Below are 72,089 nucleotides of genomic sequence, written 5' to 3'. Positions count from 1 at the left end.
CTATTGGGGAGGAGATGTTGTCACCTGACCTTCCTGATTGCTGTCTGTTAGTCAGGAAGTAATGAGGTAAAATTAATTCATTGTGAAGATGCCGCTGAGTAGCAGTCATCATAATAGAAGTGAACAGATTGAGGAAAGGAACGAAAGCAAAGCTAATTAAAGTGAGCTGATAAATTGGGTTAAGGATAAGTCAGTAGATATGCAATAGCAGATGTTTAAGGAGTAATTTCACAATCAATCCATTCCAACAAGAAAGAAAATATTTACAATTAACTCAGTGTCGAAGGCAGTACGAAATGTAAAGAAAAGAAATAATTATACAAAGATGGATGGAAGGTCAGGAGATGGGACGGAATATTTTTAAAAAGGCAAATAATAACTGAAAGATTAATAAGTAGGTAAAAAAAACACAAGAGAAAGCCTGCTAGAAATATATAAACAGATAATAAGAATTCCTATTCTTCTTTCAAAAAGAAAAGTTAACAAAATGAAGATTGCATCCTATAAATAGAGTCTGGGGAATTAATAATGGAAAACAAGGAAATGGCAAATGAATTGAAGAGGTACTTTGCATCCAGGTAGTATCCCAGAATTAGATATAAATCAGGAAATGGATAGGAAGTTTGAACTCAAGTAAATTACAATAATCAGGGAAACATCACTGGTCAAATTGTTGGAGCTACAAACTGACCAAGTCCTCAGTCCTGATGGATTTCAACAAAGGATCTTAAAAAAGTGACGAGTGAGATAACTGATATGTTGTTTTAATTTTCCAAAATTCCTTAGGTTCAAGGAAGGTGCCTTCAGATACAGAAATGGTGAATGTAACTCCTTTACTCAGAAAAAGATGGAAATAGAAAGAGGGCACTACAGGACAGTGAGCTGATACAGGGATAATGTTTGAAGCTGTCATTAAGGATGGGAGGATGGCACATAGAAAATGTCAAGGCTAACAGACAAAATCAGAATAGTTTTATGAAAGGGAAATTGTGTTGAACCAGTATATTTGAGTTCTTTAAAGGTCTCATCTGTGCGGTTTATAAAGGGGCAACAGTGGATGTACAGTATTTAGATTTCCAAAGACATTCGATAAGATGCTACACCACATTATGCATAAATCCCAGATGGTTAGTGTGCAGATGCAGCAAGTAACCAAGAGAGCTAATAGGGCATTGTAGGGATTGAATGTGAAACTAAGGGAGACTATGTTTTGATATGATGAGGCATTGGTGAGACCACATTAGGAGCACTGTGTTCGGCATGGTCTCCCTTTTTAAGGAAGGATTAGAACATATTGGAAGCACACCAGAGATGGCCAATCTTCTGTCCACCCTACACTAATTGTTTTCAATAATAATATCTGATATGGCATCCAATCAAATGCCTTTGGGACATCTAAATACTGTCCACCCATTGGTTCCCTTTTATAACACCACAGACCACATGGAGTGGGTGAGACCTTTCAGTAGAGGAGTTGGTCAATCATGTTGCAGTTGTACAGGCCATTGGTGAGGCCTCTTCTGTGTGTGGGTCCGCTCGTCCTGCTTTGGGAAGGATATCATTAAACTGGAGAGGGTTCAGAAAAGATTTACCACGATGTTGCTGGGGATGGAGGTTTGAGTTATGAAGAGAGGTTGGACAGGCTGGGACAATTTTCCACAGGAGCTGAAGTATTTGAGGGATGATCTTACAAAGGTTTATAAAATCCTGAGGGTCATAGATAAGGTGAATGACAGATGTCTTTTCCCTAGGGTTGAGGATTTCAAGACTGGTGGCCTATTTTTAAGGTAGGAGGAGGAAGACTTTAAAGAAGGCATGAGGGACAATTTTTTTACATAGAGAGTGGTTCGCATGTCAAGTAAACTTCCTGAAGAAATAGTGGATGCAGGTAAAGTTACAACATTTAAAAGACATTTGGGTATGTACATAATTAGGAAATGTTTGGGTGGATATGGGCCAAGGTGGGACTAGTTTAGTTTGGGATTAGGGTCGGCATGGACTGGTTGGGCCAAAGGGTCTGTTTCTACGCTGTATAACTCTGTGAGTACTCAATGAGCAAAGGTTAGACAGGTTAGGTTTGTATCCACTGGAGTAAATCTAAAAGGCATCTCAACTAAAACACGTAAGGCCCTGAGGGGACTGTGACCGGGCAGATGTAGAGAGAATGTTTCCTCTGGAACGAGGGGTCAGAGGTTAAAAATAAGGGATCGTCCATTTAAGACACCGATAAGGAGAATTTATTTTTCACAATGCCTCATGCAACTTTGAAAATCTCTTTCTGAAATGGCAGTGGAAGTGGAGTCCTTGAGTATTTTTAAGGCAGGGGTAAATAGATTCCTGGTAAGTAAAATGGGCGAGAGGTTATCAGGGCTGGTCAGGAATGTGGAAACATCAAATCAGCCATGACCTTTTTGAATGGGGGAGCAGGCTTGAAGGGCTGAATGGCCTCATTCTGCTTGCTGATTCCGATGTTTCGATGTCCGTAAGTGCTGTTATAGCAGCGAGTATTGTAAGAGGAGAAGTGGGGTAAAAAAAGGGGCATGGGAATTAAAAAGTGGGTGCGTGGGGAGTGGGGGGGGGGGGTAAAGATGAAGTGTGTGAGGTAAAGAAGGGTTGTGGGATAATAAGGTGAAGTGTGAGCTAAGTGGAGTTTGTGTGGGGGGTAACAAAGGGGGTGTTTGCTCCTCCCTGTGAATCCCTGTGCTGAGGGAGTTCCTCCAGCTGCCTTTGCTTGGAAGCTTGTAGACGTTGTCAGTTAATCTGAGTTTTCTGACTGATCAGCATTGGATTCAGCATCTCCCACTTGATCAGAAATTTGGGCTATAGGATGTACACTACAGACACACTCGGTTCAGTCTGACAAACCCTCTGTGTGGTTTTATTCTGTACTTAAACCTGCACCTATGCTGCCTTACCGAACACTAATGCACATTCTTCATTCCTCTCTCCCTCAGGTACTTAGAGTAGACTAGCTTTTATTTATCATTTCTACCAGAGACAACAAATACAGTAAAAGCGAGACAGCGTTTCTCCAGGACCAAGGGGGTTACATGGGCAGCACAAGCTACACAATCGTACACGGAATAAAGTGCATAAGGAGTGCCAAACACGCAAATTCCAGTCTAACAAAAGAATGATGAATAATCGACATGTTTCTAGCAGCAATTCAAAGTCATGCAAAGGATTTCAGATGGGAAAGAGTCTGATCATACTGTGTTACAGAGCCTGATGGCTTGGGGGAAGAAACTGTTACACAGTCTGGCCGTGAGAGATCAAATGCTCCGCTATCTTCTGCCAGATGGCAGGAGGGAGAAGAGTTTGAGTGAGGGATGTGTGGGGTCTTCCACAATGCTCTGACCCTTCCAACTTGCTCCTAACGGCCGGTATATTATTTACCTCAACATGTCTACAGGGAGATGGGTTCTGCGTTCCCAATGTCTCCAACGTGGTGTGTTTTCTCCTGAGTTCTTGTCAGATTTATACTCACTGGCTTGTATCCTTCACAAAGGGAAACAGCTCTTCCCAAGGCCAGTTTTCAAACCACTTCGGAATTTTGCAAACCTCTCTGAGCTCACATTTATAACGGATTCGAATTTGTAGACTTGTCTTCATTTAAGTAGATCCCTAAAGAGATGAGGCGGATGCTGCCTGAACTGCTGTGCTGTTCCAGCACCACTGATCCAGAACCTGGTTTCCAGCATCTGCAGTCATTGTTTTTCCCCCTATGAGGGGTAAGTGCCTGTCACTACAATGGGACACTGATTCAATGAGAACAGGTACATAATTAACACAGGGAAGAGCTTGAGGCATCATGAAACTGTGAAATGTTACTTCTATAATGACACACTCAGATCCTGTATTCCAGGTGAACTGTTAACCAGTGCAAGCAAGAAGATGTTTAATAAATAATTGCTGAAAAGCAGTAGTGCTTTTAAAATGTTAAATAGAGAAGATTACGTCATTAATGTAATTGTACCTTAATGAGATGTGAGGAACTTATTGACCAGTATTTAATACATGGTGCCTTTGTAATTGACCCTCTAATGGTGGTGAATGGATGTGCTGACTAGCCTGGTGTAAGTATATGTCCACCATGAGCATGTGGGCTGATACAATAACTCCACAGAGTGACGGTATCCAGTCACCCTTTACTTCCACATGCAAAGTCCTTGGCACTGATCCATCTCCGTCAGAACCAGCTCTCAGAGTGAACAGAACCCCTGGCACTCCTGTTTATTTTTTTTTCTCTCCGAGTGGCCTGTGACGAGCAGTGCCCTTCACATCAAAGACACTCAACTTTTTTTTTTATTATTAACCCCCCACACTACCGCCTAACTGCGGTAGTGCTTATTTTTCCCCAGCACCCATGGTGTGTGTGCGCAGGTGTGAGACACAGTGAGAGACATAAAGTGCACAAATCTTTATTTAATTTCCACCACCAGGAAAAGTAGGAAAACACCCGAGTGGCCTGTGACGAGCAGTGCCCTTCACATCAAAGGGCAATGCTGTGTGATCAAAACAGTGAAGGGGAGGGCAGGGACTAAATCAAAATAGAGTTGGAGGGGGAAATGATGCACTCCACTCCCTGCGGCGCCCACCTCTCCCTGAACAACTCCAGGGTGTTGGTGGACACCGCGTGCTCCTTCTCCAAGGACACCCAGGCCCTAACGTAACCGCGGAAGAGGGGCAGGCAGTCGGCCCTAACGACCCCCTCCACGGCCCGCTGCCTGGACCTGTTTATGGCCAGTTTGGCCAGGCCCAGCAGCAGACCCACGAGGAGGTCTTCAGACCTGCCCTCCCTCCTCCGCACTAGGTGCCCGAAGATCAGGAGCATGGGACTGAAGTGCAACCAAAAGCAGAGAAGAAGGTTTTTCAGAAAATCAAAAAGGGAGTGCAAACGCCCACACCCAACATACACATGGTCCACGGACTCCACAGCGCCACAGAACAAGCAGTTGGGCTGGGAGTCCGTGAACCACCGCAATCTGCGGTTGCAGGGGACTGCCGCATGCAGCACCCTCCACCCCAGATCCCCGAGAGAAAGGGGGAGGACTCCAGCATAGAGGGCCCTCCACTGGGGACACTCCTGTTTATATCTGTCAGCCAGGGCTCCCTGATTGGACCAGATTAACAGCCCCAATCAGGGAATTCCTCTTTACAACGCACAGCCTCCTGGAAGTGTTGCCCATAGGTTACAGGTAATCGTTCAGCAGCAGGCAATTTGAGTATTCCCTAAAGTGGTAGGTATACACTTACACTGCTGAAAATGTGTTGCTGGAAAAGCGCAGCAGGTCAGGCAGCATCCAAAGAGCAGGAGAATCGACATTTCGTGCATAAGCCCTTCTTCAGGAATCCTGAAGAAGGGCACATGCCCGAAACGTCGATTCTCCTGCTCTTTGGATGCTGCCTGACCTGCTGCGCTTTTCCAGCAACAAATTTCAGCTCTGACCTCCAGCATCTGCAGTCCTCACTTTCTCCTCTTACCCAGGGCAGGGCCACTCCTGTGATTTTTACACCGAACTTCATCCCCTGCAGTAAACTGTCTCTCTCGCTTAGTGGAATCCTGTGTCCAGCATCGATGTTCCCGATGCCAATTTGCCCTCTCCCCCAGATTGGGGAAGACCAGATCTGACCTGTTGCCCCCTTGCACAACTCTGCTGGGGCTCTCCCTGGAGTTGTAAGAGGGGGTGGTTCTATAACCGAAAAGGAACCGGGACAGTGTGGTATCGAGTGAAGCTGTCGGCTGTTTCTTTAAGCCTGCCTTCAAAGTTTGGACTGTGCTTTCTGCCAGACCATTGGATGGAGCTGTCCTTATACATTGAATCCTATTTGACTTGAGGAAATATCCAAATTCCCTGCCGGTAAATGATCGCCCATTATCCATGACCGACACTCCCAGGAGGCTGTGTGTTGTAATGATGTGCCCAGTTTCCCTATCATTGTCTCCATGTTTGATGAATGAACTCTACATGTCCACTCACTTTGAGGGGGTGTCCACAATGACTGAGAACATTGACCCCATGAAAGGATCTGTATGGTCAATGAGCAACCAAGACCCCACAAATGTAGGGGGAGGCTGCTAGCGGTAATTTTTGTCCTGGTTGGCACTCTGGGCACTGCCCCACCAACGCGGCTATGTCTGAACCAATCCTGGCCACCAGATGTAACTTCTCACCAACACCTTCATTCTGGAAACCCCTGGATGACCCTGGTTGGGTTCAGGCAGTATCTAACAATGACCTTTGCTCAGGACAATTACTCTTGCTCCTCATAGTAATATGGCTCTTCGACGGTGATCATGTCTGTCTGGTTCCAAAAAGGTTTCAGTTCTGGTTCTGATGGTCTTTCTGCTCCCCACATCACCACCAGCTGCTTCAGTTCGGTCGGGGCTAGGTCTTTTGGCATCCAAAGTTTGATATTGTCAGCTGTGATTGGAAGGGTGTGCAGAAAATGTAAAACCATTACAATAGACAACACACAATAGGTGCAGGAGTAGGCCATTCAGCCCTTCGAGCCTGCATCGCCATTCAATATGATCATGGCTGATCATTCCTAATCAGTATCCTCTTCCTGCCTTTTCTCCATAACCCTTGATTCCACTGTCTTTGAGAGCTCTATTCAACTCTTTATTAAGAGACTGGGCCTCCACTGCCCTCTGGGGCAGAGCATTCCACACAGCCACCACTCTCTGGGTGAAGAACTTTCTCCTCATCTCTGTCCTAAATGGTCTACCCCGTAGACCATTATGAACTCTGCCAGCAGCTCAGTACATCCACGTTCACTGCCTGGCCTCCCGGGCGGTCTGGAGAAAGTGAGGGCTGCAGATGCTAGAGATCAGAATCAAGGGTATGCTGCTGGAAAAGCGCAGCAGGTCAGGCAGCATCCACGGAGCAGGAGAATCGATGTTTCGGGTATAAGATCTTCATCATCCAGACAGTGTTCCAACTTGTAATTATACACATTTAATACATAGAGCCCCCCACCGAATTCAGCCTGAAGCTCTGGGAGCCACTGCCTTGTCCTTTTTAGGTAGGCCGAGCCAGGTTTGTGGTCTGTTATTATTACAGACAAAGGTGTTAGTGGAACTTCCTGACATCAGAGATAATCACCAAGCCTTCCCTCTCTATCTGAGCATGTTTATGTTCTGTGTGAGCCAAAGTCCTGGATGTGTACACTATTGGGTGTTCCCTCCATTGGACAAGCTATCAGCTAATACCTCTCCAATGCTGTGTGCAGGGAGGGAGGGGGCCACTGCATGGTAATTCCAGATCCCACGCACGATCACAGCGTGCCAACACCTTAGACGATGAGAGCTGTTTCTTCACTTCCCTGAAAGCTACAGCTTGGATACGCCACCATTTCCAAGGCTGCTCCTTTTTTTTGGAGTGGATGCCAAGGTGCCCGGGCGGAGGCCAGTTTACGTATGAACGTTCCGTAATAATTCACCAATCCAAGGGAAGACCGAAGCTCCGGCACAGCCGTGGGAGCCAGGGCACCTTTGCTCGCCCTCACTTTATCTTCCACTGGGTGCAACCTGGTCTCTTTGTAAGTAGGTCACTTACAATAACTGGGCCACACCCATCTAAGGCATACGGCCACCCGGGAGAAATGTCTGAGGTGTCTGTCCAAGTTCTGTAAGTGCTCCAGTTATTAGCACATCATCGAGATGAATGGTGACCTTGGGTAGGCCTTGTATAATGGTCTCCATTGTCCCATGGAAAATGGCCCAGGCTGATGATACCCAAAAGGCAGTCTCGTGTATTGACACAAACACTTATGGGTATTAATTGCAGTATACTTCTGGGAATTACCAGCTAACTGCAATTGCAAGTACCCACAGCTCATCCCCAGCATCATGAATGACAGCCTCCCCGCTCCCCCACCCCCCCACCCCCAACCCTGCCAGCTTTGCACATAACTCCTCCATGTGAGGGATTGGGTATTGATCCAACTGCGAGAGGTGGTTCACTGTTTGTTTGACATCCTCCTTAAGTGACCCATTGGGCCTCATTATCGATGTGAGCGGTGCTGCCCATCCCACAAACTGGACTGGGTTTGATCATTCCTTCCCTTTCCAGCCCCCGATCTCTGCCTCTACGTTTGCCCGTGAGGCAAATGGCACTGGGCCGTCCTTGCAGAATCATGGAATTGCTTCCTGCTCAACATGCAAGGTGGCTTCAGCTCCTTTGATAGTCCCTCCACCTTACTGAAAAACTTCCGGGTATTTAATTAGGAATTCACTCAGGCAGCCATTTTCTAATTGAAAATGTGAACCAATCAAGGTGAATCTTTCTCAACCTGTTCCATCCCATCAAGCCTGGGACTGAGCCTCTTACCGCAGTCCGTGGGAACTGAACCAGCTGCTTCTCATATGAGACTGGAAACAAAGTTGTGCCCTTACTCTGGAAAGGGTCCCTGGTAAAGGCTCACAGTCTAGCGAGGTCTTAAGGGTTGGAGTCCAGAGTGAATTGTGTTCAAGATTGGTTCTACAATCACTGAAACAGCCGTGCTGGTACTCTCCTGGATACCAGCCTATGAGTTCTTTTACTCAATTCAGGTCTAGTGGGACTCTTTTGCTGTCTGAATTCCACATACAGACAGCAACTACAATGGCTTGCCGACCCAGACCTTGAAGAAAATTTTAACCATTTGGCCAAGGCTTGGCTTTGTTTAGGGGTTGTGGTGTGAGCTGACTGAGAGTCCTTTTGTTAGGAATAAGTCCTGAGTGAGGCTGTGTAATTGCCTTCACTCAAGTGGTGTTCTCCAAGCTCAGTCAAACTAGTAAGGATGTCCACTTCCTTCAGGTTACCCAATAACTCATATGCTCCACTTGCTATATTTTCCAATGATTAAGCCAGTTGGAGTGCCTGTGTGAAGTCGAATAGGGCTTCAGCTAGTAGGTGCTTTTGTTACATCACTGCTACCACATACTGAATGGTCTCTCAGTTCCTTGTTAAGGGTTAAACCAAAATCACATACTTCTACCAGTCATCTTAACTTAGTCAAAAGCCCAAGTACAGATTCCCCTGGTATAAATGATAGTGACTCAGAATTGGAGAAGGCTTGGGGTCATGATATTTCTTAACTAAACCCGCCAACCCTTGAAAGGTTTTAGTATCTGGTGCCTCAGGGAAAGCTAGGCTCCTAATAACCGAAAACGCTGCGGGTCCACACACTGTCAGGAGAATTACTCGTTGCTTTTCAGCTGCCCCAATGTCATTTCTCCAGAGAAAAATAATGCATTCATTCCACATACTGGGTCTAATCTCCGATGGGAGGATCAAACAAACTAAACTTTCCAAATAACACCAAAAACACTTACCCCAACTCAAAGACGACCGTTTAAGAGCAAATTTCTTCAGGAGCATCCTTTTTTCTCGCTGCCACTGAAATACCTGCACAGAGACTGATATCCTGTCACCAAGTCACTCTTTATTTTTCCGTGGACCAGCGGTCCAGCTCCCTCAGAGCCAGGTCTCAGAGTGAGCTAAATCTCTGACACTCCTGTTTATATCTGTCAGCCAGGGCTCCCTGATTGAACCCGATTAACAGCCCCAATCAGGGAACTCATATTCTATGAGGTCCACCTGGTTGACCTTGTTACATTCACTACAGGTGGCAACTGTTAAAATACCATCGAGTTTAGAACTTTAAAACCATAATGAAAGGAGTAGCGAGCATGTGGAACAGACTCCCCAGATAACACAATTCACTCAGCTCCCAAGGGCACATTACTGCAAATTACTGCAGACGCTGGAATCTGTACTGAAAACAGCAAAATGCTGTTTTGTTCTGTTGTTTCATGAGCTGAAACAGCTAATATTTCAAGTCTAGATGACTCTCCACCTAGGCTCAAAACGTGAATTTGCTTACCCTCCACGGATGCTGCCTGACCCGCTGTGATCTCCAGCATTTGTTGCTTTCGGGTTGAGTATTTGGCTTGGAATGACATCGAAGGGTTATAAAGATGGGGCCAGTTAATAACAGTCATATTCCCTGTGGACTGAAATTTCACATGAGAGAAGGCAGCAGATGAATAATTGAGGTTGACTGACAATTCTCTCCATCAGCTGGAATCATCCCTGGAAAGCGACAAGGAACAGCTTTCCTTGCCCTGTATTTGGAGACGGAGAGAGCCGTGTTGCGTTGATTTGTTCTGTGAAATGAATGAGTTTAATAATGGCTGAAAGGCCTGTTTGAATTCCATGTTTTCTCACATATTCCTTTGATAAATGGTGCCTCCATCATCTAGTCCCTGTACCCTTCCGACAAGAGAAAATGAACCAGGTATTATTAAACAGCTGAAACCCTCAGCACATGCAGCGTTTCAGAGCTTTACAGAGTAGCCTGGGGAGAGAGGAAAGAACTCAATTTCTAGAGGATACTGAAATGAGAAAGTACAGTGGGAAAATCTCAGATATGATTTCAGTGTGTCTGGATGATTTCTAAATCCTCCTGCTTTGATCTATTCAAATTGTATCCATTTTGTCTCTAATCCCCAGGACTGCCAACTAATGTGTGTGCTCCTTCTCACAAACTCGCCCCAATCCAGCCTCGTCTTCAATGAAATAGATGCTGATTACCTCTCCCTGTGTTACAACGTGCCCAGAATGATGGATATTTTTTTCTTTCCAACGCTGACTCAGACGCCGCTTTCACAAGTGAAGGAGTGAGTGGGCTGGCTTCTGTCGGTGCAGAGCTGGAGAATGGTCACAGAACTGGAAAAGGCCATTCAGCCCACTGGATGTGCTGGCCATCTGAAAGAATAATTCAATTGGTTGCTGTAGCCCCATTGCACCGCTCCCCGCACCCCCCCACCCACCCCAATTCTCCCTGTAGCCCAGTAAAATGTTCCTCTTCAGATAGCTAATCAATTCTTTAACAACAGCCTCTATTAAACCTTCTGGCCCCACACTTTCAGAAAGTGTATTTAGGACTCCGGGCCTACCAGCTGTATAAACACTCATTGCTGCATTCACCAATCGCCTAAAATCTCTGTCCTCTTCCACCAACAGACACAGATATTCTCTGCCTACTCCTCAAGAGTTTGAAAGGCTCCATCAAATCTCCTCTCAACCTTCCTTAAGGTCGACAACCAGGCTCTCCAATCTCTCCACAGTAGCTGACGTTCCTTATCCCTGGGATCATTCCCGTGATAGTTTGCTGCAAAGTCTTCATAATCACAGAATCCCTACAGTGTGCCTGTATGGAAGCAGGCCATTCGGCCCATCGGGTCCACACTGAGCCTCTGAGGAGCGTCCCACACACTGTCACCCTCATGACTGGGTGCTAAGGCCATAGAGGTGCATAGAGGCTGCAGCCCATCAATCAGTCTTTAATCAGAGTGTGCTAGGAAAGGCATGAAGTGTGTACTGCCAGCAGCCTCGAAGGAAGTGGAAAATGGGTGAGTGCTAAGATAGTGAGGTTACAGACATAAGATGTGTAAGGTGTGTATGTGCCTGTGTGTGTGTGTGTGTGTGTGTGTGTGTGTGTGTGTGAGAGAGACTGTGTGTGTGGCTGCGCGTGTGTGTCTGTGTGGGTGTGTATGTGTCTGTGTGGGTGTGTCTGTGTCTCTGTGTGTGTGTCTGTGTGTACGTGTGTATGTATAAGAGAGACTGTGTGTGTATGAGTGTGTGTGTGTTTGTGTGAGAGACTGTATGTGTGTCTGTGTGTGTGAGTGAGAGAGACTGTATGTGTATATGAGTGTGTGTGAGTGTGTGTGTGTGTGTATGAGTGTGTGTGTGTGTGTGTGTGTATGAGTGTGTGTGTGTATATTAGTGTGTGTGTGTGTGTGTGTGTGTGTGTGTATGAGTGTGTGTGAGTGTGTGTGTGAACATGTGCCCAGAGCTCCAAAGTGAGGAGTTGATGAGCTGTTGTTTGCCTCTCAGGAATTGGCCCCATCTCGTTTCTTCAGGAAGGAGTGGGGAATCAGAGACAAGGTGTAAGATTCGAGAACAACTTCTTCCCTGTTGTTATCAGCCTTATATTAGAGTTGGATTTTTCTCTGCATGTTCTCTCTCTCTAACACTATACTCAATATTCTGTTCTATTGTCCCCTGATGTACTTTGTTTGGATAGCATGTATAGGAATACTTTTCACAATCTATCTTGGGACATTGGTTAGGCCATTGTTGGAATATTGCGTGCAATTCTGGTCTCCTTCCTATCGGAAAGATGTTGTGAAACTTGAAAGGGTTCAGAAAAGATTTACAAGGATGTTGCCAGGGTTGGAGGATTTGAGCTACAGGGAGAGGCTGAACAGGCTGGGGCTGTTTTCCATGGAGCGTCGGAGGCTGAGGGTGACCTTACAAGGTTTACAATGTCATGAGGGGCATGGATAGGGTAAATAGACAAGGTCTTTTCCCTGGGGTCGGGGAGTCCAGAACTAGAGGGTAAAGGTTTAGGATGAGAGGGGAAAGATATAAAAGAGACCTAAGGGGCAACTTTTTCACGCAGAGGGTGGTACATGTATGGAATGAGCTGCCAGAGGAAATGGTGGAGGCTGGTACAATTGTGACATTAAAAAGACATCTGGATGGGTATACAATTATAAAGGGTTTGGAAGGATATGGGCCAAGTGCTGACAAATGGGGCTAGATTTGATTGGGATATCTGGTCGGCATGGATGAGTTGGACCGAAGGGTTTGTTTCCATGCTGTACATCTCTATCACTCTATAATTCTATATGACAATAATAAATCATATCAAATAAGTGAGGCTTTAATAAAGTACTGATGAATGGAAATAATGTAATCGTCACTCAATGGTGAGATTCTGAAATTGCTATTTAAGGTTTGAGGAGAGAATTGAAACATTTGCTTCTCAATGTTGAGATAGTGTTTTCTCAGTGCTCTCAGTACTGGCCACCCTTTCTCATCATTGCTCACACTACACCAGGGAGACAAGGGTTCTGCCTGGTTATCTTATTTGTAAAGCCCAGGTTGCTGTCTGTTTTAGTAGGCACTCTCTCCCCTTGTCCTGCTACCTTTAATAATCTTTCCCCATATATCCCCAGGACAAACCACTCCTGCACTCCCTCCTGAACTGTCTTTTAGTTGCCTTGCCATATTCTTCCTGCCAGAATGAATTACTTCATATTTCTTAGCATTAAATTTCTTCGATTACTGGCCTACACATTCTAATGACATGTTGTAGTGATTGTAACGAGGTCAGTCAGGTGAACCTCATAGCATGCGAGGTCCCATGTTTGAAGGCTTTAATCTGGTCTAATCAGGGAGCCTTGGCTGACAAGTATAAACAGGAGGGTCAGAGGTTCTGTTCACTCTGAGAGCTGGCTCTGAGGGAGCTGGATCAGTGTCAAGGACTGTCCATGTGGAAGTAAAGGGTGATGGATTGATGGAGTTATTACAGTGGCAATAAGAGTGGAATATGTTTTAAAGAAATTCACTCACAACAGTTGTCTTTGAGTTGGGGCAAACGTTTTTGGTATCATGTCGTTATTTGGGAAGCTTGGATTTTTGAGGCATGTGACCTTGCTTTAATCCTGAATGAGATGCTGAGAGACCATTTGGTATGTGGAATTAATGATTTGAGAACGCAAGCTAGCTGAAGCCCGACTGGAATCCAGTCATCACCACAACTGGCTTTGTCATTGGGAAAGATACCAGGTCAGCCCTCAGAAAAGAACCCCAAACAAAGCCAAGCCTTGATCAAATGGTTAGGTTTCTTCAGGATCCGGACTGGCATACCAAGGTAGTTGCTGCTGGTATGTGGACTCAAGACAACAAGGGAGTCCCCACTAGACCTAAATGGAATAAGAGAACTTACAGACCGGTACAATCCCACCCCTCCCCCCCCCCCCCACCCCCCCACAACCCCCTCCCCTCCCCACCACCTAAGAGAAAATGTAAGAAACATTTTACCAGCAGTAGATGCACTCGTATCCCAGTGTGTTCTGGATGATAAATACAATGTAAGCTGGGGTTTCTGGTGAACTGAGAAACCTACGCTGGGCATCCATCTGTCATTCTCAGATGGTGAGACAGCATCGCTGTCACTACAAAATATTTATGCTGTCCTTCTCTCTGTTTGTTCTTATATTGGGCCTTATCTCTTCTCGCCACTTTGCCTATCTTTCGGTTAATATTATTTTTGTAGTTTATTTTTAGAGGGGTTTAAAATCACAAAGGGTCAGACTGAAATACTTGCATGAATCCCAATCATACTTACAGCCAGATCTCTATGTGGGAACATATCCTGCCCCGTAACTTGAATTTGTGCTTCAACCTCATTTGTATCACTTCCTATATAACATGTATTTGTACACAGTCTCTATATTGGCTTGTTATTCCCACCCTACTATACGTCCTGGTGGTGTATTTAGATTTTTACCTACTTACATTCAGTTGCTAACACTGTGCACATTATAACACTTAATGTGCCTTTTTGTTCCTAGTTTCCGTTACAACATTTTACATCAGTGTTTTATTGAGATTTTCGAAATGCATTTCTCTTCCATGAAACTGTGAGCTTTCTTTATCTTTGTTTCTACCCTGACTTGTACATTGTACCATTTTATTTTGCTTCATCTTTATTATTACTATTGGGACCTCCCCACCATTTTACCATAAGAGCTAGGAGCAGGAGTAGGCTGTCTGGCCCCAGGAGCCTGGTCCGCCATTTAATAAGATCATGACTGATCTTTTCATGGACTCAGCTCCACTTACCTGCCCGCTCTCCATAACCCTTCATTCCTTTATGGGTCAAAAATCTATCCATCTTTGCCTTAAAAACATTTGAGGTAACTTCAACTGCTTCACTGGGCAGGGAATTCCACAGATTCACAACCCTTTGGGTGAAAGAAATTCCTCCTCAATTCAGTCCTAAATCTGCTTCTCCTTATTTTGAGGCTATGCCCCCTAGCTTTAGTTTCACCCACCAGTGGAAACATCCTCCCTGCTTCTATCGTATCTATTCCCTTCATAATTTTATATGGTTCTATAAGTTCCCATCTTTCTTCTGAATTCCAATGAATATATTCCCAGTCTACTCAATTTTTACTCATAAACCAATCCCCTCAACCGAGTGATTCAACCTGGTGTACCCCCTCTGCCCCCCTCTAGTGCCAGTACATCCTTTCTCAAGTAAGGAGACCAAAACCGCACACAGTACTCCACGTGCAGCCTCACCAGCACCCTGTACAGCTGCAGTATAACCTCCCTGCTTTTAAACTCCATCCATCTAGTTTCATTGGCCATCCTTCAGGACCGGATACTCAGACTGACCCGCTCCCCGTTTACTTATTGAAGCATTTTGAACTTATGATTTGGAGGTGCCGGTGTTGGACTGGGGTGTACACAGTTAAAAATCACACAACACCAGGTTATAGTCCGACAGGTTCAATTGGAAGCACATTAACTTTCAGAGCGCCACCTGATGAAGGAGCGTCGCTCCGAAAGCTAGTGTGCTTCCAATTAAACCTGTTGGACTATAACCTGGTGTTGTGTGATTTGTAACATTTGGAGCTTGCTCTGCCTGTCACTGAATCTGAGATGAAATAATTCAAGAGATTGCCAACGGAGATCTGACCTGGGACGGTATTGGTTTTCACATCTTGTCATATCCTGCAGCCCTGAAACATTATCTGTGCGATGATTGTATCGTCAACCTTGAGATGTAACGTTATTTATTGGACAGGTAACACATTCACCTCTTGCATTCTATCTTCAGTTATACCTGGATTTTGTTCGATTTCTTTGACAAATTGAATTGAATTGAATTTATTGTCACATGTACTGAGGCACAGTGAAAGGCTTGGTCCTGTGAGCAATACAGGCAAATTTTATTGCCTATTCCTAATTAGCCAAAGAAAATGGTGGAGAGCTGCATTCCTGGATAAAAGATTATTGGGGAATCACAGAATCCCTACAGTGTGGAAACAGGCCATTCAGCCCAACAAGTCTACACCAACCCCCTCAAGCAGTATCCCCTGACTAATTCACATAACCTAGACATCCCTGACACTACGGGCAATTTAGCATGGCCAATTCACCTAAGCTGCACATTTTTGGATTGTGGGAGGAAACTGGAGCACCCAGAGGAAACTCACACAGACACAGGGAGAATGTGCAAACTCCACACAGACAGTCGGCCAAGGTGGGAATCAAGCCCAGGTCCCTGGAGCTGTGAGACAGCAAGCCTAACCACTGAGCCACCCTGCCCCCTTCAAGCAAGGCCATGCAGGAATGTAAAGTTGAGGTTGAAATCACATCAGTCATGACAACTGGGGTGGCACAGTGGTGCTTTGGTTAGCACTGCCGCCTCACAGTGCCAGGAACCCAGTTCAATTCCACCCTCGGGTGCCAGCCTGTGTGGAGTTTGCACATTCCCTCTGTGTCCGCATGGGTTTCCTCCCACAGTCCAAAGATGTGCAGGTCAGGGTGGACTGGCCGTGCGAGATTGCTCAAGTGACACAAGGATGTGCAAGTGAGGTGGTTTAGCCATTGGAAATGCAGCGGTGGGTGTGGGTGGGATGCTCTTTGGAGGGTCAGCGTGGACTTAATGGGCTGAATGTCCTGCTTCCACACTGTAGGGATTCTGTGATGATCTTATTGAATGGCAGAGCAGGGCTGAATGGCCTGCCTTTGTCTTTCTAGGGCTAATGGCTGAGAGTGGGGAGTGCACTGTCAGCTGAGGTAGTAGAGTCAGATACATGAGGGACATTTAAGCGTCTCTTGGAATAGGCACATGTCGGCTGTGTGGGTTAGTTTGACCTTAGAGTAGGATAAAAGGTCAGCGCAACATTGAGGGCCGAAGGGCCTGTGCTGTTCTATGTTCTAAGATACTTTCAAAGGAGCCTTGCTGTGTTGCTGCAGTGTAGCCAGTGGTGGAGAGAGAGTGAATGCTGGATGTGGTGGAGGGGAAGCCAGTTAAGAAGGATATCTATTTAAAAATAAATTACAGTTAGAAAAAGACCACATTCAGGGACATTAAATCAGAAGTTTGTTCCCATTTCAGTGTTTGTGTTGGTTATGGGTCACGTGTAACATCTGACTACTGTCAAAGCCCAACATTGTTTATGGGCGGCACGGTGGCACAGTGGATGGGCGGCACGGTGGCACAGTGGTTAGCACTGCTGCCTCACAGCGCCAGAGACCTGGGTTCAATTCCCGACTCAGGCAACTGACTGTGTGGAGTTTGCACGTTCTCCCCGTGTCTGCGTGGGTTTCCTCCGGGTGCTCTGGTTTCCTCCCACAGTCCAAAGATGTGCGGGTCAGGTGAATTGGCCATGCTAAATTGTCCGTAGTGTTAGGTAAGGGGTAAATGTAGGGGTATGGGTGGGTTTCGCTTCGGCGGGTCGGTGTGGACTTGTTGGGCCGAAGGGCCTGTTTCCACACTGTAAGTAATCTAATCTTTAACAGAAGTAATCTAAAAAAAAATTGTCATGGGAGAGCATGGGGCTCACTGCTAATAAACACAACTTTGTATCTTTCAATCTTTCATCCTCCCAACATCTGTTGATCCAAAGTGCCTTTTATCTACATCCTCAAAGGAAAGTAGAGCAGCCAAAGTTCAAAAACATCACATGTTTGATCTTGCTGCCAATCCTATGACTCAACACACCATCATGTGTACTATCATGTTCATTGTCAGTTTTGAGTTGCTAGGTTTGGCCTACACTAAACCACATTTGATTTGCGCAAAGTTATTTTCACTTGGGACCAAAGACAACTAGCACAAATGTCTTACGCTCTATCTAGACAAAGGCACAAGGGGGGTAGGTTCCTGTCCACATCATATTCTGCTGCCTATATATGGACTAAAGTATTGGTCTGGGTTCAAATTACATGCCCATGTAGGTAGAGCAACAAGAAACCGCTGTTAAAAAGTAACCGGCCCTTGCTCCAGGCTACCACATAGGTAGCAAAGTCAGAAGATTGTGGGTTCAAGTGCTATTGCAGAGGTCCCAACACATATCTGAGGCTGACAGTTCAATCCAGTACCTAAGGAGTGCTGCACTGTCCTAACCACTGTCAAACTGAGACCCTGTCTGTCATCTCAGGTGGACAGAAGAAATCTTCTTGAAAAGCGATGACATTCCTGATGAAAGGCTTATGCCCAAAATGACAACCCTCCTGCTTCTCCGAAGCTGCCTGACCTGCTGCGCTTTTCCAGCGCTACACTTTTCAAATCTGACTTTCCAGCACCTGCCATCCTCTCTGTCTCCTAGAAGAAATCTTCTGTACTATTTGAAGCAATACAGAGTTCATACATCCCTTGGTTACTTTGGTGGTACAGTGGTTAGCACTGCTGCCTCACAGCGCCAGGAACCCAGGTTCGATTCCAGCCTTGGGCAACTGTCTGTGTGGAGTTTGCACATTCTCCCCGTATCTGTGTGGGTTTCCTCTGGGTGCTCCAGTTTCCTCCCACAGTCCAAAGATGTGCAGGCTATGGTGGATTGGTCATGGCGAATTGCACACAGTGTCCAGGAATGTGCATGCTCGGTGGATTAGCCAGGGGAAGTGCAGGGCTACAGGGATGGGGGGAGGTTCTGTGTGGGATGCTCTTCAGAGGGTCAGTACAGACTCGATTGCCTGAACGGCCTGCTTCCACACTCTCGGGGGTTCTCTGACTGTATTTGGTGATATTAACTCAGAGATATGTCTGGGGTTGAGGCTGTCACATCTTGTGGCTAGCCTAGAATCCTGTTTGATGCTTAGTATCCTTTCACACCCAGCTCCAGCAGTGAGCAAGAGAATCCAACTCACTGTTTCAAGAGTCAGTCGAAAGCTAATGTTTGGAGGGGTTGGGTGTGGGAAGAAAAGAGACAGGAAGGTGTGACAATGAATCAGTACTACCAACGGCACTCCAGTTTGAAGGTGAGTCCAGAGTGAAGCCACAGGAAGGTACCCTTGCCCAGCAACATGAGTAAATAACCTACTCCTGCTATACAGGGTGTGCAGGTGCTGAGTTGTATTATTTGCCTTTGATAAAGTTCTCCTTGGAGGATGCCACATGTCGTATGGATATAATGTCCTCACTCTGCCTGGCAGGGGGCTTGCCAGTTCCTCAGACACAGAACTCCCATTCCTGATGAATGGCTTATGCCCGAAACGTCAAATTTCCTATTCCTTGGATGCTGCCTGACCTGCTGTGCTTTAACCAGCAACACATTTTCAACTGCTTTGCTACCGTGTCTGCTTCATAACTTATCATGTGTTCTATTGTTTTCAGTAAATTAATCCACGGAGTTACTCAATCCCTGAGGAGCTGATGATTGAGCTCAATACTCTAACCCTGCCTTCCCCCACATCCCTTCATCCCTTGAACCACAATTACCTACCTTCTTCTTGAAAACACAACGTTTTGATCTAAACGACTTTCTGCGGTGGTAAATTCTTCCGGGTGAAGAAATTTCTCCCCCTTTCAATCCAAAAGATTTACCCCTTACCCTTAAACCAAGACCCCTGGTTCTGGACCGCCCCAATATTGGGAACATCATCTAGCCTGGCTGTTCCGGTTAGAATTTTACATGTTTCCATGAGATCTCTCTGCAGCCCCCCTCCCCCCATTTCACAATGTTGTTAAAATGCATATTATAAACCTTCCTTGCAATCCCACCAGAGCAAAAACATGCTCCCTCAGTATGTAACTTCCTGCTCTGCTCTCCCCTCTCTGCACTTCCCCCTCTCTGCTTTTCCTTTCTTCATAGCCCTCGGGCAACTGTCTGTGTGGAATTTGCACAATCTCCCTGTGGGTTTCCTCTGGGTGCTCTGGTTTCCACCCACAGACCAAAGATGTGTAGGTTAGGTGGATTGACCGTGGGAAATTCAGATTAAGGATAGGTTCAGAGGTGGGTCTGGGTGGGATGCCCTTCGGAGAGTCAGTGTGGACTTGATGGACAGAATGGTCTGTTTTCATACCATAGGGATTTTATAATTACAATGAGATTTATCGAAAAGAGACCGAATAATTAAGATCAGCCAAGCCTCATCATCTCCATTGTTCCTGAATGTGCCATTCAATTTAGGGCGGCACGGTGGCACAGTGGTTAGCACTGCTGCCTCACAGCGCCAGAGACCCGGGTTCAATACCTGCCTCAGGCGACTGGCTGTGTGGAGTTTGCACGTTCTCCCCGTGTCTGCGTGGGTTTCCTCCGGGTGCTCCGGTTTCCTCCCACAGCCCAGGTGAATTGGCCATGCTAAATTGCCCGTAGTGTTGGGGAAATGGGTGGATGGGTGGCGGGTTGGTGTGGACTTGTTGGGCCGAAGGGCCTGTTTCCACACTATAAGTAATCTAATCTAGACCATTACTGTCAGTCCTTTCAAATTTGGACCCTCCAAATTGTGATGCAAAGGTGTGGTCTCAAATTCCGCCACAGCACCTGAGGAGAGAGAAACACGGTTAATATTTCAGCTCAATGCTCTCTGTCAGAACCAGACTCTTGTCCTGAAATGTTATCTCTGTGTTTCTGTCCGTGAACACCTCAGATAATGTCGTTATGTAGGTGTGCGTGCCCCTTTAAAGAAAGGATGTGGACACACTGGAGAGAGAGGGCAGAAATGGTTTACAGGAATGGTGTCAGAGTGGAGGAACTTTCAAGTTGAGGATAGATTGAAGATGTTGGGACTGTTGTCCTTGGACAGAAGATCTGAACGAAGTTTTCAAAAAACATGAGCAGGCTGGATAGAGGAGATAATGGAGGGAGTGTTCCTGGGCCGAAAACAATGACAGTGCACATAAACTGATGTGTAAATGAAGCAGAGTTGATGTGAGAAAAATGTTTTCACCTCATCAGTCTGCAATTACACTGCCTGGAAGTGTAGCAGAGGCAGGCTCTATTGGGTTATTCAGGACGATGATTATTTGGATTAAAAAATAATGTGCAAAGGTATAAGGGCAAACAGGAGATTGGAACTAAGTGAGAGCTAATGCGCAGGATTGCCTGAATGACTTTTGATCGCACTTTAACAATTCTGTGACACGACCAGATCTACCGAGTATTTCGGCTTTTGCAGTATCTGCAGTAATTTTTCTTGTGTTGACTAGAAGCTGGGCTGGTATAGGAATCTCAGTTGGATGCCCGGGTAACAGTTGTAGGATGGGAAGTAACATGTATGGAGAGGTATGTGAATGATTGCATTGCGATGGCTACCTGAGGTAACCCCCTATGAAGGCACCTCCTTTGAGAGTGACCATGGGAGGGGGCAGGAGAATTCAGCCTGAAGGGAAATGGGGGCAGAACAGGAAGGGAGCAATGGTTGGTGATGGGACATACAGTTAAGCTCATTAAGTCAATATGTACAATGGCATTGTCCAATCTAGGACATCAGGATCCAATCTGTGAATCATAGAATCCCTACAGTGTGGAACCAGGCCATTCAGCCCATCAAGTTCCCAGTGGCATTTAATTTAGATAAATACAAGGTGCTACATTATGGGAAAGCAAATCTTAGCAGGACTTACATACTTAATGGTAAGGTCCTAGGAAGTGTTGCTGAATAAAGAGACCTTGGAGTACAGGTTCATAGCTCCTTGACAGTGGAGTCACAGGTAGATAGGATAGTGAAGAAGGCGTTTGGTATGCTTTCCTTTATTGGTCAGAGTATTGAGTACAGGAGTTGGGAGGTCATGTTGCAGCTGTACAGGACATTGGTTAGGCCAGTGTTAGAATATTGCGTGCAATTCTGGTCTCCTTCCTATCGGAAAGATGTTGTGAAACTTGAAAGGGTTCAGAAAAGATTTACAAGGATGTTGCCAGGGTTGGAGGATCTGAGCTATAGGGAGAGGCTGAACAGGCTGGGCCTGTTTTCCCAGGAGCGTCGGAGGCTGAAGGATGACCTTATAGAGGTTTATAAAATCATGAGGGGCATGGATAGGGTAAATAGGCTATATTTATAAAATAGAATAAATAAATAAATCCCCTGGGGTTGGGGAGTCCAGAACTTGAGGGCATAGGTTTAGGGTGAGAGGGGAAAGATATAAAAGAGACCTAAGGGGCAACTTTTTCATGTAGAGGGTGGTAGGTATATGGAATGAGCTGCCAGAGGATTTTTTTAGATTAGATTACTTACAGTGTGGAAACAGGCCCTTCGGCCCAACAAGTCCACACCGACCCGCCAAAGTGCAACCCACCCATACCCCTACACCTAACACTACGGGCAATTTAGCATGGCCAATTCACCTGATCCGCACATCTTTGGACTGTGGGAGGAAACCGGAGCACCCGGAGGAAACCCACGCAGACACGGGGAGAACGTGCAAACTCCACACAGTCAGTCACCTGAGGCCGGAATCGAACCTGGGTCTCTGGCGCTGTGAGGCAGCAGTGCTAACCACTGAGCCACTGTGCCGCCTAATTTTGAGTGGTTGAGAGAATTTAAATAAAATATAGGAAGGGGAAGACTGAGAGCAGACTGAGAGAGAGTAACTGGACTGCAAATAAATATTTCAACAGTGTAAACTCTATCCTATAGAACAGCTTTCATGAAAAGCCCACCACAGTCAATGGTCTGCTGGAATATTCTGTTTAAGGTCAGACAGTACTGATACAGTGCTCACATGCAGCTGATCGGATCGCGGGGGAGCTAATACTGCTGTCATGGATTGTGTTTAAAGGTCTGTCTGTTTTACACATCACGGGTCCTGCTCTCTGCTGCTTCCATGGCATCCAGTCAAGTTTAAAACAATGTCTTGCAGCAAACTATGATGTGACAGTCCCACAAGCACGCAGTCATTCCAGAAGGTTCCATCTCTGAACTTAACAACACATTGAGTCAACAAACGCAGGGAGGAACCAGTTCACATTCCTTCATAAGACGCACTCACACGCCTCTGGTTTCTCTTGAGTTTTTTCCTCTGCCTTCCCTTATCGAGGTTTTACATAGAAGCAAAAAATAGGAACAGGAGCAGGCCATTCGGCCCTTTGAGCCGGCCATTGCCATTCAATCTGATGATGGCTGATCATCCAACTCAGTCAGGCATGTAGGGCTTTTGCCCGAAACGTCGATTTTCCCGCTCATGGGATGCTGCCTGATCTGCTGCACTTTTCCAGCACCACTCTGATCTAGATATCCAACTCAGTCCCCTGTTCCTGCCTTGCCTTTGATCTCTTTGGACTGAAGAACTACATCTAACTCCTTCGTTTAAAAAAAGTCAATGTTTCGGCTTTGACCACTTGCTGTGGCAGAGAATTGATACGGCAACCACTCTGCCTGAGACCACGAGAAACGGCAGAGAGTTGTGACCACAGCCCAGACCATCACACAAACTAATCTTCCTTGCACAGACTCCGTCTACTCTTCCCACTGCCTCGGGAAAGGAGCCAATATCATCAAAAACCTCTCCTCCCCCCCAATTACACTCTCCTCCACCTTCCTCCATCAGGCAGAAGTTACAAAAGTTTGAAAATAGCAATAGATTTAACAACAGCTTCTTCCCCGCTATTATCAGAGTGATAAACGGACCTCTCATATATTAGAGGTGATCTTTCTCTTGGGCTGTAGCACTATATTCTGTACATCACTCTCTGACTGAAGAAATTTCTCCTCATCTCAGTCCTAAATGGCTGCCCTCATATGCTTAAATTGGGCACCACCCCCCCTCCCCTGGTTCTGAAGTCATCAGGAACATCCTTCCTACGTTTACCCTCTCTAATCCAGTCAGAATCTTATAGGTTTCTATGTGATCTCCCTCATTCTTCTCAACTCCAGTGAATAAACACCTCACTGATCCAGTACATCGGTCTTGCCATCCCAGGCACTAGTCTGGTCAACTTTGGTTTACCCTCTGAGCCAGAATATCCTTCCTCAGATAAGGAGTGCAAAACTGCACACAACACCCCATGGGTGGTCTCACCAAGACTCTGTACAACTGCAACAGAACATCTTTGCTCCTGTACTTGAATCCTCTCCCTATGAAGGCCAACATACTACCTACCTTTTTCACAGCCCGCTGCACCACCATGCTTACCTTCAGCGACTGGTGTATAAGAACACACGGGTCTGGACACACATTTTTCTTCCCCAGGCCATTTTCCTGGTACTATCCCCAGGACTTCTAGAGGAAGGACTTGAAAGCTGGGTAAGCAAGTTTGCGGATGACACGAAAGTCGGTGGAGTTGTGGATAGTGAGGAAGGAAGTGGTAGGTTACAGCGGGATATAGATAAGTTGCAGAGCTGGGCGGAAATGTGGCAAATGGAATTCAATGTAGCTAAGTGCGAAGTCGTTCACTTTGGTAGGAATAACAAGATGATGGATTACTGGGCTAATGGTAGGCTACTTGGTAGTGTGGATGAGCAGAGGGATCTTGGTGTCTATGTACACAGATCTCTGAAAGTTGCCACCCAGGTAAATAGTGCTGTGAGGAAGGCATATGGTGTACTGGGCTTTATTGGCAGAGGAATTGAGTTCCGGAGTCCTGAGGTCATGTTGCAGTTGTATAAGACTCTGGTGAGGCCTCATTTGGAGTATTGTGTGCAGTTTTGGTCGCCATACTATAGGAAGGATGTGGAAGCTTTAGAACGAGTGCAGAGGAGGTTTACCAGGATGTTGCCTGGAATGGTAGGAAGATCGTATGAGGAAAGGCTGAGGCACTTGGGGCTGTTCTCATTGGAGAAAAGAAGGTTTAGGGGAGATCTGATAGAAGTGTATAAGATGATTAGGGGTTTAGATAGGGTAGATACTAAGAACCTTTTACAGCTAATGGAGTCAGGTGTTACTAGGGGACATAGCTTTAAATTAAGGGGTGGTAGGTATAGGACAGATGTTAGGGGTAGATTCTTCACACAGCGGGTTGTGAGTTCATGGAATGCCCTGCCCGTATCAGTGGTGAACTCTCCTTCTTTATGTTCATTTAAGCGGGCATTGGATAGGCATTTGGAAGTTATTGGGTTAGTATAGGTTAGGTAGGACTCGGTCGGCGCAACATCGAGGGCCGAAGGGCCTGTACTGCGCTGTATCCTTCTATGTTCTATGTTCTATGTTCTATGTTCTATGTTCTATGTTCTATGACTGCTCGGGCTAACGGCAGCAAGGCCTCCCAGACTATGGCTTCTAATCCATCGAAGTCCCAGGGTGACTGAACCATAAGAATCCACCCCATGTGAGGTCTTCATTTTAGGCCAGGACCTGGCCTGGCTTGCTGCTTCACTGTAGTTGTGTGAATACATTGGGAAGTGCCACACACACAGTCCACAACCTTCCAATCATTGACTGTGGGAGCCAGGGGTGGGGTGGGGGGGGAAGGTGGTGGGGCAGGTGGTGCCTGAAGGTCACGGAGGCATAGGGAGTATTCTTGGGCCATTTCAGTTCCTCTAATCTCCCTCTCAGGACTTGAGCAAAATACAAGTCTTAGTTTCAGGCTAGGCCCCACATTCAGTCACGTGGACAAAGCTGGTCATGTGGGGAGGCTTTGTGGCATCATTGCTAGATCATTAATCTTGAGACCCAGCGTGGGAGAAAATCCGCTTCCCTGTCCACCCACAGCATGGCCGCAAAGAGCAGAAGGAGCCATGTCTGCCTTGGCCACCACAGAAACTACCCAGAGTGCCTCAGCCTTGACCAAACAGGCTAACTAAGACACTGTGCAGCAAACAGAAGGTGACTCGAGCCACTTCCAGCCTGAGGAATGCACTTCCCGAGACAGACTGACAATAGCCCTCCTCGCCCTCAGTAAGCACAATGCTCCCGATGCTCTAAGGGCAGCCTCGTTCCTCACACATACTGGAACTCCACAAAGGACACTCAGACTAAAAGGCACCAAGGTATCTCACTTGCGAACTAACCACAATGGAAACACATTAATGCCAGGATGAGGAACATTAGCAGCTACTCTCAGAGAGGATCAGAACCTCCTGACTCAATCACGAACTGATTGTTGTTACTGGACGGCTGATTGTCTTCCCATTATTATGCTTGATTGTACTGTAATTCAGGTAAAAAATGAGGTCTGCAGATGCTGGAGATCAGAGCTGAAAATGTGTTGCTGGTTAAAGCACAGCAGGTTAGGCAGCATCCAAGGAACAGGAAATTCAACGTTTCGGGCATGAGCCTTTCATCAGGAATGAGGAGAGGGTGCCAGGCAGGCTAAGATAAAACGTAGGGAGGAGGGACTTGGGGGAGTGGCGTTGGGAATGCGATAGGTGGAAGGAGGTCAAGGTGAGGGTGATAGGCTGGAGTGGGGTGGGGGCGGAGAGGTCAGGAAGAAGATTGCAGGTTAGGAGGGCGGTGCTGAGTTGAGGGAACCGACTGAGACAAGGTGGGGGGAGGCGAAATGAGGAAACTGGAGAAATCCATCTTCCGCAACTACACTGGCACCACCCCCCCACCTTTTCCTCCGCTACATCGATGACTGTATCGGCGCTGCCTCGTGCTCCCACGAGGAGGTTGAACAGTTCATCAACTTTACTAACACCTTCCATCCCAACCTCAAATTCACCTGGACTGTCTCAGACTCCTCCCTCCCCTTCCTAGACCTTTCCATTTCTATCTCGGGCGACCGACTCAACACAGACATCTAAAATAAACCGACTGACTCCCACAGCTACCTGGACTACACCTCCTCCCACCTGCCCCCTGTAAAAACTCCATCCCATATTCCCAATTCCTTCGTCTCCGCCGCATCTGCTCCCAGGAGGACCAGTTCCTACACCGCACAGCCCAGATGGCCTCCTTCTTCAAGGACCGCAGATTTCCCCCAGACGTGATCGACGATGCCCTCCACCGCATCTCCTCCACTTCCCGCTCCTCCGCCCTTGACCCCCGCTCCTCCAACCGCCACCAAGACAGAACCCCACTGGTTCTCACCTACCATCTCACCAACCTCCGTTTACAACGTATCATCCGCTGTCATTTCCGCCACCTCCAAACGGACCCCACCACCAGGGATATATTTCCCTCCCCTCCCCTATCAGCGTTCTGCAAAGACCACTCCCTTCGTGACTCCCTCGTCAGGTCCACACCCCCCCACCAACCCAACCTCCACTCCCGGCACCTTCCCCTGCAACCGCAGGAAATGTAAAACTTGCGCCCACACCTCCACACTCACTTCCCTCCAAGGCCCCAAGGGATCCTTCCATATCCGCCACAAGTTCACCTGTACCTCCACACACATCATCTATTGCATCCGCTGCACCCGATGTGGCCTTCTCTATATTGGGGAGACGGGCCGCTTACTTGCGGAACGCTTCAGAGAACACCTCAGGGACACCCGGACCAACCAACCCAACCACCCCGTGGCTCAACACTTTAACTCTCCCTCCCACTCCACCAAGGACATGCAGGTCCTTGGACTCCTCCACCGGCAGAACATAACAACACGACGGCTGGAGGAGGAGCGCCTCATCTTCCGCCTGGGAACCCTCCAAACACAAGGGATGAACTCAGATTTCTCCAGTTTCCTCATTTCCCCTCCCCCCACCTTGTCTCAGTCGGTTCCCTCAACTCAACACCGCCCTCCTAACCTGCAATCTTCTTCCTGACCTCTCCGCCCCCATCCCACTCTAGCCTATCACCCTCACCTTGACCTCCTTCCACCTATCCCACCTCCATCGCCCCTCCCCCAAGTCCCGCCTCCCTATCTTTTATCTTAGCCTGCTTGGCACACTCTCCTCATTCCTGATGAAAGGCTTATGCCCGAAACGTCGAATTTCCTGTTCCTTGGATGCTGCCTGACCTGCTGTGCTTTAACCAGCAACACATTTTCAGCTGTACTGTAATTCACACCACATTACTGTCTCCTTACAGAAACTGCCTGTGCCTACTGCCTAATCTATCTGTACACACAGTCAGTTCTGTGTCGGCCTAGTCAGTTTCTCTTCCAGCCATATTGCTTGTAATAAACAGCTTGTCAATTTCACCCGCTCCATGCTTGTGTGGTCTCTGTTCAATTGGGTAGTTTTTCTGACCCCCAGGCAATGTCCTGGGGATCTGGGTTCGAATCCCACCATGGCAGACGGTAGAACTTCAATCCAACAGTAATCTGGAAATAAAAGCTAATGGAAACCGTAAAACTGGCAGGAAAGACCCATCTGGTTCATTAACAAAGGGAATCTGCTGGCCCACTGTGACTCCAAACCCACTGCAATGTGGCTGAGAATTACCTGTCCTCTGAGCTATTAGAGATGCACAATAAATGATGAATGAAATAAGATTAGTGAGATACAGGAATAGATAACCATGTCGACACAGGATGTTGTAGCTATAGCAGAGGCTGGCTATAGGCATGTAAATAGTAAAAGTAGCAAAATAAGGGGTAAACTGATTGGGGACCAATAAAGGGGACTTACACATGAAGGCAGGAGACTGACCAAATACTTAACTACACCAATAACCATCCCAACACACACAAATGAAGCTGTATCAGAACACTATTCCAACGAGCCACCACACACTGCAGCACAGACTAACTTCAGAAAATAGAGGAGAACCACCTATACAACGCATTCAAGAAGAACTGATACTCAAAAAGCTGATGATGTTACCTAGCCAGGTAATGAAACGTCTGGATATCAAACCTACAGCTCAGCGAGCAAACCTACACCCTAAACCTCAACCTGAGCTACAAACCTTCACAAACCTTGCAAAAAATGTGAATACAAAGTGGACAGAGTGGCAGGAAACTAATGGTTTATTAATTTAATTTATTTATCTATTGATGAGACAGTGGTCATAGAGTCATAGATGTGTACAGCATGGAAACAGACCCTTCGGTCCAACCCGTCCAGATATCCCAACCCAATCTAGTCCCACCTGCCAGCACCTGGCCCATATCCCGCTAAACCTGCACAAAGGTTTGTAATGTCGTTCCCCTGGGCTTGGTCTTGGTGATATATGTCAAACCCTACACCTCGTTGTACAGGCTGCAACTCTGACATTCATGGGTGATATGCAACCTGGAAACATTGTGAACCACGAGGAGTGAATGTGGACCATCAGACAGGCACAGACAAGATGGTAGTATGGGTTTAGAAGATTAAACCAAACACAGGGAAGGATCAAGTGATAATTGTTTAGAATCTCTACAGTGTGGGGGCAAGCATTCAGCCCTTCAGGCCCACACTAACCCTTCCATCCCGACATTGTTTTTAAGAATTAGAATTTAAGAATTAGGCCCTTTGGCCCAACAAGTCCACACCAATCCTCCGAAGAGTAACCCACCCAGCCCCATTCCCCTACCATATATTTACCCCTGACTAATGCACCTAACCTACACATGCCTGAACACTACAGGCAATTCACCTGACCTGTACATCTTTGGAATTATGGGAGGAAACCCAGGCAGAGTGCGCAAACTCCACCCAGACAGCTGCCCAAGAGTGGAATCGAACCCAGGTCCCTGGTGCTGTGAGGCTTCAGTGTTAACCACTGAGCCACAGTGCTGCCCATTTAGCATGTGACCATTTTGGTCAGAAGACTATGGAAAGACAATATAAGCTAAGGATACAACACTATTGGGAAGGCAAAAGCAGAGAACCCTGGGGTATATGTGTGCATGAATCATTAAAGGCAGGGGAGCAGGACAGATAAAGAGTGTGATTAATAAAGTAGACTCCATTCTGGGCGTTATTAAAGGTGCCACTAAGTAGAAATGCCTATGGCATGTTAAACCTCCACAGAGCATTATTTCAACTTCCCACCTGGAGTTCTGGGCCCAGTTCTGGATATTACATTTAGGAAAGATGTTAGACAGGGTCCAGAAATGATTTACAAGAGTGTTTGCTGTGATGAGGAATTTCAGTTCTGAAGATGGTTCGGAGCAGTTGGGACTTGCAGAAGAGAATGTTGAGAGAATAATTGATCCCGGCCTTCACAACCATGAGGGTTCTGGAGAGAATAGAGGGGGAGAAATTGTCCCTGGTGTTGGAAGGATTGGAGCAAAGAGGGCACAGGGTTAGCAAATGAAGCACTGGTTACCTGAGGAAAAACACTTTCCATAACTTCTGAATACACTGTCTGAAATTGTGGCAGGTTTAATCAAAACATTTACGGGTGAACTCTATTATTGTTTGAAAGAGAAGAAATACCAGACTACAGGAAGAATAGCTATAGGTAAATTAGTGCGATAGCACAATAGGCCAAATGACCTCCCACTGCACTGTCATCATTCTGTGATTCTGCGTATGAACTGTCTTGATTCAGTGTAATACTAGTGACACTGATACTGGGTAAATTCTAGGGTTGAATCAATTCTTATTTGTTTTTGTTGCCAGGCACTCTGCAAGGCTGCCTCAGAGGTCAACACGGAGGCAGCACAACAGGAAGTTGGGTCCTTCCGTGGGGGATGTTACTGACACAGTGGTGTCTCCAAGGCAATGGCCTGGCTTCCATTGTCTCGGTGGTTTCAGTAAGTCTCCTGTGGAGGTGTTTTCCTTCCAAAGGCAGGAGTGAGGAGCAGTCAGCACCTTGCACTGTCCTGTATAAAGACACATCTCCAGGCCCTCTCAGATATTGTCTCCTGGAATACAGAGCCCTGACAATCCAGCAATGGATGGAGAACTGATGCGGTCTATTCCATCCTGGAGGCATCATTCCCAAAAAGGAATTCCAGATTTTGTCCCAACCCATGGTAACACATCCTTGAGTCTATGTGGTTTATCTGTTGTCACATGTACCTCAGTACAGTGAAAAGCTTTGTTTGTGAGCAGTACAGGCAGATCAGAATAAGCAAGAACATACAGATCGTAGGGTGGGAAAACTTTGGACAGAGTGAGGAATACAGGTCACACCACACAGGACACGCACGAGACAAGATCAACATTCGTGATCAATGTTATTTGAAGTTAGAGAGTCCATCCATCAGTCTAATAATGGCCGGGAAGAAGCTGTTCCTGAACTTGCTGGTGCGTGTGTTCAAGCTCCTGTATCGTCCACATGAGAGCATTACCAGGGTAGGGTGGGTCTTTGATGATGTTGACAGCACTTCCAAGCAACAAGAGGTGTAAATGGAGTCCATGGATGGGAGGGTGGCTTCTGTGATGGTCTGGGCTGTGCACACAACCTTGGAGTTTCTTGCAGTCCTGGGCAGAGACGTTGCCGCATTAGGACATTATACAGCCAGACAGTATGCTTACTGTGGTGCATCTGTAAAAATTGGCGAGGGTCCTTTTGGACGTACCAAATTTCCTGGGCGGCCTGAGGAACAAGAAGGCATTGTTGGGCCTTCCTGACTGTCACATCTACGTGGAAAGACCAGGACAGGCTGTCAGTTATCCTCACTCCCAGGGATCTGACATTCGCAACCCTCTCAACCTTAGCTCTTACTGATGTAGCTGGGGCCATTTTCTTCTCCTTTCCTTCTGACGTCAATGATCAGGGGTCTTCCGTTTTGCTGACTTTGAGAGAGAGAGATTGGTATCATTGCAGCACATCACCAAGCCCTCTCATTCCCTCCTGTATTCTGACTCATTGTTGTTGTTAGGTATCTGTCCTACCACAATGGCATCACCAGCAAGCCTGTAGATGGTGTATGTTCAGAATTTGACAGTACAGTCATGCGTGGACAGGGAGTACAGTAGGGACTGAAGACACATCCTTGGGGAGACTCCAGTATTGAGTGTTATCGTGGAGGAGGTTCAGTTGTCTATCTTCACTGACAGCGGTCTGTGGGTCAGGAAGCTGAGGATCCAACTGCAGAGGGTGGAGCCAAGACCAAGGTCACAGAGTTTTGAGGTCAGTCTGGAAGAGATAGTGCTGTTGAAGGCAGAACTGTAGTCTATGAACAGGAGTCTGATGTAGCTGTCCTTGTTGTCCTGATGTTCCAGGGCTGAGTGCAGGGCCAGGGAAACGGTGTCCGCTGTGGACCTGTTACATCTGCAGGTAAATTGTAGGGGGTCGAGGCAGGCAGTGACCAGCCTCTCGAATCACTTCCTCTCCCCTGACCTGCAGGGTCTGACCCGCTTCCTCAGCGCGCTATAACCACACAGCACACTGATCCAACCTCAGAGAAATATTGCTGCAGATTCATGGGTGATAGGGTCCTTTCTGAAAGCCCATCCTCTCCACGTCTGGCTTGTCTCCTTTGTTGCTCCTATTTCCATCTGTCTCTCTCTCTCTCTCTCTCTCTCTAAAGGTTGATTCCAGAGTTGAGAGGGTTGGTTTAGGAGGAGAGGTTGAGCAGACTGGGACCATACTCACTGGAATTTGGAAGAATAGAAACATATAAAGGGAACAGATAGAAGCAGGGAGGTTGTTTCCACTGGTGGGTGAAACTAGAACCAGGGGGCAAGGCCTAAAGTAAGGGGGAGATTTAGGCCTGAGTTGAGGAGGAACTTCTTCACCCAAAGGGATGTGAATCTGTGGAATTCCCTGCCCAGGGAAGCAGCCGAGGCTTCCTTGTTGAATGTATTAAGGGAAAGATTGATCGATTTTTGAACAGTAAAGGAATTATGGGTCATGGAGAGCCGGCGTGTACACGGAGCTGTGTCCATGAAAAGATCAGCCATGATCTTATTGAATGGTAAGGGCAGGCTTGAAGGGCCAGACGGCCTACTCCTGCTCCTAGTCCTTATGTTCTCATGGTGTGGACCTCAACAGAGACTGTGAGTGTCCCCGTTGCTGGGAAAGCACAGTGGGTCAAGGCAGCATCCGAGAAGCAAGAGAATCGACATTTCGGGCATCAGCCCTTCATTAGGAATGAGGCCTTGGGCCCGGGCTGAGAGATAAATGGGAAGGGGGGGGGTGGGGGGAATGTAGCTGGGAAAGCAATAGGTGGATGAAGGTGAGGGAGAAGGTGATAGGTCAGAGGGAGGGGAGTGATGGACGGGTCTGGAGGGTGGTGCCCAGTTGGAGGTTTGGAACTGGGATAATGTGGGGGGAGGGGGAATGAAGAAGCTGTTGAAATCCACATTGTTCCCGTGTGGTTGCAGGGTCCCAAGGCGGAATATGAGGTGTTCCTCCTCCAGGCATCAGGTGGTAACGGTTTCACGATGGAGGAGGCCCAGGACCTGCATGTCCTTGACAGAGTGGGAGGGGGAGTTGAAGTGTTCAGCCACGGGGCGGTGGGGTTGGTGGGTGCGGGGGACACACACTGGAAGTGACCAACAGCAGCATCACAGACATTCTTCCACTAAACCTTTGCCCGCCACCCATCACAGTGAACTGACCGGCCCAAGGCAGCTTCTGACCCCATAAAGCACAGCACTCACGGTGTATAAACTTTGGGCAGGGGCAGCACATAGAGACATACGAACACAAGCTGAGCTGGCATTTGGGCAGACCCCAGTGGGTTGGTATGTTTACTAAACTCGATCTAAATTTGTATCCAACACCTCTGTCAAAGAGGCCATCCACCAAATCCCATTATTCTATCCCAGCTGAGTGCTCACACACATGACACCGGTTAAGCTAATCCATCGTGAAGCTGGAAGTGTGTGTGTGCGCATTATCTGTGCATGAGTGTGTGTATTTGAATGTGTCTGTGAGTGAGTGTGTTAGTGGGTTTTGAGAAGATTTGTAGCTCAGGTTGAGGTTCTGGATGTAGATTTGCTCACTGAGCTGGAAGGTTCATTTCGTCACCCTACTAGATAACATCTTCAGTGGGCCTCCAGCTGAAGCACTGCTGATGATGATAATGATGATGATGATGCAGGAAGCACCAACATTGCTTCGCCCAGAGGCTCACTGACGATGTTACCTAGTAGGGTGACGAAACATCTGGAAATGAACCGTCCAGCTCAGCGAGCAAACCTACATCCAGTGAGCGTGTATTTATGTATGTGTGTCTGAGAGAGAGTGTGTGTGTATATGTGTGTGTGTATGTGTGTGTGAGAGAGAGAGTATGAGAATGTCTTTTTGCATATGAGAGAGACTATGTGTGTGAGTGTGTGAGTGTCTGTCTGTGTGTCTGTGAGTGTGTATGTATATGTGTGTGTGAGAGATAATATAAGAGTGTCTTTTTCCATGAGAGAGACTGTGTGTGTGTGTGTGTGTGTCTGTGAGGGTGTGTGTGTGTGTGTGTGTGTGTGAGTGTGCATGCTGATGATTCTGCCGCCCATGTACTCCTGCAGTGGGAGTAGACACTCTGTGTCTCTCCAGAGGGACAAGGCCTTGAGAAGAAATGAGCCTTGGGCATCATGTGGCCTGGGTGAGGGAACTGGCGCAGTTGCTGATGGGCTCCTTGCTGGCATGTTCATTCTCTGACCCAGCTGGTGTACAAGAAGATGGTGCAATGCTCATGTTACCCTGACTCCAGCCATGTTGCTGATGTCACACACAGTCTATGGGAGGGGACAGGGAGTTCCTCATGAGCTTTCAGAGGGAGCTGATGGATTTGTAGCAGCTCCATAAGGTACTCGAAATACAAGCCAGTGGAATGGCGTTATACTGATTGCAATCAACCTCCTTGTTCTCGTAGAGCAGCCTCTTCCATAGACACTCTCCAGCAGAGTATCCTCTATCACTAATCACAGACAGATCCAAGGCTGAGACAGGGACAGAGGAGGATTATTGGTAATGGACCACCTCAAGCACCCGTTACCCAGTGCCACAGACTGGTAGAGGTGCCACATACCATCATGTGGTCATTTGGCATCATGCTACATGAGTTGAGTGAGAGAGCCTGGGTGCTGAAACCCCAGCCAGGGTGGTGTGGTTCCCCCACAGGCCCACTGCTACCATCCTCCTCCTGCTGTCAACCTCCTGGTACTAGGCAACAGCAGGAAGCTCACAATGAATGCTGCAGACATCTTGTGCTTAGGAAGATCCCAGAAATATTAGTGAAACGTAAAGGATCCTCTTTCTTTTTCTGTGGGTGGTGGTTGAAAGGGGAGTGTGAGACAGGGACCAATGGGGCCCATTTTATCCTTCAAACTAGACACAAAGGTTAACACCACAAATTTGACTCATCTAACAGTTTACACCTTACTACTTTCCAGATTAGTTCAGCTGCTTGGCACTAGTGTGCCACAACCAGAGTAATATGATGATATGATTTTTTTTTCCTTCAGATTTATCGCCCATTTTCACGGGAGGGACAGAGTGACTGGTTCGTGAATTATGATTAAAACCAGCAGCTGACAGCAATTGCTGGGAGAAACCGTTGGCTTTCCTTGGCTTTTAATCAGGGTTCTCCCCGGAGGGGGTGACATCACATCCCCTTCCAGCAGTCCGATGGCTTCTCACTGTATCGTTCACATCCACAAGCTGTTCAGCTACTCAGGAACCAATCAGAGGGCTCTCATCGGGGTGATGACCTTTGCCAACACCACTGATCACAACTGCCCAAACCAATCAGCTACGTGTTGCCCGCAGAATGTTACTTTGCAGACACACACCCCACGCTGTGCTGGTCATTTACACCTTCCACAACACAACAGCACAAAGACAACCCAGAATGGGTTTCAGTAATTTTAAAAGTGCAGCTAATCCCTCCTCAGTCCTCTGTTGTAAACCAGTCCCTTTCCCAATTCAAGGCACAATAAAAAAAATTAAAAAGATGCAGTTTATCCAGCCTGTTTAGGTGGGAGATATGATTTTGTCAAAACTTTGCCTCAAAATAATTCACTCATTCTCCCTCTGGTACTCCAGCCAATTCTCATTAATCTATGTCCTCAGGTTACTGACCCTTCTTGGGAATGGCCACAGGTTCTCCTTATTTTATTCTGTGTAAACCCCACAGCTTGAACTTATCTCTGTTTGCGCTCCCTGCCCTGAGCTCCTGATGCTAGCAACCAGCTGCACTTGAGCGGCTCAGTGGTTAGCCCTAGCGTCTCATAGGGCTGGGGGACCTTGGTTCAGTCCCAGCCTGAGGTGACTATCTGTATGGAGTTTGCACGCTCTTCCTGTGTTGGCACGGATTTTTCTCCAGCAAGACGCAGATTGGGAGAATTAGCCATTGGAAATACAGAGGTGGGACGACTTTTGGTGGGCCAGGATGGGCTGAATGGCCTGCTTCGACCACTGTTGCCATTCTCTGATAATGCTGGATCTATCACTTTGCACTTACAGCGTAGTACTGACCCCTGGTGCTCAGTAGTGGAATCACACCAAAAAATAAGCTTGCCGAAGAGTTTCAGTTGAGAGTTTTCCTCCGAGCAGCTCCCACATGTCATCTTTATGTCTGCAAAACAAGTTAGGATAATGGATAGAACTTAATAATTATGGGCTCCTATCCAGGGGAGCAGACTCGGGGGTACAGTTTTCTGTTGCACCATCTAAATCATTAAACAGCAACATGAAACTGAAACGTTCATTCCCAAACCCACAGCTGCTGCGCATTTTCAGCATGTTCTCTTTACAAATCTCAAAGCAGCTCAAATTACTCCAACTGCTGACTCACTGTCTCCTTGGAAACCAGCTGTGAGACCAACCGGTCTGCGCCTCCCTGGCGTTATCCCTTCACCCTTCTTAATTCATAGAGTGCAGGGGAAAGATTCCTAAAGCAAGAAGGTTTTAACAAAAGGATTTGCAACTTGTTCGCTTTTGAAACCCTGGGGTGAAAACCACCAGGTCCCGAAGATTTGGCAATCTTCAGTTTTCCGTTTTGAATTCACAACAACCCCCTAGTGATCTCCAGTCCTAGGTTCACCGCTAGCTTTTCCAGATTGTCAGACATATCCCACTCAGAGCTGAAAATGTGTTGCTGGAAAAGCGCAGCAGGTCAGGCAGCATCCAAGGAGCAGGGGTGTCGAGGTTTCGGCCATTCCTGAAGAAGGGCTCATGCCCGAAACGTTGATTCTCCTGCTCCTTGGATGCTGCCTGACCTGCTGCGCTTTTCCAGCAACACATTTTCAGCTCTGATCTCCAGCATCTGCAGTCCTCACTTTCTCCTAGACGTATCCTACTCTGCCTATTGTTTCTTTATTTTCAACTCTAATTACAATACAATACAACACAGTTCATTACAGTAACAGGAACAAGTTCTTGGCTCACCAACCCTTCATTGCTTCCGCATCCTTATGTAGACCCACTGCTTATTATCCCTCTGCTCACCTCCCATTCACGCACCTGTCAAGATATACCTTAAACACTGCCAACATGCCTGCTTCCACCATCTCCACTGACAGTGTGTTCCAGGCACCCACCACCATCAAAGTGAAAAATATTCCCCACACTCCTCCCCTGAACTTCCCCCCCTCTCATGTTGAACCTTTTGGCCTTCCCATCCTGGGAAAAAGCCTTTGCCCATCCACCCTATCTTTGCCTCTCAATTATGTAAACCTCCACCAGGAATCCCCTCAGCCCCCAAATTCCCAGTGAAGACAATCTGAGTTTATCCAACCTCTCCTCATAACTAAAACAGTCCAGGCCAGGCAACATCCTGGTAAGCCTCTTCTGCTCCCTCTCCAAAGAGTCCACGTCTCTCTGGTAGTGTGCCGACCAGAAGTGCACACAATAAATTATCTCCAACTGTTTGCAAAGGTCCACGTTTTTCTCCATTATTTTTCACTTCCAACATAATTAGAAAACTTTTTGTGTTAGTTTTAATGTCCATCACATGTTTCATTGCAATTTCCTTTGTTCAGTTCTTATTATTTGATTGTGTCTTCCCTTACTGTTCTTGATATCACTTGTAGTCCTCTGGATCCAGACTATTCCTTACATGCTTACATTCACTTCTTTAATTATTCCTCTCCTCTTTTTGTGAGCCCTGGCTGTTTTATTTGGTAAGTAGCACTCTACGTCCCTCAAAGGTATATACTGGTCTGTATTATGACTCTAAACTCTTAGAGAAATAGACCCTTTGGCCCAACTCCTCCATGCCGACCAGGGTTCCTAAACTGAACTAGTCCCATTTGCCAGCACTTGGCCCATATCCTTCTAAATCTTTCCTATCCCTGTATCTGTCCAAATGTCTTTTAAATATTGTAATTGTAGCAGCCTCCATCACTTCCTCTGGCAGCTTGTTCCATGCCCACACCACCCTCTGCCTGGAAAAGTTACCCCTCAGGTCCCTTTTACATCTTTCCCTTAAACCAAGGCCCTCTAGATTTGGACTCCCCAATCCCAGGAAAACACCTTGGCTGTCAGTAGACACTGAGTCTCCCAAAGTCCCAGATTGTAAATGGATGTGATGTATACTGTCCTTATACTTCTAAGATTAAAGAGAATAAGACTCCCAAGAAGATAATTAGCATTTCTACCTAGATATATCACTCATGTGTACCACGTTGACAAGAGGAAGTTATACCTCAGGTTATAGGATTTCCCCATAAACCAATAACTCTCACAGACAGTTACCAGGTTTGCATAGTCTTCAGAGAGAAGATACTACTTGACATTGTAGGCCATCACATCTAGATGTTGGAGGACAATGGTTTATAGTTGAAACGACATATCCAACATTCACCCAAGGTTCTGGCATGGCCAGAGAGAGGGAGAATAATCAGAATTGCTAGTGGTGGATTTAACAAATGCTTTGAAAGCTGAGGACTGCTCCTAGGGATGGACACCCAAAGTTTCTCTTCAGTGAAACTGTGCTACATAAATTCATTGGAAGTTCAGTCGGAAGGCCAGTGCTGCCAAAAACACAGCCTGAACTCCTGTACCGACTGAGGTGACCGTGAAGGTCCAATCTTTTCCCCTTTCCTGAGGAGTGGTACCCCTCAAATCAAACTCACCTCCCGTTGTCGCTCTCCAATGAGGGAGTAGGCCTATGGTGACCTTAGAAAGTGGAGGCTGCTGGGGCTTGTTTGGTGTAAGGACTAATTCCATGGAGCGTGGTAAACAGTGCTAAATATAAAAGAGCAACATTTCTCTGTGTGATTTAAAAAATAATCCCAACAAAAAACTGTTTAGACAATACTACTTTTAGAGGTTTGTTACAGTAAATATTTAAAAATATAAAGTTGTGTGCCGTTATGTTTTCAGCTCGTAATTCTTTTTGTTAGATGTTAACACCTATGATCTGTTCCTGTCAGTTTAGTAACTAAAGTTGGATGATTACTCATTGCTGAGTTTAGTACAGCCTGTTCTCTCTCGTTGACTCTACAAGATGCTGTTCCAGAAAACTGTATTGAATCCACTCCAGAAATTCACTGTCTTCCTGACTTGAGCTACTTCTCACAATCTATAAACAACAAATTGTCCATTAAAACGGCTTTGCTTTTGCGACTAACCTCTGAACTTGCACACTATTATTTCATTGCTGCCATCAGGAGACCCACAGGCAACTCCAACTGAAGGCCTTTGTTCGTTAATTCTCATCATAGAGCTGCTGCTAGTCTATGTTGTAATAGTTGGAATGCAATGTCCATTATGACCTTCACAGATAGTCTTTGAAGTGTACTCATGTAGGACAAGGTGGCATGAACTTGCACATTCCACAAGTATTAATGTGAGGAGTATCCAGGTGATAAAGGCAGAAAGTGCTGGAAAAACACAGCAGCTCTGCCAGCAACTCTAGAGAGTCAGTGAAGGGGGACTCGAACTGGAACTAGTTCAGGCAGAGGATGGCACTAACTGAGACAGCACTGCCCCCATGTGGCAGTCAACAGCATGACCATGATCCAAACCCTTGATCACCCCCTTGAAACGTTCCCCCAGATTTGTTCAGCATGACAATAATTTGAATTTGAAAGCACTTTAGTGTCACCTGTACTCACACGAGTGCAGAGGAATCTCGATTATCCAAAGGACACGAGCGGGGAGAATTTCATTCAGTTAATCAAATTCCAGGTAACGGAATGCAGGATAACGGAGCTCAGCTGGGCATCGGGACCGTGCAATCTTGTGGGATAATCCAACATTCAGATAATCAAATACCAGATAATCGAGGTTCCTCTGTACCATGTAATGTTTACGAGTTGCCACTTACGACACAAGTTACCTAGGCCCAGATTAATCGGGAAGGAAAATTAGAAAAAAATAAAGAAATAAAAAGTCCAGCACGACATAAATTCAAAAGTCTGTGGTACTGGGCTCCACACGGGTCTGTGTTACTGGGCCCCACTCGGGTCTGTGTTGCTGGGCCCCACTCGGGTCTGTGTTGCTGGGCCCCACTCGGGTCTGTGTTGCTGGGCCCCACACGGGTCTGTGTTACTGGGCCCCACTCGGGTCTGTGTTACTGGGCTCCACTCGGGTCTGTGTTACTGGGCCCCACTCGGGTCTGTGTTACTGGGCCCCACTCGGGTCTGTGTTGCTGGGCCCCACTCGGGTCTGTGTTGCTGGGCCCCACTCGGGTCTGTGTTACTGGGGCCCACTCGGGTCTGTGTTACTGGGCTCCACTCGGGTCTGTGTTACTGGGCTCCACACGGGTCTGTGTTACTGGGTCCCACTCGGGTCTGTGTTACTGGACCCCACTCGGGTCTGTGTTACTGGGTCCCACTCGGGTCTGTGTTACTGGGCCCCACTCGGGTCTGTGTTACTGGGCTCTACACGGGTCTGTGTTGCTGGGCCCCACTCGGGTCTGTGTTGCTGGGTCCCACTCGGGTCTGTGTTGCTGGGTCCCACTCGGGTCTGTGTTGCTGGGCTCCACACGGGTCTGTGTTACTGGGTCCCACTCGGGTCTGTGTTACTGGGGCCCACTCGGGTCTGTGTTACTGGGCCCCACTCGGGTCTGTGTTGCTGGGCCCCACTCGGGTCTGTGTTACTGGGTCCCACTCGGGTCTGTGTTACTGGGCTCCACACGGGTCTGTGTTACTGGGGCCAACTCGGGTCTGTGTTACTGGGCCCCACTCGGGTCTGTGTTGCTGGGCCCCACTCGGGTCTGTGTTACTGGGTCCCACTCGGGTCTGTGTTACTGGGCCCCACTCGGGTCTGTGGTACTGGGCCCCACTCGGGTCTGTGTTACTGGGCCCCACTCGGGTCTGTGTTGCTGGGCCCCACTCGGGTCTGTGTTGCTGGGCCCCACTCGGGTCTGTGTTACTGGGTCCCACTCGGGTCTGTGTTACTGGGCCCCACACAGGTCTGTGTTACTGGGCCCCACACATGGTTCCGTGGTAATGGGTCCCACATGGTTCCATGGTAATGGGCCCCACACGGTTCCGTGGTAATGGGTCCCACACGGTTCCATGGTAATGGGCCCCACGTGGTTCCATGGTAATAGGCCCCACATGGTTCCATGGTAATGGGCCCCACTCGGTTCCGTGGTAATAGGCCCCACTCGGTTCCATGGTAATGGGCCCCACTCGGTTCCGTGGTAATAGGCCCCACTCGGTTCCGTGGTAATGGGCCCCACTCGGTTCCATGGTAATAGGCCCCACTCGGTTCCATGGTAATGGGCCCCACATGGTTCCGTGGTAATGGGCCCCTCTCGGTTCCGTGGTAATGGGCCCCACTCGGTTCCATGGTAATGGGCCCACACAGTTCCGTGGTAATGGGCCCCACGTGGTTCCATGGTAATAGGCCCCACATGGTTCCATGGTAATGGGCCCCACTCGGGTCTGTGTTGCTGGGCCCCACTCGGGTCTGTGTTACTGGGTCCCACTCGGGTCTGTGTTACTGGGCTCCACACGGGTCTGTGTTACTGGGGCCCACTCGGGTCTGTGTTACTGGGCCCCACTCGGGTCTGTGTTGCTGGGCCCCACTCGGGTCTGTGTTACTGGGTCCCACTCGGGTCTGTGTTACTGGGCCCCACTCGGGTCTGTGGTACTGGGCCCCACTCGGGTCTGTGTTACTGGGCCCCACTCGGGTCTGTGTTGCTGGGCCCCACTCGGGTCTGTGTTGCTGGGCCCCACTCGGGTCTGTGTTACTGGGTCCCACTCGGGTCTGTGTTACTGGGCCCCACACAGGTCTGTGTTACTGGGCCCCACACATGGTTCCGTGGTAATGGGTCCCACATGGTTCCATGGTAATGGGCCCCACACGGTCCCGTGGTAATGGGTTCCACACGGTTCCATGGTAATGGGCCCCACGTGGTTTCATGGTAATAGGCCCCACATGGTTCCATGGTAATGGGCCCCACTGGGTTCCGTGGTAATAGGCCCCACTCGGTTCCATGGTAATGGGCCCCACTCGGTTCCGTGGTAATAGGCCCCACTCGGTTCCGTGGTAATGGGCCCCACTCGGTTCCATGGTAATAGGCCCCACTCGGTTCCATGGTAATGGGCCCCACATGGTTCCGTGGTAATGGGCCCCTCTCGGTTCCGTGGTAATGGGCCCCACTCGGTTCCATGGTAATGGGCCCACACAGTTCCGTGGTAATGGGCCCCACGTGGTTCCATGGTAATAGGCCCCACATGGTTCCATGGTAATGGGCCCCACTCGGCTCCGTGGTAATGGGCCCCTCTCGGTTCCGTGGTAATGGGCCCCACATGTTTCCATGGTAATGGGCCCCACTCGGCTCCGTGGTAATGGGCCCCTCTCGGTTCCGTGGTAATGGGCCCCACATGTTTCCATGGTAATGGGCCCCACTCGGCTCCGTGGTAATGGGCCCACACAGTTCCATGGTAATAATGACCTCACTCGGTTCCGTGGTAATGGGCCCTGCTCGTCACTGCCAAAGTTATCATCACATCTGAACTCTTCACCTGGGTAAGTAAAATAAAACAGAAGAGAATAAGAGAGAGTAGAGAGAGGAAGCAAAGAAACAAAAAGGAAAATGGACGAGGTGGACAAGTCCTGAGCTCAGAGGGCCTACTCCACCACCATCTTCCTGCCCTCAGACCTCCCTCTGACAAAGCCGGGCTGACTGCCTCTAATCAAACCTTGCCCACCAAACAGAGATTCATTGTCTCCTTCAGTATTTTCTCCAATAGTTTCCCAATCATTGATGTTGGACCAATTGGCATTTAACTCCCTACTGCATTCCTGGTGAAAAGTGGGACCACATGAGCTGTCCTCCAGCCCCTCTGGCACCTCCCCTGTGGCCAGAGACAATTTACTAACCTGGCTCACCGTCTCCTGTAATTTCATTCCATTGTCTCCCATAGCAGGTTGCAATACAACAGGGTGGCACAGTGGCTCAGCGAAAGCACTGCTGCCTCACAACACCAGGGATCCGGGTTTGATTCCAGCCTCGGCTGGCTGTCTGTGTGGAGTTTGCACATTCTCCCCATGTCTGCGTGGGTGTCCTCCCATTGTCCAAAGATGTGTAGGTTAGGGTGAATTGGCCATGCTAAATTGCCCATAATGTTCGGTGCCTTCGTCAGGGGTAACTGAATAGAAATGAGTTCTGGGTGGGTTACTCTTCTGAGGGTCGGTGTGGACTCGTTGGGCCGAAGGGCCTGTTTCCACACTGTAGGAAATTTAATCTAAGCATAATCACCCTAGCCTGACCTGGGGGTTTGTCCAGGTTTCAATCCATCTGAAGCTCCAATGTCTCCTCACTACTTGTCAAACTGATCAAGAACGTCAGAGTTCAGCTTTTCAAATTCTGTACCTACAATCTGCTGCTCCTCAGCAGAGACAGATGTGCAGCATTGATTTAACACCCTACCAATGTCCTCTGGCTCCACGTGGAGCTCTCCCCCTGGTTAATCCTTTCCCCCATTATAGTTATAGAATGTCTTGGGGATTCTCCCTAGTTTTACCCACCAGTGTTTCTTCATGTACCCCCTTCCCTCTCCTAATTACTTTCTTCTGTTTACTCTCTTGAACTTGCTACACCTCCCTCGGGTGTGCGTTGATCTGCTCCCCTTGTACCTGCTAAAATCTGTCTTTTTATCCAGTTCGGAATATTCCTAGTTAAAAATCACACAACACCAGGTTATAGTCCAACAGGTTTACTTGGAAGCACTAGCTTTCGGAGCGACGCTCCTTCATCAGATGATAGTGGAGGGCTTGATTGTAAAACAGGGCCTGTGTTACGATCGAGCCCTCCACTATCACCTGATGAAGGAGCGTCGCTCCGAAAGCTAGTGCTTCCAAATAAACCTGTTGGACTATAACCTGGTGTTGTGTGATTTTTAACTTTGTACATCCCAGTCCAACACCGGCATCTCCAAATCAGAATTATTCCTAGACATCCAGAGTCCCGTGGGTTTGTTGCTCCTATGTCTCACCATAAAGAGAGCATGTTGGGCCTATACTCTCTCCCCAGTTCCTTGAGTGTGAGAGTAAATGATTGTGAGAGTGAGTGAATTGAGAGTGAGTGAATAAGTGTGTGAGTGAATGAGTGTGAGGAGTGAATGAGTGTGAGTGAGTGAGTGAATGAGTGTGAGTGAGTGAGTGAATGAGTGTGAGAGTGAGTGAGTGAGAGTGAGTGAGTGAATGAGTGTGAGAGTGAGTGTGAGTGAATGAGTGTGAGTGAGTGTGAGTGAATGAGTGTGAGAGTGAGAATGAGTGAATGAGAGTAAGTGAATTGAGTGTGAGAGTGAGTGAATGAGAGTGTGAGTGAGAGTGAGTGAATGAGTGTGAGAATATGAGGCAGAGGGTGAGTGAGTGTGGGAGTGAATATAAATGTGACAGTTGAGAGTACATGTCGCGCTGAGGTTGGGTGAGTGAGTGTGAGTGAGTAAAATATGAATGAATGTGAGAATGTATGAGAGTGACACCATGTGAGTGTAACAATCAGTGTGGGTGTGACAGTCACATGAGTGTGCAAGTGGGTGTGAAAAGCTAAATCCAGCAAGCGTTTGGTACAAACACTGAGCTAATGATCAGCTCTCAGGTGGTTTCAGTGACCCTTGACCCTTTCTTGCTGTGACTGAGATCCATGTCTCAGAGACACTGCAGACTGAAGGGAATTACAGACAGAGTTTGGTTAGCTCGCAACAGGATCAAACTGACAGCTACTCACAGCCTGGCAGCAGCCAATTCAACAGACAGTAACAAGTCCCACACGCCTCATTGACTGAACAATTGACTGAATCAAGGCTTGTTCCTTGATCGTTCACAAGGCCCTATGATGGTGGAATATAACCACTTATCCTGGCTGCAACGAGAATAGCTCTGTATTTAGCACATCTGCCCCATCTGTTTGATATGTGGTGAAGACCTGCATTTATGTAGCACCATGCATTACTTCAGGATGTCCCTCAGCAATGAAGAAGCTCGGAAGTGTGGTTACTGATGGAATGCAGGAGATGCAGCAGCCAATTTGTGCACAGCAGGATTCCAGAAAAGAAATTGGAATGGAGTGACCACCCTGGACCCCTTTCGAGCTGTATGAGCTTAGTTGCCTCATCTCCCCTCCCACCTCATCCCAGATCCAACCCTCCAACTTGGCACCGCCCTCTTGAATTGTCCTACCTGCCCATCTTCCTTCATACTATCCACTCCACACGGTCTCCATTACTCTCCCCTCCATCTGCTTGAGTCCATTTTCTCCTCAAATGCGTTGATCCCATCTTCCTCCAAAGACCCACATTCTCACCGATCTGTCAGCGAAAGGGTTTCTTCTGAATTCCCGATTGTGTTTCTTGGTGGCCATCTTGTATCGATGGCCTCCAGTGAGCCCACCCCCATAAGAGGAATCATTGCCTCTGTGTCCGTCCAATCGAAATCACTCAGAATGTTGGGGAACTTCCTGAGCGACACCCTCCTCCCATGAGAGGACACACCCAGCCCATCAATTCTGTCCTGAAGTTTACGCCCCTGCATTGCTGGTACCATCGTAGTGCTTTGGGGATTTTTTACATCTCCCTGAGAGAGATCTCAGAGTAAAAGCTCATCTGAAAGTTGGATCTCTGTTGTAGAGAACCCCATGAGCTCTGGCCTGGGCTGAGTTTCTGGAGAAGGACCTTTGACTGTGTGCAGAGCTCCTGCCGACACTACACAGTCTCCAGATACAGGTTCGGAGCTCAGAAATACCTTCTAGAGCAGTGATTCTCACCAATTTTTGACCCTGGCCACCCCTACGAGCTCTTTTAGAGTTCCAGGGCCCCCCTTTCAAACAGGGATACAACACAGACAGATAGACAGAAAATCACTTACTATTGAACACTGAACAAACTTGGAACATTCTGCCATACTGGACAAAACTTTAAAAAGACTATGAAAGTAAATATCTCTCAGGCCTCATGCAATCCTTCAGCTTGGCGCTTTTCACAATGTCAGGCTCCAGCTTAGACAATGGCAATCCTCTTGTTTCGATCTCAATTCTGCTCCCGGATTTTGTCGAGAAAACTATCTTTCAGAATCCGCTTTCAGCCAAATACGTTGAGGGAAACGATTGACTCCAATGAAGGATGCTGCTTTGGTATTTCAATGGTTCAGTTACCATAGCGCCCACAAACCCTTGGGGCTCTAATTCTCACAGTTTTCAGTCTGTGGCCACCTTCAAATGTATCAGGGCCCCAGAAGGCCCCTATCAGAATGGCTGTACTCAATTAGCCTCCTGTGTGGACCCGCTGCAGACTGAGCTACCTTAACTCCATACATCGCAGTTAGCAAGAAATAAATGAAAATGGAGAATTCTCTTCATGCCAGGAATGTGAGCATTGCTGCCTGGGACACCATATACTACCTGTCTCTAGTTTCCCCTTGGGAAGGTGGTGGTGAGCTGCAGTCCATGCATGGCAGGTAGACCCACAATGCCCCTAGGGAGGGTGTTCCAGGATGTTGACCCAGTGACAGTTAAGGAACGCTGATATATTTCCCAGTTAAAAATCACACAACACCAGGTTATAGTCCAACAGGTTTAATTGGAAGCACTAGCTTTCGGAGCAATGCTCCTTCATCAGGTGACGCTCTGAAAGCTAGTGTGTATCCAATTAAACCTGTTGGACTATAACCTGGTGTTGTGTGATTTTTAACTGTGTACACCCCAGTCCAACACTGGCATCTCCAAATCATGCTATATTTCCCAGTCAGGACACAGAGTTATTTGGAGGGCAACTTGGTATCTGCTGCCCTTATCCTTTGAGATGGAAGTGGTCGTGGGTTTGAAAAGTGCTGTCTAAGGATCTTTGGTGAATTTCTGTAATGTATCTAGTAGATAGTACACACTGCTGCTGCCGAGCGTCAGTGATGGAGAGACTGAATACTTGTAGACGTGGTGTCAGTAAGGAAGGCTGCTTTGTCCTGGATGGTGTCAAGCTTCTTGAGTGTTGTTGGAGCTGTCCCCATCCAGGCAAGTGGGGAGTGTTCCACCACACTCCTGACTTGGGCCTTGTAGATGGTGGACAGGCTTTGGGGAATCAGGTGGTGAGTTACTCGCACAGTATTCCTGGCCTCTGACCTGCTCTTGTGGCCACTATATGGCTAGTCCAATTCAGTTTCTGGTCAATAGTAACCCCCAGCATTTTGATACTGTGGGATTCAGTAATGGCAGTGCCTTTGAATGTAAAGGGGTGATGTTAGATTATCATAGTGATGGCGCATTTGTATAGCGCGAATGTTACTTGCCACCTGTCAGCCCAAGCTTGGACGTTGGCGTTGTCCAGATCTTGTTGCATTTTGGATACGGATTGCTTCAGCATCATGAATGATTGTGCAATCATTGGTGAACATCCCCATTTTGGACTTTATGAAAGTCATTGACAAAGGAGCTGAAGATGGGTGGGCCGAGGATACTAACCTGAGGAACTCCTGCGATCCCACAACCAACAGGCCACATCTAGACTCTGCAGTGCTGCCAATCCCGGTCAGGGTCAGGAATGGTTCTGAACAATTGAACAGATGGAGGCTTCGCAAATATCCACATTCTCAATGGTGGGGGAGTCCAGCACTCTCTCAGCTCTGACTCACTCTCCCCCCCACCAGCCCCACACCCTGTAACTAACACAGATACTGCCCTTTCCCAACTGCCATCACTTCTGGTGACGTGTCATCGGACCGGAAACGCTAACTCTGCTTCTCTCTCCACAGATGCTGGGAGACCTGCCGAATTTCTCCAGCGCTTTCAGTTTTTGCTTCAGATTTCCAGCCTCTGCGGTTCTTTGTTTTAATTCAGAGCTGATAAAATGGCTCATTTACACTTGCTGCAAGCAGCAGACGTTTATATACAGGAATCTGTTCTCCACAAGTTAAAGGAATATATTCAAGTCTTGAGCTTTGTTTTGAATAAAGCCATGACTTTGGAGAGCCTTTAGTTTTCTTATGCTTTCTCCTTGGCCTGTTAGAGTGGACTTGTCAATAGCTCAGCAAACCTTCCTCCTATAATGTAAGCTGTCATGGTCATTTACAGTTTGGTATTCTCACAAATGGTCTGACAGTACAGTGGCTCAGTGGTTAGTCCTGCTGCCTCACAGCACCAGGCTTCCAGGTTCGATTCCAGCCTTGGCTGACTGTCTGTGCGGGATTTGCACATTCTCCCTGTGTCCGTGTGGGTTTCCTCCCACAGTCCAAAGATGTGCAGGTCAGGGTGAATTGGCTGTGCTAAATTACCCGTAGTGTGCAGGCTAGCTGGATTAGCCGTGGTAAATGCAATGTTGTAGGATAGGAGGGTGTGGGGCCTGGGTGAGATGCTTTTTGGAGGGTTGCATGGACTCGATGGGTTGAATGGCCTGCTTCCACACTGTAGGGATTCGATTCCTCTTGAGTGCAAGATAAAAAAGCTTCCGTTAATGTCTCTCTTTTCAGCAACGTTCAAGGTTAGACTTCCAAGTGACTGCGTGTCAGGAATAATTCTCTTTATTCTGAGCGTAAATGTGGAGAACGTCCAATTATTCACTTTTCTAAATTCATGGAATTCCAAACGTGTGCCAAGACCCTTCTGACACTCCCAGAAACCCAAGCACTTTTAATCTCACATTCATGTTACAAAGACATCATTCTGTCTCGGTGCAGACTCTGTTATAACATGGTGAGATTAGTATCTCACATCGTGGCACTCTGGCTCCCTTCCAGCTAGTGTGAATGTTTTACTTCAGGGATTGGTTAGATACTGCCTGAGCTCTTTCTGCATGTAGCCCTTAATCTGATTGATTGGAATTCTGATGCTGGGCTCCTGATGGAAATATGATGGAATGTGGGGAGTGCGGTTTACACTCTCCATTACCGCAGCGTCCTACACCCATCGCCATTTCAATGGGATCATTTTACAGGGGTTTCATTGCGCAAAGATGACCCCCAACTTAACCAGGTTCCTCGTAGGTACAGTGAGGATCCAGACTGCTTCTGGGGGTCACATAGGGAGGTAGATCATTTTGACATGGTCTCCTTGGAAACCACAAGAAACAAAAGTTTCCTCAGACCCCACCGGGAGTGACAGTATGACCTCAGCCTCCACAGGGAACATGGTTGCCATGACGAACAGACTGGGGCCGAGCCCAGAGAGGAGTGACAGTGAGATGGGGGTAATAGAGAGCAGGGGGTGGGTCTGATGTCCACTTTTAGGGGCCCCCCCCCAACTTTACTGGGGTGGTTGCTGGGAAGCAAAAGTTCAGGAGATTCCCTGACCCTGGGGTCACCGACCATGAGGCTAGCTGCTTCCCTGTTCCCAGCAGCACAGACTCCTGTCTCAGGTCAGGACAGTTGTCCCAGTGTCAGGAATCAAACCGGATCTACTCCCACCCAGTTTTCCCCAGACTCCCTGTGGCTGTGCCAACCCTGGCCACTCTGGTAAGTCTAGCCCATGGTGTCAGAGAGAACAGAGGGGGGAGATTGTCACGTCTTCTTGTTTCTTCCTGGGATGGGGGCGTCCACTGGCTAGGCCAGCATTGATTGCCTATCTGTAATTACCCAGAGGGCAGCTAAAATTCAACCACATTGTTGCGGGTCTGGAGTCACATGTAGGCCAGACCTGGTAAAGACAGCAGATGTCCTTCCATGGAGGAGGGAGGGGGGTAGAGTGAACCAGAGGGTTCTTATGCCAGTCGACAATGGCCGCCATTAGATTTTTATTTCAGTTCATTGGACACTGTCGAGCATGCTGGGATATGACCCTGTGTTCCCCGGGGATTATCAACCACAGTGACATGACCTCTCCCTCACCGTCCACTCCCCCCTCCCTCACCGTCCACTCCCCCTCTCCCTCACCGTCCACTCCCCCCCTCCCTCACCGTCCACTCCCCCCCTCCCTCACCGTCCACTCCCCCCCTCCCTCACCGTCCACTCCCCCCCTCCCTCACCGTCCACTCCCCCTCTCCCTCACCGTCCACTCCCCCCCTCCCTCACCGTCCACTCCCCCTCTCCCTCACCGTCCACTCCCCCTCTCCCTCACCGTCCACTCCCCCCCTCCCTCACCGTCCACTCCCCCTCTCCATCACCGTCCACTCCCCCTCTCCATCACCGTCCACTCCCCCTCTCCATCACCGTCCACTCCCCCTCTCCATCACCGTCCACTCCCCCTCTCCCTCACCGTCCACTCCCCCCCTCCCTCACCGTCCACTCCCCCCCTCCCTCACCGTCCACTCCCCCTCTCCCTCACCGTCCACTCCCCCCCTCCCTCACCGTCCACTCCCCCCCTCCCTCACCGTCCACTCCCCCCCTCCCTCACCGTCCACTCCCCCCCCTCCCTCACCGTCCACTCCCCCCCTCCCTCACCGTCCACTCCCCCCCTCCCTCACCGTCCACTCCCCCCCTCCATCACCGTCCACTCCCCCCTCCCTCACCGTCCACTCCCCCCCTCCATCACCGTCCACTCCCCCCCTCCCTCACCGTCCACTCCCCCTCTCCCTCACCGTCCACTCCCCCCTCCCTCACCGTCCACTCCCCCCGTCCCTCACCGTCCACTCCCCCCCTCCCTCACCGTCCACTCCCCCCCTCCCTCACCGTCCACTCCCCCTCTCCATCACCGTCCACTCCCCCCCTCCCTCACCGTCCACTCCCCCCCTCCCTCACCGTCCACTCCCCCTCTCCATCACCGTCCACTCCCCCCCTCCATCACCGTCCACTCCCCCTCTCCCTCACCATCCACTCCCCCCCTCCCTCACCGTCCACTCCCCTCTCCCTCACCACTCACTCGTCCTCCTCAGAGAGAGCCGCTCGCTCAATCATCCCGGTGTCTGAGCCCCAAACTGAATCTTTGTTATCAGCAGGGGATGACGTTTGTCCGACCTGGAAAGCTAAGGAAAGGTAGATGTTACGTAGCAGAATAAAACTGGCTAAGAGCCAGTCATTGCAAGCTGCACTGGAGTTACAAAGTGACTTGATGCTTTTGAAAAGAATATAAATGGTAAAAGACTTGTTTGAGCCCAGGCTGAAATTGAAATTCCAGCTTCTGGAATGTTCTTTCAGACTGAACTACAATATTATTGTTGCTGTCTAACTTCCACTCTTCTTTCCACAGTTGCTTTCAAAGCCCACGTCTGTTTATGATGTCTATAACTCTGGCAGTTATAATTATGTATCAAAGTTCCATTTAAATTTGTTTCCTGAATAAGTTTTTGTACCAACCTTTTCTTGATAAAAGTCTGTTTATTTCTGTTTGCCAAACACTAAAACTCACCTTCTGTAAAGTTGGAATATTTTCAAAATAAAGTCTGAAATGTTCAATCATTAAAAAAAAACAAAGTGACTTGAAGTGAATGTGATTTTTCAGAATTGTCTCAATTTGTGGTACTCAAAGGGTGAATGAAATGATTGCATCTCACCTCCTGTCAGAATTTAGCTTGATGTGCCAAAACACACAATGAAAGCACTGTGTCATATTACAGCTTCTTAATTGGAACCTGTCTCAGACGTTACCAAGTGGACATGATCTGAATTGTAAAAGAGGCAGTGTCTCTTTTGCTGGTGATGAACATATCCTTCACCTCACAGCCTGTCACACAGCAGCCTGATCATCCAGGGATGGTAACAGGTACTCTCCATGGGTGACTGATGAACCTGGCAATAGTTCCCGGTCAACTCCCACTCAGGTGTTCACTGGTCCCTGTGACCCCAAGACCCAGTCTCCCTCTGTCCCTCACATCCAATCCCTGCAGTCCGCTCTCCCCTCAAGGACTGTGGTGCTCAGTTCCACACTCTGCACAAGCCCTGCGTTCCCCGCTCCTTCATTCTCATCCCAGCTCTGACCTGCTCCTTTTCCATCTTACCCCTGGCAGTTTGCAAGTCGGGTTACAAGTAGATCCTGGCCGGACCTCTTACAGAATTCCAACCCTTCCTCTTCTCTCCCTGTCATTCTTTCTTTGCTTTCTCCCTCTCTCTCTCTCTCTCTCTTTATCCATCTCTAGTTGGAGAGGGGAAGGGGCACAGGTGGCTATTGAACATTAACTCTCTAATTGTGGGAGATTCCATTATAAATGTATCAAAGTCTCTGAAATTGGGCTCTTCCTTGTTCAATGACAGGTTATGTTATTAGTCTCACAAAGCTGCCTGAAGGTATCTTGGGAACAGTGAAAGAAAATGTACAATTCCTCCCATTCTCTCAGCTTCTCTTCTACCTCCTCACTGTCTCTCTCTCTCTCTTCATCTCCACACGCCCCATTCCCATTCCCTCCCACATCTCCTCTCCCCTACACTTCAATCTCACATTTGACGTTGCCCACTTTACCTCTCCTCTCCCAGTTTTACCATCCTCTCTTCTCTCAACCGCTGCAGATTGGCTGCACCCATGTGCACACCCCTTGCATCGGTCAGTTTTCACCACTTTACCCAGCATGCCCCCCTGTACCAACTGGGTCTGCTTCACCTTCTCACATGATCTGATAGCGCCAACTCACCAACGGTGTAACGTCAGGTTCTCTCAATCACAACCCACTTCACAGAACAGAACACATTTGAATTGGCAAGTGCACAATCACTTTGCATCTGCATTGACATTATGCTCGAGTTGAGCAATACCACCATGTTGAGCATTTATTCATGAAGCTAAATGCTTACAGAAACAAACAGGTTTTATAGCTTCATTCAGGGCCTCAGAAAGTCCAACAGTATGGCCAGCAACGGGCTTTGACTCAGAGTCAAACCTATCAGAGCTTGTAGACCGTATGTAGATAGGGAGGTTAGGAAAGCATTTAAGCACGCTTGCGTTCATTGCTCAGACCTTTGAGTGTAGGAGTTGGGACGTTATATTGAGGTTGTACAAGACTTTGATGAGGCCTCTTCTGGAATACTGTGTCCAATTCTGGTTGCCCTGCTATAGGAAGGATATTATTAAACTGGACAGGATTCAGAAGAGATTTATCAGGAAGTTACCAGGACTGGGGGGGGGGGTTTGAGCTATAAGGAGAGGTTGAATAGGTTGGGCCTTTTTTTACTGGAGGGTTGGAGATTGAGAGGTGGCCATGTAGAAGTTTATAAAATCCTGAAGGGTATAGATAAGGTGATTAGCAATGGTAGATTTCAGAACCGGGGGAAAATGTTTAAGGTGAGAGGAGAAAGATTTTAAAAAGACATGAGGAGCAGCATTTTTCACACAGGTTTCTGTGTGGAATGAACTTTCAGAGGAAGTGGTGGATGTAGGTACAGTTAAACATTTGGATAAATTCATAAGTATGAAATGTTTGGAGGGATATGGGCCAGGTACAGGCAGGTGGGACTAGTTTACCTTGGGATTATGTTTGGCGTGGACAGGCTGGACTGAAGGGTCTGTTTCCATGCTATATGACTCTAAATAAAGCTAAAGAAAGGCAAGATGGTCAAACTTTAAATAATGACACAAAAATAAAACAGGCAGAGAAGGTGAGAAATAAAGAAAAGGAGTTGTTCACAATGAACAATGTTGCCAAACCAAATGGACATGTCGCAATGTGGCTACAGTCAGAAAATCAAGGACCATAGAAATGTTTCATGGCTGTAAGTTTGCTCACTGAGCTGGAAGGCTCATTTTCAGACATTTCGTCACTGTTCTAGGTAACATCATCAGTGAGCCTCCGGCGATGTTACGAAACGTCTGAAAACAGACCTTCCAGCTCAGCGAGAAAAACCAGAACCTCAACCTGAGCCATAAATCCTCTCCAAACCCGCTGAAAAAGTCAAGTCTTCAGCTGCAGGAATGTTGGGAAGCTGAATTCAAGTGAGAAAAGGGATAAGTTAAAAGTGAAAGCAGGCAAAGTCCAACAGCAGAAGCTGGGTTCTAAGAGCTTGGAGGCTACAATAGGAGTGTGAGATAAATACCTCAAACCACAAGTCTGGGGGAAAGAATTCATTAAGACCCCAAGCACACAGCTTTATTTGGGAAAGTTATGAAATAGGAGAAGCATTGTGTATGATGCCAAGGAAGGTAAACCTCTGTTTTACCTGCACAATGTAATACATCTCCATTTGACCACAAAATAAAGAAAATTGTTTCAAACCTAATATTAAATCATAAGCTGAACAAGTAAATACATGATTGCATTGAATTGGATAGCTAGCCAGTTATGGTATGAATCAACATTAAGATAGAGAATGTTTTGACTGGTTTTTGATCATTATTTTAATCTGAGAGCAAAAGAAGGTTTTGAAATAACAAGATTTAACAGAACAATTTGATATCCAGGGGACTTCAGGAAAATGTTCGACAAGGTTCCACGTGAATGAGGAAGGGCTCATTCCTGAAGAAGGGCTCATGCCCGAAACGTCGATTCTCCTGCTCCTTGGATGCTGCCTGACCTGCTGCGCTTTTCCAGCAACACATTTTCAGCCCTGATCTCCAGCATCTGCAGTCCTCACTTTCTCCTAGAAGGTTCCACGTGGTAAACTGGTTAGTAAGGTTAGATCACATGGGATGGGGGGGGAGCAGGCCAACTAGATACAAAATTAGTTTGACGATGGTGGTGGAGAGTTGCTTTTCAGACTTGCCTTAAGAATCGGCCCTGAGTGCATTGCTTTTTGTCCTTCATATAAACTAATTGGATGGGAACATAGGAGGTATGTTTTGTAAGTTTGCAGATGACACCAGAATAGGTGGTGCAGTGGACAGTGAAGAAGATTATCTCAGAGTACAACAGGACTTTGACCAGATGGGCAAAAGGACCAAGGAGTTGCAGATGGAGTTTAATTTAGATAAATGTGAGGTGTAGCATTTTGGTAAGGCAAGTTAGGGCAGGGCTTTTACAGTTAACAGTAGGGCCCTGAGAAATGTTGCTGAACAAAGAGACCTAGGGATGCAGGTACAAAGTGCCTTGAAAGTGGAATCGTGGGAGGCAGGGTGGTGAAGAAGGCATTTGGCATGCTCATCTTCATCAGTCAAGACATTGAGTACAGGAGTTGGGAGGTCGTGTTGCAGCTGTACAGGACATTGATTCCACCATTTTTGGAATGTTGCGTACAGTTCTGGTTGCCCTTCTATAGAAAGAATGTTGTTAAACCTGAGACGGTGCAGAAAATATTTACAAGGATATAGATATGACTGGAGTGTTTGAGTGATAGAGAGAAACTGAATAGGCTAAGGGCTTTTCCCTGAAGCATTGGAAGCTGATGGGTGACCTTAATGAAGTTGATAAAATCATGAGGTAGACAGGGTGAATAGTCAAGTACATTTTCCTAGGGCAAGGGAGTCCAAAATTAAAGGATGTAGGTTTAAAATGAAATGGGAAAGGTATAACATGGGCACAAGTGGTAATCTTTTCACACAGAGTGTAGTGCACGTGTGGAACAAGCTGCCAGAGGAAGTGGTGGAGGCAGGTAAAATGGCATCATTTAAAAGGCACCTTAGAATTCATAATATCGCTACAGTGTGGAAACAGGCCCTTCAGTCCAGCAAGTCCTCACCAACCCTCCAAAGAGTAACCCACCCAGACCCATTCCCTGACATCTGCACCAAACCTACACATCCCAGAACACAATGGGCAATTTACTTTGGCCAGTTCACCTAATCTTTGGACTGTTGGAGAAAACCCATGCAGACACGGGGAGAATGTGCAAACTCCACACAGACAGTTGGCCGAGGCTGGAATCAAACCTGGGTTGCTGGTGCTGTGAGGCAGCAGTGCTAACAACTGAGCCACTGTGCTACCCTTACCCATCTGGATTGGTACATGAATAGGAAGGATTTAGAGAGATATAGGCCAAATGCTGGCAAATGGGACTAGGTCAGATTGGAATGTCAGATGTGTTAGACTGAAGGGTCTGTTCCATCCTCTAGGATTCCATGACTCTATAAATAGCCTCACATGCCATTAAGTTCAACAACAACCAGGGCCAGCCTTACTGTGAGGTCTATGTTTTGTAATATCTTCAGATCAACTTGTAAATTCCCTCTAATTTTCTTTTGTTCTGTGCGGAGCTCTGAGATCCGAGCCTGAAGTCAATTCTGGGTTTGGCCACACATCTTCTCAGCTCCCAAAGCTGTTGCTCAGGACCGTGGAGCAATGTTGCGATGATGTCTCAGAGCTGCACATCACTGCGTGTAAATAGCAGATTGTGGGCAGAGCTAAACTCCACTGAACCAAAGGAAATCAGACTGTTCTCTCTCTGCAGAACTCACCTGACCACATAGACATGAAAACATAAAGAAGACAGATTAGTCCTTACCTAATGGAGCTATAAATCAGAGCCTGGTGTAGCTATGATTACCTGTATAGCAGTATTTACATTTAATGTCTAATAAATTGTAGAACTGAGAAGTCTAAGCTTGAAGATAGTCCTTGACTTTATCTTCTCCTCTCTCAGTCTGTCTCGAGCCCAACCGTACAGTGCGGTGTCAAACCACACAATAACGATGCATATCTCATCAAAAAAAAAAGAAAAAATGTAACATACCCTCACCTTCTCGTTGCCCTTCGGAAGGTGGTAGTGAGCTTCCTTCTTGAACTGCTGCGGCCCACATGCTAAGGTAGACTTAGCGAGGGAATTCCAGGATTTTAACCCAGTGACAGTAAAGGAAAGGCGACATATTTCCAAGTCAGGACGATGAGAGGCTTGGAGGGGATCTTTCAAGTGATGATGTTCCCAGATAACTGCTACTTTCTCCTTGTAGGCTAAAGTGGTTGTGGGTGAGGAAGGTGCTGACTCAGGGTCTTGGTAAATTGCTGCAGTGCATCTTGTACATGGTACACACTGCTGCTACTGAGCATTAGCGGTGGAAGGAGGAGACATTGGTGGATGTGGTGCCAATAAAGCACGTTGCTTTGTCCTGGATGGTGTCAAGCTTAAGTGTTATTGGAGCTGCACCCATCCAGGCAAGTGGGGAGTATTCCATCACCCTCCTGACTTGTAGAGGATGAGCAGTCAGGAGGTGAGTTACACACCGTCATGCTCCTAGCCCCTGACCTGATCTAGTAGCCACTATGTTTGCCTGGTGAGTGCAGGTGCAGTGAATGGAGATTGGCTGAAGATTGGTATCAGTGATGCCGGGGCCCAATGGTGGAGGCTGAGACGGATCATCCACTTGGTATTTCTGGCTGAAAATTGCACCGAGCTGGACTCTTCCATCATCGAGGAGGGGGATATTGTGTAGCCTTCTTCCCTTGTGACTTGTTTAATCATCCACCAGCATCTGCAGCTGGTTGTGGCAGGACTGCAAAGCTTAGATCTGATCCATTGGTTGTGGGATCGCTTAGTTCTGTCTGCCATTTGCTGCCTTTGCCTTTGGGCATAAAAGTTTTCTATTTATGGAATGGGAAAGAGAGCCCAACACACAGTTACCTTGGGATCATATATGATGCAGCGGTTGAGCCAAATTTGTCAGGGCATACCAGCGGTTTACTGATCTGCCTGACTTCATGTTTAGTCATGGAATCGACACTTATACTGATATTATGTAATAATCCCTTCCTGGGGACAGCACGGTGGCTCAGTGGTTAGCAATGCTGCCTTACAGCACCAGGGTCCCAGGTTCAAACCTAGCCTCGGGTGACTGTCTGTGTGGAGTTTGCACACTCTCCTCGTGTCTGTGTGGGTTCCCTCCCACAACCCAAAGATGTGCAGGGTAGGGCGAATTGGCCATGCTAAATTGCCTGTGTGTTAGTCAGAGCGAAATGAGTCTGGGTGGGTTACCCCTCGGAGGGTCGGTGTAGACTTGTTGGGCCGAAGGGCCTGTCCCCACACTATTGGGGATCTAATCTAGTGACTGCTTGGTCACTTCACCAGGTTGACCCCTCATTTTTAGGTCTGTCTGCTGCTGCCCCTGGCATGCCCTCCTGCACTCTCCACTGAACCAGGGTTGATCCCCTGGCCTAATGGTAATGGTTGAGTGGGGGATATGCCGGGCCATGAGGTTACAGATTGTGCTGGGGTACAGTTCTGCTGCTTTTGATGGTTCACAGTGCCTCATGGATGCCCCAGTAGTTAGATCTGTTTGAAGTCTGTCCCATTTAGCACGGTGATAGTGCCACACAACACAATGGAAGGTGTTCTCAGTGTGAAAGTGTGAGTCCATCTCTACGAGAATTCTGTGGTGATCACTCTAACCGATACTGTCATGGACAGATGTATTTGCAGGAGGCAGGTTGGTAAGGATGCGGTCAAGTTTTTCCCTCTTATTGGTTCCCTCACCACCTGCAGCAGATACAGTCTAGCTGAGCTGTCTTTTAGGACCCAACCAGTTCAATCAGTAATGCTGCTGCTGAACCCCTCTTGGTGGTGGGCATTGAAATCCCCCTCCTAGAGTACTCTTGCCATCTCCTCTAACTGCTGTTTAACATGCAGGAGGACAATCCATGGTAATCAGCAGGAGGTTTCCTTGCCCATGTTTAACCTGAAGCCATGAGACTCCATGTAGTCCAGGGTCAATGTTGAGGATGCCCAGGGCAACTCCCTCCTGACTGTATGCCATTGTGCCACCACCCCTGCTGTGCTGTTGTCTTCTCCAGTGTTTTGGCCGATGCCAAGTGGTCTCTCTGGTTTGGCTTCTTTGTTGAGGACTTTGTCAGGATTGATACAACTGAGCGCCATGTGAGACCATTTCAGAGGGCAGCTGGGAGTCATCCCCATTGCTGGATCTGGGGTCCAGATTCTTAATTTCTTTTACAATTCTTAATTTTTTTTAATTGAATTCAAATTCCACTATCTGCCTTGGTGGGATTTGAACCCAGATCCCAGGAGCATTAGCTGAGTTTCTGGATTAATCATCTTGCAGGTAATTCCACAAGGGCCACCAGCTCCTCCTTCACCCAGCCATCACCCCTGCCATATCATAACATCCACAAGGAGCTTATAATATTTCAGCTGTCATTCTTTTACAAAACGGTAAAACTAACCAGTCAGTTGTTGTGGTTCTGTTTGCCGAGCTGGGAATTTGTGTTACAGACGTTTCGTCCCCTGTCTAGGTGACATCCTCAGTGCTTGGGAGCCTCCTGTGAAGTGCTTCTGTGATCTTTCCTCCGGCATTTGTAGTGGCTTGTCTCTGCCGCTTCCGGTTGTCAGTTCCAGCTGTCCGCTGCAGTGGTCGGTATATTGGGTCCAGGTCGATGTGTTTGTTGATTGAATCTGTGGATGAGTGCCATGCCTCTAGGAATTCCCTGGCTGTTCTCTGTTTGGCTTGCCCTATAATAGTAGTGTTGTCCCAGTCGAATTCATGTTGCTTGTCATCTGCGTGTGTGGCTACTAAGGATAGCTGGTCGTGTTGTTTCGTGGCTAGTTGGTGTTTATGGATGCGGATCGTTAGCTGTCTTCCTGTTTGTCCTATGTAGTGTTTTGTGCAGTCCTTGCATGGGATTTTGTACACTACGTTGGTGTACAATTCGACTGGGACAACACTACTATTATAGGACAAGCCAAACAGAGAAAATCCAGGGAATTCCTAGAGGAATGGCACTCATCCACAGATTCAATCAATAAGCACATCAACCTGGACCCAATATACCGGCCACTGCAGCGGACAGCTGGAACTGACAACCGGAAGCGGCAGATTCAAACCACTACAAATGCCGGAGGAAAGATCACAGAAGCGCTTCACAGGAGGCTCCCAAGCACTGAGGATGTCCCCTAGACAGGGGACGAAACGTCTGTAACACAAATTCCCAGCTCGGTGAACAGAACCACAACAACAAGCACCCGAGCTACAAATCTTCTCACAAACTTTAACCAGTCAGTGCTTCTTCTGTCTGGTTTTTCCAGTCTGAAGGGGTTTACATTCATGTCATGGAACATGTTGTGATTTTGTAACCACCCATGGCTGGAGTGTGATTGACACACGTCAATCCCATTAATCCGTCGGGAACGGATGGGGTGAGGAACTGTGCAGAGGGTTTGAAAAAAAAATACAGATCAGCTGTCAGTGACAACATTTCGAGAAAAGCTGACACACTTGGCAGAACGCCAGGGCGATAGTCACAGACCACTGCGCTGCATTGCGCGTGATTCTCCTTCCTATCGGAAAGTTGTTGTGAAACTTGAAAGGGTTCAGAAAAGATTTACAAGGATATTGCCAGGGTTGGAGGATCTGAGCTACAGGGAGAGGCTGACCAGGCTGGGGCTGTTTTCCCTGGAGCGTCGGAGGCTGAGGGGTGACCTTATAGAGGTTTACAAAATGATGAGGGGCATGGATAGGGTAAATAGACAAAGTCTTTTCCCTGGGGTGGGGGAGTCCAGAACTAGAGGACATAGGTTTAGGGTGAGAGGGGAAAGATATAAAAGAGACCTAAGGGGCAACTTTTTCACACAGAGGGTGGTACGTGTATGGAATGAGCTGCCAGAGGAAGTGGTGGAGGCTGGTACAATTGCAACATTTAAGAGGCATTTGGATGGGTATATGAATAGGAAGGGTTTGGAGGGATATGGGCCGGGTACTGGCAGGTGGGACTAGATTGGGTTGGGATCTCTGGTCAGTATGGACGGGTTGGACCGAAGGGTCTGTTTCCATGCTGTACATCTCTATGACTCTATGCTGTGACCCTTGCCTCACTGGTTAATATTCTTAAACATTCCTCTAACGCGACTGAGAAAGCTTATAGTTAATATTACTTCAACATTGCACTGCCCATAGAAACCTCCATCTGTGGAGACCGGGGGACTTCACTTACTCCCTATCCATTCATTTGGAAAATAGAGGAACATCGGAACACCAGGAGGCCATTCAGCCCCTGCACCTTATCATTCAGGTTTGTTTAACCTACAGCGCAGATCTATTGAAATATTCCCGGATGCCCTTATTCAACAAAGATCTCTCATTCGCGGTCTTGAGGGACAGCATGTGACATTCCAGGAAGGGGAGAGGAAGCCACTGAGGGTGGGGCAGTCAGGTTGTGGGGTGGTATGGCAATGGCACTGTAATGATCCTGTAACAGGAGTACGTCTGGGCTCAACAGCTAGAGACATGGATTCAAATCCCACGGGGGAGGGAGAGTTTAATAACATTAATAAATAAATCGGGGATTTTAAAAGAACATGAGTATCAGTATTGATGAGCAAGAAGTGAGCAGGTTATTGTGAAACCCCTCGAATTCACTCTATAAACTGCCATCAAAACTCACTCTGATCACCACGTGACTCCAGACCTGTGAGAAAATGGATGGTTGGCAAAGGGTCCTGGAAGAGGTCAAATCAGTCTCCCCCACCCCCAACCCCATTGTAGCATACTGTCCAATAGATATAAAACTAGACTGACTGCCAAGGCATCAGAGACAGCAAATGCAGAACCTGTGTCGTCAAGCCTGTAATGTCCACTTTACTAAAACTTCTCAGGGATGTCTCAGAGACTAGTCAAACAACTGCCCTGACAACAGCTGCACTCATCGACTCATACCACTGTGTGACCTAGAGCCATGTATCAGCAACATAGGCTTCACCAAGTCTGTCTCACCACAGACCATGTGGTCCTTGCTGAGTCTCATTTCATACTTGCCCAGAATTGACAGTTTCAGGAATGAGAAACTAAATGTGTTCCCTCCGAAGGGATGAGCAGGAACCAGGCTCCTTCACTGCCGTCATTCACTTTAATGTCAGATCAGTGTCTGGGAGCTCTGCTCAGCTTTAACCTATTGTTGTACAAAATAGCAAATGCCGCCTGGCTAACTGCCAAGGGGACAAAACTTCACGTTGTTAATTCATCCATCTCTGGTCTTGATATGATGCAGGCAAACTGGAAGGGTGGAGGGAAAAAGAAATTCAGCAAGGCTGGAGACAGACAGAAATCACATGAGAGGAGAGAGAATAAAGGTGGGAAAAAGGAGAGGGGAGGAAAAGACAGGTGACGGGGGAGAAATGAAGGATGGGAAAGAGAGAGCGAGATTGGACCCTGTTTCTCTCACCCTCTAACTATCTGCTTATATGTTAAATATTCTGGTGTAGAATATTTGCTTGTGGAGTTTTAACTTTTTATTTTTATCCATATGGATGTTGTTGGTCAGGACACCATTCTCGACCTCACGGTGGATGTCCTTGAGGAAGTGGTAGTGTTATCTCAGCAGCCTTGGTGAATTAATCACATTGACAATGAGTTTTTGGCCAACCCACCTCACGTCATCTTATCTCGCTCAGCATCAAATTTCATCCAATTTAGCTCCTATGAAATTCATTGGGGTGAGTTACTGAACTGAAGGCACTACATAAATGCAGCATATTGTTACACGTCGCTGGTGAGGATGGGGACTAAAATCTCCAGCATGCTAAGTTAGATAAAATTATGTGGGGAACCCCAATCGCCGTTTGTAGGTCGTTTCCGGCCTCAGGGAATGCAATGACTGGACCCAGGGACCTGTCTGCATCTCGCAAAGTCATAACCAGCTCCTCTCCCACCTCCACTGCTTCAGCTGAACTCGCAGTCACGCTGAGATTACCTCGACAGATTATAAAATAGTCAGGACTCAATCCAATAGAGGATTCAGGAGGAAGCTTTTTACCCAGGGTGGCGTGAGAACGTGGAAGTGGTTGAAGTGACTGCACCACAGATGCCTTTAAGGGGGGAAGCTGGATACACTGCTGAGGAAGACAGGGAAAGGGTGTGGAGATAGATGGATGAAGAGGGGTGGGGGATGGGATAAGTGGAGTGTTAACGCTGGGCTAGACCAGTGGGACTGAATGGCCTGTCTTTGTGTTGAACATCCTATATCCAAATGTGGAACCAGGATAAGTTGGACTACCTGTATTACAGGTGGAGTTTAATCTGGACAACTGTGAGGTGATAGGTTTTGGGAGGTCAAATGCAAGGGTCAAGTGTATTGTAAATGGCAGGAGTGCTCGGGCATTGACACACAGAAGGACCTTAGGGTACAAGTCAAAAGAGGCAACACAAGTGGATAAGGTGATAAAGAAGGAGTATGGCCTGTTTGGCTTCAGTGGTTTGGGAAGTGAGTATAAATGTTAGCAAGTCATGTTGCAGCTGTGTAAAACATGTGTTAGGCCACATTTGGAATACTGTGTGACGTTCGGGTCACCACTCTGTAGGAAGCATGTGGTTTTGGTGAGGGTACACTAGAGGTACACTAGAGGGATTGAAGTGTGTTAGATATAGGGAGGGTTTGGACAAATTTGGATCGTTTTTACTAGAGTATCAGAGGCTGAGTGATGACCTGATAGAAGTCTATAAACTATGAGAGGCATGGATAGAGTCAGAGTCTTTTTCCCAGGGTAGAAATGTCAAATACCAGGGAATATACATTTGAGGTAGGATAGTGTGGGAGAAAAGCAAATCACTTCACCTGCCCACCACTTGCCCACTGTTTTTAGCCAGAGAGTCTACCCATAATGCCACTGGCACCTCAACTTGACTACACCCAGCTCAGGACCTAGCAGTGAAACAAGACCATTACCTCAGCAGTTTCCTGACTGAAGGGATACACGACCTAGATGATTTGCTAACTGGTTTTCCTACCTCACAATAGTATTGCCCCCTGAAGGCATTCCCTGCCTCCCCAGGTACTCCATCCCCACAAAGCCCACACAGACTAGATGGCACCAAGATACCTGACAAGAATGAATACCACCCTAGGGACCTACTGAAGCTGGGATGCTAGCCATTAGCATCCATTTCTGCAGATTAGCTACACCTCCTGTTATGATTGTTAACTGATGGATACTGCCAGACAAGCAACTGTTTTCTATTAGCTGTAATCAAAACTGTATTTTCTATGATGTGACCTCCACTGCTGTAACCCTATATAACTGATGGGATCTACTGCTCGGGGAGGAGAATCCTTGACTTACTGTGCAAAGTGTCCACTTTGTACCAGTCCAGTTAACATTTCCTCCCACAATACCATGAGAAATATATCAGTGTTCATCAGTTTCACAAGATCCATGTGTGACCTCTATTTGTAATTTGACAATTCTCCAACAGGTAACAACATCATCATCATTGGCGGTCCCTCACAGATGATTAGACTCTCTCCCACTCTCAGGTACAGACCAACATGGTGGCCACAGGCTGTGTTATACTTAGGCCAGAAGGTGGTCATGGGAAATGGGTGGGTGGGGCCGTTGCCGTGACAGTGTGCTCCCTTCACTGTTTTCCCTGGTTTCTACTTTCTCCCGTCGAGGTGCTCAATGCCTTCCCGGATGCTCCTCCTCCACTGTGGATGGTCTGGGACGGGAGATTCCCAGGTGTCTGTGGGAATGCCGCACATCCCCAGTGAGGCCTTGTGGGTATCCTCTGTCCACCTGGGGCTGGCCTGCTGTTTCGGAGCTGGGAGTAGAGCACCTGCTTGGGAAGTCTCGTGTCGGTCATGGGGATGACATACCCAGCCCATCGCAGCCAGTCCGGGGTGGGGGGGTGGGGGGTGTGCGGAGTCAGTTCCTTGATGCAGGGGATGCTGTCCTGGTCGAGGATGCTGGTGTTGGGGCATCTGCATTCCCAGTGGATTCCCAGGATCTTGTGCAGGCAGCGGTGATGGAGTGCTGTAGTGCCTTGAGGTCCCTGCTGTAGACAGACCACGTCTCAGTGCCACATCAGAGGGTGGGAACCACCACAGGCCTGTTTACCATGAGCTTGGTATCGGATCTGATGTTGTTGTTCTTGAACACCCTTTTCCCCCTCAGGCAGCTGAAGGCTGTGCTAGCACACTGGAGGTAATGCTGGATTAACCAGTGCTTTGGCTGACAGGACATTCCCAAGGGTGGGCGTGGCCAACGTTCTCTCGTGCCTCCCTATAGACCTTAATGATTGTTCCACAATGCCAGGCCAGGTTGGTGCAGGACCTTCATCTTACAGAGATACAGGGAAAGACCCATGCTCTCATATGCCTCCATAAGGGGTGTACATCCAGACAATGGTCTGGAGTACATCTTCTGAGACTGCACACACACATAAGTGTCATCTGTGTACTGCAGCTCGATGACGCTGGGGAGGGTGACTTCAGTTTTGGCTTGAAGGTAGCAAACGTTGAATAATTTCTCACTGGTTCTGTAAGTTCGGTCCATACCAGCATTTGAGTGGGATACAGAGCACGCTCATCATGTGCTCCCTTGCCTTGTTTATTCTGTATCACCTCACACTTATCCACATTGAAACTCATTTTCCATTATCAGCCCATCTGACCAGGCCGCCTGTATCCTCCTGTAACCTAATATTATCCTCGTTATTATTTACTACCACACCAATTTTCATATCATCTGCACACTTACTGATTAAGGTTCCGAGTCCTAGTGAGTGAGGAGTTCCTTTGTGAGGGAAGGGGGGTTATGACTTAGACTGATGGTTGAGTGAACAGCAGTGCCAATATGTCAGCTCTGTCCTGCTGGTTTTGATTCTCTCCCAGGTGTCTGTTATTCTGTTTATAAAGCTCCTGTATCCCTCAATTAGCTTCCAGCCGGTTACTCACTCACAATTGCTCAAAATTCTATCCATAAACTATCCAAACCCCACGATTATATTAAAATCTGGAAACTCACTCCCAGGTAGATGCAGGTCAATGTGTAAATTCTTGGATTCAATTCCAGTCAATAACTCACGCCTGGCTATCAGATATTCTCAGCATAAGCTATCCAAACCCCATCATTAGATTTCTGCCCATAATTAACATGTCATTCCTGATGAAGGGCTTTTGCCCGAAACGTCGATTTTCCTGCTCCTCGGATGCTGCCTGACCTGCTGTGCTCTTCCAGCACCACTGATCCAGAATCTGGTTTTGATATCCAAGTTAAGATAATGAGGAGGGACTTGTTTTGACTATGCTGGCTTTTTGGAAGATAGTTACCACACCATATACAGTGAAACTTGGATAATTACTGGTCTAAAGATTGTAGGGGTGAGTGCAGGGGTGGGAGAGTTACAGTAGAAAGGCAGGTAGCTTGCAATGCCTCAGAGCAGAGTCTAGCACTAACTGTGTGAAGGTATTAGCCTGTCTAGCCTCATTACGATTAAACAGATGTGATATCACTGTGCAAGACACACAATATGCTATTTCAGTGTGAATATCCAGTGACACTTATAGACACAGGGCCTGTGAGTGAAACCTTATTAATACTGCTCCTTCATGCACTCATTTCTGTGCTCTCTACCACTCTCTCAGTGTTGAGCCATCCATCTCTCTCACCCTCTCTTTCTTTCTCTCTCTCTCTCTCTCTCACTCCACTCTCTCGTTGTTTCAAAGACCTGATCTGCAAAGGCCCCTGACAATGTGACAAACACAGAAAATTCAGAGCATGTCCTTAAATTTTAAACAGCTGAACCTCACTTCCCTCAATTTTCAGAACTCTGAAGCTAAATGTGAATAAATGTTGAGCTGTGGAACTGCAGAGTGTGTGGGGAAGGGCTAAAGGAAACAACTGACCCGAGCCACTTGAGGAGTCTCTGTATCCATCCAGCTGTACAATGCAATGCACCACACAAAACAGCACACCCACTACAGCTCACACTCACTACAGCTCACACTCACTACAGCTCACACTCACGACAGCTCACTCTTACGACAGTTCAAAATCACTACAGCTCACCGTCACAACTCACTCGCACTACAGCTCACCCTCACTACAGCTCACCCTCACTACAGCTCACACTCACCACAGCTCACGCTCACTACAGCTCACTCCCACTCCAGCTCACTCTCACTGCAGCTCACTCTCACTACAGTTCTGTCTCACCACATCTCACTCTCACTACAACCCACCCTCATTACAGCTCACCATCACTCCAGCTCACTCTCACTGCAGCACAACCTCACTACAGCCCACGCTCACTACAACTAACCCATACTACAGCACACACTCACTACAGCTCACACTCACTACACTTTGCCCTCACTACAGCTCACTCTCACTATAGATCACCCTCACTACAGGTTACACTCACTACAGCTCACTCTCACTACAGCCCACATTCACTACAGCTCACTCTCACTACAGCTCACTCTCACTAAAGCTCACCCTCACTACAGCTCACTCTCACTACAACTCACCCTCACTACAGCTCACTCTCACAAGATCTCACTCTCACTTCACTTCACCCTCAATACAGCTCACTTTCACAACAGTTCACCCTCACTACAGCTCACTCTCACTTCAGCTCACTCTCACTATAGCTCACACTCACTACAGCTCACTCTCACTCCAGCTCACTCTCACTACAGCTCACCCTCACTACAGCTCACACTGACTACAGCTCACACTCACTCCAGCTCACTCTCATTACAGCTCACCCTCACTACAGCTCACCCTCACTACAGCTCACTCTCACTACAGCTCGCCCTCACTACAGCCCAGGCTCACTACGGCTCACACTCACTACAGTTCACGCTCACTACAGCTCAATCTCACTCCAGCTCACTCTCACTACAGCTCACTCTCACTCCAGCTCACTCTCACTGCAGCTCACTCTCACTACAGCACACGCTCACTAGAGCTCACTCTCACTATAGCTCACCCTCACTACAGCCCATGCTCACTACAGCTCACACTCACTACAGCTCACTCTCACTACAGTTCAAACTCACAACAGCTCACGCTCACTACAGTCAATCTCACCCCAGCTCACTGCAGCTCACTCTCACTACAGCTCACTCTCACTACAGCTCACACTCACTACAACCCACCCTCACTAAAGCTCACCCACACTACAGCTCACTCTCACTACAACTCACCCTCACTACAGCCCACGCTCACTACAGTTCACTCTCACTACAACTCACTCTCACCATTGATCACCCTCACTACAGCCCATGCTCACTACAGCCCACACTCACCACAGCTCACTCTCACACTTCACCCTCACTACAGCCCACTCTCACCATAGATCACCCTCACTACAGCCCATGCTCACTACAGCTCACACTCACTACAGCTCACTCTCACTACAGCTCAAACTCACAACAGCTCACTCTCACTGCAGCTCACTCTCACTACAGCTCACTCTCACCACATCTCACTCTCACTACAGCCTACCTTCACTACAACACACGCTCACTACAGCTCATCCTCAATATAGCTCACCCACACTACAGCTCACTCTCACTACAGTTCACCCTCACTAGAGCTCACATTCACTACAACTTACTCTCACTGCAGCTCACCCTCCCTCCAGCTCACTCTCACTACAGCCCACGCTCACTACAGCTCACTACAGCTCACACTCACTACAGTTCACTCTCACTACAATTCACCCTCACTACAGCTCACATTCACTACAACTCAACCTCACTACAGCTCACCCTCACTACAGCTCACATTCACTCCATCTCACTCTCACTCCAGCTCACTCTCACTCCAGCTCACTCTCACTACAGCCCAGGCTCACTACAGCTCACCAACACCGCAGCTCACACTCACGACTGTTCACTCTCACTACACTTCACCCTCACTACAGCTCACCCTCACTCCAGCTCACTCACACTACAGCTCACTCTCACTAAAACTCACCCTCACTACAGCTCACTCTCACTACACTTCACCCTCACTACAGCTCACTCTCACTTCAGCTCACTCTCACTACAGTTCACTCTCACTACAGCTCACTCTCACTAAAGATCACCCACACTACAGCTCACCCTCACTACAGCCCACACTCACTACAGTTCACTCTCACTACAGCTCAGTCTCACTACAGCTCACCCTCACTACAGCTCACGCTCACTACAGCTCACCCTCACTACAGCTCACACTCACCACAGCTCACGCTCACTACAGCTCACTCCCACTCCAGCTCACTCTCACTGCAGCTCACTCTCACTACAGTTCTGTCTCACCACATCTCACTCTCACTACAACCCACCCTCATTACAGCTCACCATCACTCCAGCTCACTCTCACTGCAGCACAACCTCACTACAGCCCACGCTCACTACAGCACACACTCACTACAGCTCACACTCACTACACTTTGCCCTCACTACAGCTCACTCTCACTATAGATCACCCTCACTACAGGTTACACTCACTACAGCTCACTCTCACTACAGCCCACACTCACTACAGCTCACTCTCACTACAGCTCACTCTCACTAAAGCTCACCCTCACTACAGCTCACTCTCACTACAACTCACCCTCACTACAGCTCACTCTCACAAGATCTCACTCTCACTTCACTTCACCCTCAATACAGCTCACTTTCACAACAGTTCACCCTCACTACAGCTCACTCTCACTTCAGCTCACTCTCACTATAGCTCACACTCACTACAGCTCACTCTCACTCCAGCTCACTCTCACTACAGCTCACCCTCACTACAGCTCACACTGACTACAGCTCACACTCACTCCAGCTCACTCTCATTACAGCTCACCCTCACTACAGCTCACCCTCACTACAGCTCACTCTCACTACAGCTCGCCCTCACTACAGCCCAGGCTCACTACGGCTCACACTCACTACAGTTCACGCTCACTACAGCTCAATCTCACTCCAGCTCACTCTCACACCAGCTCACTCTCACTGCAGCTCACTCTCACTGCAGCTCACTCTCACTACAGCACACGCTCACTAGAGCTCACTCTCACTATAGCTCACCCTCACTACAGCCCATGCTCACTACAGCTCACACTCACTACAGCTCACTCTCACTACAGTTCAAACTCACAACAGCTCACGCTCACTACAGTCAATCTCACCCCAGCTCACTCTCACTGCAGCTCACTCTCACTACAGCTCACTCTCACTACAGCTCACACTCACTACAACCCACCCTCACTAAAGCTCACCCACACTACAGCTCACTCTCACTACAACTCACCCTCACTACAGCCCACGCTCACTACAGTTCACTCTCACTACAACTCACTCTCACCATTGATCACCCTCACTACAGCCCATGCTCACTACAGCCCACACTCACCACAGCTCACTCTCACTACACTTCACCCTCACTACAGCCCACTCTCACCATAGATCACCCTCACTACAGCCCATGCTCACTACAGCTCACACTCACTACAGCTCACTCTCACTACAGCTCAAACTCACAACAGCTCACTCTCACTGCAGCTCACTCTCACTACAGCTCACTCTCACCACATCTCACTCTCACTACAGCCTACCTTCACTACAACACACGCTCACTACAGCTCATCCTCAATATAGCTCACCCACACTACAGCTCACTCTCACTACAGTTCACCCTCACTAGAGCTCACATTCACTACAACTTACTCTCACTGCAGCTCACCCTCCCTCCAGCTCACTCTCACTACAGCCCACGCTCACTACAGCTCACCCACACCACAGCTCACACTCACTACAGTTCACTCTCACTACAATTCACCCTCACTACAGCTCACATTCACTACAACTCAACCTCACTACAGCTCACCCTCACTACAGCTCACATTCACTTCATCTCACTCTCACTCCAGCTCACTCTCACTCCAGCTCACTCTCACTACAGCCCAGGCTCACTACAGCTCACCAACACCGCAGCTCACACTCACGACTGTTCACTCTCACTACACTTCACCCTCACTACAGCTCACCCTCACTCCAGCTCACTCACACTACAGCTCACTCTCACTAAAACTCACCCTCACTACAGCTCACTCTCACTACACTTCACCCTCACTACAGCTCACTCTCACTTCAGCTCACTCTCACTACGGTTCACTCTCACTACAGCTCACTCTCACTAAAGATCACCCACACTACAGCTCACCCTCACTACAGCCCACACTCACTACAGTTCACTCTCACTACAGCTCAGTCTCACTACAGTTCACACTCACGCCAGCTCACTCACACTGCAGCTCACTCTCACTACAGTTCACTCTCAATGCAGCTCACCTTCACTACAGCTCACTCACAGTCTAGCTCATTCTCACTGCAGCTCACCCTCAATGCAGTTCACACACACTGCAGCTCACTCTCACTCCATCTCACTCTCGCTACAGCTCACTCTCACTACAACCCACGCTCACTACAGCTCACCCACAGCACAGCTCACACTCACTACAGTTCACTCTCATTAAACTTCACCCTCACTACAGCTCACTCTCACAAGAGCTCACTCTCACTTCACTTCACCTTCAATACAGCTCACTTTCACAACAGTTCACCCTCACTACAGCTCACTCTCACTACAGCTCACTCTCACTACAGATCACTCTCACTAAAGATCACCCACACTACAGCTCACCCTCACTGCAGCCCACTCTCAATTCAGCTCACCATCACTACAGCCTACACTCACTACAGCTCACTCTCACTACAGCTCACCCTCAATACAACCCATGCTCACTACAGCTCACCCACACTACAGCTCACACTCACTATGACCCACCCTCACTGCAGCCCATGCTCACTACAGCTCACACTCACTACAGCTCACCCTCACTACAGCCCACGCTCAATAAAGCTCACCCTCACTACAGCTCACTCTCAGTCCAGCTCATTCTCACTGCAGCTCAATCTCACTACAGCCCACGCTCACTACTGTTCACTCTCAATACACTTCACCCTCACTACAGTCCATGCTCACTACAGCTCACACTCACTACAGCTCACTCTCACTACTGCTCACACCCACAACAGTTCACCCTCACTCCAGCTCACTCTCACTGCAGCTCACTCTCACTACAGCTCACCCTCAATGCAGTTCACCCTCACTACAACCACGCAGACTCCAGCTCACCCACACCACAGCTCACACTCACTACAGTTCACTCTCACTACACTTCGCCCTCACTACAGCTCACAGTCACAACAGCTCACGCTCACTGCAGCTCACTCTCACTACACTTCACCCTCACTACAGCTTACCCACACCACAGCTCACACTCACTACAGTTCACTCTCACTACAGCTCACCCACACAACAGCTCATTCACACCACAGCTCACTATCACTACAGCTCACACTCACTACAGCTCACCCTCACTACATACCACGCTCACTACAGTTCACCCACACCACAGCTCACACTCACCACAGCTCATCCTCACAACAGCTGACACTTAGTGCATCTCACTCACATTCTCGCGGCTCCCACTCTATAGCCCAATCTCACTCCCGCTCACTCTTACTACAGTTCACCCTCACTACAGCTCACTCTCACCACAGCTCACACTCATTACAGCTCACACTCACTCTAGCTCACTCACACTACAGCTCTCTCACTACATCTCACTCTCACTACAGTTCACCCTTACTATAACTCACGCTCACTATAGCTCACTCACACTACAGCTCACACTCACTATAACCCACGCTCACTACAGCTCACCCACACAACTGCTCACCCACACTACAGCTCACTCTTACTACAGC

Source organism: Hemiscyllium ocellatum, chromosome 15, assembly GCF_020745735.1.
Source record: "Hemiscyllium ocellatum isolate sHemOce1 chromosome 15, sHemOce1.pat.X.cur, whole genome shotgun sequence".
Taxonomy (NCBI): domain Eukaryota; kingdom Metazoa; phylum Chordata; class Chondrichthyes; order Orectolobiformes; family Hemiscylliidae; genus Hemiscyllium; species Hemiscyllium ocellatum.
This window is presented reverse-complemented; position numbering follows the sequence as displayed.